Source organism: Nicotiana tabacum, chromosome 8 (assembly GCF_000715075.1).
Source record: "Nicotiana tabacum cultivar K326 chromosome 8, ASM71507v2, whole genome shotgun sequence".
Taxonomy (NCBI): Eukaryota; Viridiplantae; Streptophyta; class Magnoliopsida; order Solanales; family Solanaceae; genus Nicotiana; species Nicotiana tabacum.
This window is the reverse complement of record NC_134087.1, coordinates 142,663,601-142,726,228: the sequence shown is the minus strand read 5'-3', so window position 1 is coordinate 142,726,228 and position 62,628 is coordinate 142,663,601. Positions and strand designations below refer to the sequence as shown.

At 37.5% G+C, this 62,628-nt stretch overlaps 2 protein-coding genes across 4 annotated transcripts; one reads left to right on the top strand and one right to left on the bottom strand.

Moving 5' to 3' along the window:
• The first annotated feature begins 24,634 nt into the window (after positions 1 to 24,634).
• On the top strand, positions 24,635 to 37,304 carry LOC107828853 (ABC transporter C family member 10-like). The gene is made up of 11 exons (XM_016656239.2): positions 24,635 to 26,836; positions 27,001 to 27,321; positions 27,396 to 27,482; positions 32,639 to 33,226; positions 33,298 to 33,462; positions 35,170 to 35,464; positions 35,547 to 35,761; positions 35,834 to 36,139; positions 36,251 to 36,314; positions 36,382 to 36,621; positions 36,728 to 37,304. Exons 1-11 carry the CDS (start codon positions 24,833 to 24,835, stop codon positions 36,838 to 36,840), a joined length of 4,398 nt encoding a protein of 1,465 aa, XP_016511725.2. The 5' UTR covers positions 24,635 to 24,832; the 3' UTR covers positions 36,841 to 37,304.
• Positions 33,728 to 41,073, bottom strand: LOC107828861 (G-type lectin S-receptor-like serine/threonine-protein kinase At5g24080). Of its 3 annotated transcripts, XM_075219725.1 has the most exons (6): positions 40,758 to 41,073; positions 38,945 to 40,311; positions 38,648 to 38,828; positions 38,080 to 38,533; positions 37,637 to 37,981; positions 33,728 to 34,473 (listed from the first exon to the last, which is right to left on the bottom strand). In XM_075219725.1, exons 1-5 carry the CDS (start codon positions 41,009 to 41,011, stop codon positions 37,643 to 37,645), a joined length of 2,595 nt encoding a protein of 864 aa, XP_075075826.1. In that variant the 5' UTR covers positions 41,012 to 41,073; the 3' UTR covers positions 33,728 to 34,473; positions 37,637 to 37,642. The 3 variants fall into 3 exon arrangements, with proteins under 3 accessions (XP_075075826.1, XP_075075825.1, XP_016511737.2); XM_075219724.1 differs by lacking the exon at positions 33,728 to 34,473 and having other exon boundaries at positions 37,428 to 37,981; XM_016656251.2 differs by lacking the exon at positions 33,728 to 34,473 and having other exon boundaries at positions 37,428 to 37,981; positions 38,945 to 40,354; positions 40,758 to 40,891.
• Between the last annotated feature and the right edge of the window lie 21,555 nt (positions 41,074 to 62,628).

Below are 62,628 nucleotides of genomic sequence, written 5' to 3'. Positions count from 1 at the left end.
AATAAATAACATTATTACAAAGCTTATGCGAATTTCAAAGGGATGATTAACTAACAGTTCTCACATCAAATGTAAGCTACTATATTAATCAACTTAAACAAAACTGAAATTTAAACTAATAGATTTAAACGAGTAAAAGACATAATTATAATTCCGAACTTTATTTATTTGGCAATGTTGAAGCTTTCCACAACATGAGTCTAAAATATATACCTGATATTGGAAGCAAAAGAAAATGAAGATGAAAATCAGCAGCAGTAATAACAGTACAGCCCAGCAACAACAACCCAGCAACAGTAACAACCCAGGAAAAGAGTTTGCAAACCAGTAGAGCAGTAATCCCAAAAACAAAAGCTTCAAGCTTTGAATGAAACAACAAAAATTAATACTGATTTCAAACAAAGAAAGCAGAAGATTTTTTTTTTTAGTTTTTATTTTTATTTTGAAAGCTTAAATATTTTTCGGAATTTTTCTTTCTCTTAAATGTTCAGCCCTTTTTTTCTCTCTATTTCTGTATTCTCTCTTTTCTGTCTGTCTTATCCTCCCTCTAAATCAGATTCAAGACTTCTATATATATCTCATCTCATAAATCTTTTAATCAATTAAAATCAATACTTTTTCATACCAAACCCATTATTCTTCCCACTCATCCCCATTACATTAAATAAATATATTATCACCACCCCATTATCTTTTGTCCCCCATGTTTCACTAAACAAATACAAGATTCCTCCCCACTAAATTTTGTCTTGTCCCCCCTTTATATTAAACAACTATATCACAACCCACCCCATTACATTTTGTCCCCCATGCTTCACATAAAAAATTACAAAAATGTACAATTCCTAAACTACCCCTCTGACCTTATTGCAATTACTAAACTACCCCTGAACGTACTGCAAATTACCAAACTACCCCATCAGCTATAACAAATCAATTAATCAAACTCAACCAAAATATAGCCAATATGACCAATTTCTACATAAATTCAAACAACAAATCTCATGAACATGATTTCTTCAATATTTCAACAACAAATCACATGAACATGATTTCAACAACATTTCAACAACAAATCACATGAACACAAATTGAACAACAAAGAACAACTAAAATTTGATTGAACAATATTTTTAGCAACAAACAAATCTATTTTCAGATTCAACAACAACAATCAAACAAGTATATTTAGATTTCTAAATTCAATAATATTGAACTTAAAATTAACTCTAACAACATTACAACAAACAATTCTTATATTAAACTTTAAACAAGATTATGAGACAAATTCAAGAAATAATCATAAATGATAAACAATAAACAAGAAAATCAAACTTATACTAATTTCGTATTCAAGAACAATCATACAAAGTATGGACATGAATTAAATCTAAAAATAAAAACGACGGATTCAAATGATTAAACCAACATACTTCCCTATTACAACTAAGTTATTTTAGGCAAATAACAAAACAAAACTTAACAATTATGAATTTAAACTTGAACTTAATAATATTAACAATTTCTGGAAAAAATACATAGAACACATGAAACAAATTAATTAAACTTCAATTTGTATTTAACCAACATTAAACTAACAACTTTTTAACTAAACAATAAACAAGAACGATAAAACAAACATGAAATAAACATGAAAAACAACTAATTAAATTTCCATTTGAAATCTGAAAATTATTTCAACAAAACATATGAACATGGACAAAACCAAAAATCAAATATCTACCGATTTTAGATTCGAGAAATATCAAAACAAAATACGGACAAAATAAAACTCAAAATCTACTAACCGGATCGACACGAAATATGTACGGACTGTTTTGACGGATCTTGAACTCAACGACGAACTCACCTTCCTTGACGAACTCAAAACGACACTCGACGACCTCGACTAAAACTCGACCAAACGAAATGGTGGCAGCAGCATAGCTGAAACAAAATAAGCTGCTCGTGGGCAGCAACAACGCAGCTAAACAAGGTGTGCTTGGACGTAGCGAAGCAGCTGAAATAGATGGAGCAGTAGGGGAGGTCGACGGACAGTGGCGAATAAAATCAGCTGCTCGACGTTGAGGCGATACAATGGAAGCCATGGCTGCCTGTGTTGATGAGGCAGAAGCTGGACGAGGAAGCAATGGTCGACGAGCAGCGGCGACGGAGTTGGAAGAAGCAGTCGCGACAGCAGCCATGGCGGACTCCTGTTTTTGGAGGAGGAAATGACGTAGTGACAGTAAGTGAGGAAGAAGAAGCAGTAGGGTCAGTAGCAGCTGGAAGGAGGAAGATGGCGATGAAGAAAGCTGGAGCAACGACGCAGCAGCTATGGAAAAGTAATGGAGCGGCATCGCGAAGGTCGTTTGGTTGAAGGAGGAAGACGACGCAACAGTGTGTGTGTGTGTCGTGAGTGTGTGTGTGTGTCGTGAGTGAGTATGTGTGGCGTGAGGGGAAGGAAGGAAGTCATTGATGGAGCTTGGTGAAGCTTGAGGAAGAAGATGGAAAAAGGAGGGGGGTGGCGGATTGGTTTCTTAGTTTTTAGGGTTTTTATTTTTTTTTTGTTATTTTTTGTTTTGTTTTGTGTTTTGAAAAAATGAAGAAGGGTGTTGGGTATTTGGACTGGGTCTACCCAGTTCGAAATGGACTGGGTCGTTTGGGAAGATTGGGTATTTTTGGGCTTGTAGCTTGAATTTGAAGAAAAGGCCCAATTCCGAATTTTTGTATTTTTGTTTTCTTTTTTCTTCTTTTATTTATCTAAAACTAAATTATAAAAATATTTGAATTATTATTAAGAACTAAATTAAGTTATAAAAGCGCAAATTAACTCTCAATAACAATTAACGCACAATTAAGTAATAATTAAGCATAAAATTGTATATTTTGGACATTAATTGCTAAAAATGCAAACGATGCCTATTTTTGTGATTTTTATTTTTTGTAAAACAAACTTAATTACTAACAATTGTAGGATTAAATCCTACATGCAAAATGCGACATATTTTTTGTATTTTTATTAATTTAACAAATAAACATGCACAGACAAATACAAATAATTATTCAAAATATCACAAAATTGCACACCAAGAAAAATGAATTTATTTTTGAATTTTTTTTTGGGAGTAATTCTCATACAGGGCAAAAATCACGTGCTTACATGGAGCTCTTTGCCCGAAGACACGAAGGGTTTTCGTGCAAAGATAAAGCGAACGATTTTTGCCCATCCGAGTACTCCGTATGAAGCATTTTTTTGAAAAAGATTTGACCGAACCTTTGCCTCAAAGGTTTCCTACATATCCTGGGCTAAACAGGAATCAGGTCAATGTAGTTCGGGAAGTCTTGGTAGCTGGGACTACCGTGGGACTGCAATGTTACTGTTGTTGCATGCTATTACCACTGCTTACCGATCTCCTTGTTACACCGTGCTTAAAAGAAAACAAGAAGCTAGGCTAGACTGCAATTTGTTCTTGTTGCCTTGCTTTCTTGTCTGCTTGCATTTTTTTCCGGTGCTTTCTTCCTTTCGACACATGCACTTGAGTTTTTGCTGGGACCTCTTATTGCAACCTTCTGCTTCCCAGTGTTGGGGATTTTTATTGTTTCCTGCTGGGGATTCCTGTTGTAACCCTCTGTTTTATTGTACTCTGACTTGATCTTGAAATGTATGCCTCTGTTGCATGGGCGGGCTACCAACTTCAATACTTGAAAATTAAAGACTGAAATGTATGCCTCTGTTATCTGGGCGGGCTCCCAACTTCAACGCTTGAAATGTAAAGACTGAAATGTATGCCTCTGTTATCTGGGCGGGCTCCCAACTCCAACGCTTGAAATGTAAAGACTGAAATGTATGCCTCTGTTATCTGGGCGGGCTCCCAACTTCAACGCTTGAAATGTAAAGACTGAAATGTATGCCTCTGTTATCTGGGCGGGCTCCCAACTTCAACGACAACTTTAAAAATAAACGTCATTCCTCTCTTCAGGCGGGCTCCTGACTTCAACAACAACTTCTAAAATAAAATTCCTTTCCTCTCTTCAGGCGGGCTCCTGACTTCAACAACAACTTTGAAAATAATCGCCATTCCTCTCTTCAGGCGGGCTCCTGACTTCATCAACAACTTTTAAAATAAAACGCCTTTCCTCTCTTCAGGCGGGCTCCTGACTTCAATAAACAACTTGGAAAATAAATGTCATTCTGTTCTTCAGGGGGGCTCCTGACTTCAACCAATAAATCGTCATTCTGTTCTTCAGGGGGGCTCCTGACTTCAACCGATAAATCGCCATTCTGTTCTTCAGGGGGGCTCCTGACTTCAACAACTTTTTAAAAAATGCCATTCCTTTCTTTGGATGGCGAGATTTCAACAACCCTTTTTTAAAACGCCTTTCCTTTCTTCAGGCGGGCTCCTGACTTCAACCAATAAATCGCCATTCTATTCTTCAGGGGGGCTCCTGACTTTAAAAATAAAACGCCTTTCCTTTCTTCAGGCGGGCTCCTGACTTCAACCAATAAATCGCCATTCTGTTCTTCAGGGGGCTCCTGACTTCAACCAATACATCGCCATTCTATTCTTCAGGGGGCTCCTGACTTCAACCAATACATCGCCATTCTATTCTTCAGGGGGGCTCCTGACTTCAACCAATACATCGCCATTCTGTTCTTCAGGGGGGCTCCTGACTTCAACCAATAAATCGCCATTCTGTTCTTCAGGGGGGCTCCTGACTTCAACCAATACATCGTCATTATATTCTTCAGGGGGCTCCTGACTTCAACCAATAAATCGCCATTCTATTCTTCAGGGGGCTCCTGACTTCAACCAATAAATCGCCATTCTATTCTTCAGGGGGCTCCTGACTTCAACAACTTCTTTTTTTTTTCAAATTCAAACTTCTTCTTTTTTTCAAATTATCCTAGGAGAAAATTCATCAGACTAGATTTTGATCCTAGGAGAAGATTTATCCGACTAAGATTTTATTATGTTATCTTGGGAGAAAAATTCCGTCGGACCAAGATTTGATATCTTAGGAGAAAATTTCATCGGACTAAGATTTAATTTCTTATGTTGGGAGGAAAAATTCCATCGGACCAAGATTTTGACTCTAGGAGATAAATCGTCAAACTAGGTCCATTTTGTTGTGATCTTAGGAGAAAGATTCATCGGACTAAAATTTCTATCTTAGGAGAAAAATTCATCGGACTAAGATTTGGTATCTTAGGAGAAAATTTCATCGGACTAAGATTTGATTTCTTATCTTGGGAGGAAAAATTCCATCGGACCAAGATTTCTATCTTAGGAGAAAAATTCATCGGACTAAGATTTGATTCTTATCTTGGGAGAAAAAATTCTATCGGACCAAGATTGTGACTCTAGGAGATATATCGTCAAACTCGGTCCATTTTGTTGTGATCTTAGGAGAAAGATTCATCGGACTAAGATTTGATATCTTAGGAGAAAATTTCATCGGACTAAGATTTCTATCTTAGGAGAAAGATTCATCAGACTAAGATTTGATATCTTGGGAGAAAAATTTCATCGGACTAAGATTTGATATCTTATCTTGGGAGAAAAATTTCATCGGACCAAGATTGTATCGGGAAGGAAATTCATCAGATTAGGACTTTTATCCTAAGAGGAAAATGTAAAGATCAATGATTTGAGAAACTTACCTTCGTAATTTCTTCTTTTCTTTTCTTTTTCCTTTGCGCTGCTTTGTTCTTGCTTGCTGGGGATAATACCACTGTGGGAGTCTCCTTTCTTCCCCTCCTTCAAATTCAATTTTTTTTTTGGGTTTTTTCAACACTGTTGGGGATAAAAGTGTTATTTTCTTGGGATAACGTTGTTGAGGATAACGCTGTTGGGGAATTTTATCCCTTCAAATCGATGCTTCATTCTTATGGAAGTTGCTGGGGATGATAAGGCCCCTTTTTTTTAGCACAAATGTCATCCCTTTGTTCTGTCTGCTGGGGATCAACTTCCTTCATTGGAAACTTATTATGTTGGGGCAACACCGGTTCAAAGACCACTTTCCTTGAGACTGGTGTTATGTTTATTCTTCCTCGAATGGGTACCTGACTTCCCAGAAAATTTTCCAAATGAATGGAAAATTTTCTGCCCCAGTTTGACAGTCTCCCTTATGGCATGCATTTCTGTCATTAATGTCATTTCCTTTACCTGTTTCAAATTAAACAAAATTTGTTAGTTTAAAACACGGTGGTTGGTTGTGATACTCCTACTGGGGATGGCTTTCTCTTTCTCCTTCCTTGTTCTGCGTTCCACAACTTGTTGGGGATGATATTATTTGCTGGGAATGATCCCTTTCTACTGGGGATATCCCTCTTCTTTTGTGGCACAGCTCGGAAACTGGCATTTCCCTGACCTTTTAGTCTCACATGAATTTCCCAAATCATGCTCATTGCTCTCCCTGATTTGTCCACGGGCCTTGTCCTTGAGGTTTTAATAACCTTTGATTTTGGCAAGGATATCCCTCTTGATACTCGTTAATCTTTTTGTCAATTCCCTTTTGCTGGGGATATCTTTTTTGACACTGGCTTCGCGCTTGTTCCTTGCTGACTATACCATTTGTATGTACTAGTCAGATCTTATCTTGGAAAGCTGATGGCCTATTTTGAAGTCATTTCCCACTTGTTCTGACCAAACAGACTCTACTGGGGAATTTTTCTTATGAAAGGAAAAAAGGAATAGAATAAAAGACAACGGAAAAAGATGACTCCTTAACAAAAGAAACTATAAATAAAAACCTATCAAACGCCGACACCGACTCTAATGGTCTTGACATGCACATGTGGCCTATCCTATGCTGTTAATCGTCTTTCAAGACCTTCAATTGGCAATTCCCCATCTGATTCTCAATCTTATTCGACTTGTAGTGCCCGAAGGGTTTTCACTATCAAGCCTCTCTCATTTTGGGTTTTTCTTTCAACTTTCATCGCCTTATGGTGTCCGTGAAGATTTTCACCGATAAGACTATCTCATTTGTATCATTTTCCAGCTGGGGATTTGGAGTGTTGCCGGTATGACTCTCTCTGCTGGAGATTAGAGTCCTTTCTGTTGTAGAACAGAATGTTATGTTCGCCGGTAAGATTCTCATTTGTCTGACTTGGCATCCTTTGCAGACTAGTCAGAAGGTCTTTCTTTGGACCGTAATGTAGTTTTTTGGACAGGCTAGAAAGAAAGGGTATTAAAGGCTCAAAAATAAAATAAATTTAGGGTTTAGCATTACAACCTTCGGAACCAATTTTGTTTACAACGAGCACAACTCTTGCCCCAGTTTCTTGCTTGGGGATTATTTATTTTTAATTTTTTTTTATTACACCATGACCGAGCCGTGAGGCGCCTACGTATCCTCTTTGAGGAATCAAGTCAAACGTAGTTCCCAATTCCTCTGTTTTCATTTGTTTTTGTTTTTTTTTCTTTTCTTTTTCCAGGCTCGTATTTCCTAATCGTTGCTATTGATTCCGAACGAGTGGTATGAAAGAAAATAAATAAGGCTCAAAAGGGGTAACGAAGGATAAAGTGTTTGGATAGTAGAACAAAATGTCTTCGTCATTCCAACCTCCAAAACACGCCAAGTACAAACAACACAATTAAACAAACCGCCGAAAACATTAGTAACATCTTTTGATTGCATCAGAGAACCATATCCACACATAACATCGTTGGACAACACTCTCATTTACTTGCCCCAATTTCTCATGGTTTGGGCTTCAGATGATCTCAAACTGTTCTTATTTTCAAAGGGGACCCGATCATCCCCAAATGGCTTTACGGTCAACTTTTAAGATTAGGCTTAAACTGTGCGCGCATGTCATGTCACTAGAATCGGCGTTGAACAAAAGCAAAACAAAAGGGTAAAGAAAACTAAACAAAGAAGATGAAAAAGACCGGAATTTGCTTTTAGACAAAAGGTAGAACCGTTTAAATGACAAAATAACCAATTACAACCCTAAAACTAAACCAGATAACACCACATTAGGTACTAGACAAATAAAAGGATAAGGGGATTTGACCACAAGATAATATCCGGATTACAACCCTGAAATAATCCGGACGACAGAAATGACAACAAAATAAACCACCAAAACTCCTCTCTGGCTGACCAGGAGATGGAGCGCCTTTCCAATTGCCCAACACGGTGTTTTAGCCATTAAGTTCTGCATCATCATTGCCAAAACCGTTACCCACTTCAATATCATTATCATTAGTTAGCGGCTTCCCGGGATGACTCTAAAATCCCATGTCACCAGGCATCCTCCCCATAAAGTGTGCATCATGATGTGCAGGTAAAGGATTCTGCTCGATATTCTGGGTGTCATTACCTTGGATCACAATCAGATTTTCCCGGATCATCCTTTCTATTTCTCTTTTCAAATCCCGACAACTTTCAACATTGTGCCCCCGGGCATTGGAATGGTATTTGTAAGCACGTGATTTTTGCCCTATATGAGAATTACTCCCAAAAAATTCAAAAAATAAAATAATTTTCCTTGGTGTGCAATTTTGTGATATTTTGAATAATTATTTGTATTGGTCTGTGCATGTTTATTTGCTAAATTAATAAAAAAAAATACAAAAATATGTCGCATTTTGCATGTAGGATTTAATTCTACAATTTGTTAGTAATTAAGTTTGTTTACAAAAAATAAAAATTTACAAAAATAGGCATCGTTTGCATTTTTAGCATTTAATGTCCAAATATACAATTTTATGCTTAATTATCACTTAATTGTGCGTTAATTGTTATTTGGAGTTAATTTGCGCTTTTATAACTTAATTTAGTTCTTAATAATAATTTAAGTATTTTTATAATTTAGTTTTAGATAAATAAAAGAAGAAAAGAGAGCGAAAATATAAAGAAAGTCGGAATTGGGCCTTTTCTTCGATTTCAAGCCACAGGCCCAAAAAATGGCCCAATCTTCCCTACGACCCAGTCCATTTCGAACTGGGTCGACCCAGTCCATAACCCAACACCCCTTATTCATTTTTTGTCCAAACACAAAACAAAACAAAAAAATAAAAAAATAAAAAAACCCTAAAAATAAGAAAGGACCCCCCCCCCCTATCTTTCTTCTTCTTCTTCTTTTCTTCATCTTCCCAAAAAGCTCCAAGCTCCATCAATGGCTTCCCTCCTTCTCCTTCTCCAACACACAGCAAACATATACTTACACAACACACACAGCAACGCAAGCGCACACACACACGTCGTATTCAAGCTGCCCTCCCATGAACGACCTCAAAAACCATGAAAGACCTCAAAAAACCTCCATCGCTGCCTGCTTCATCTCCTTCCTCGATGAGCAGCTGCTGCTGTTTCTTGATGGCTTCTGTTATGTCCAAACAGACCTCGTAACGACCCCAAGAACCTAAGCGACCAAAGCTTCATCGAGTTGCTTCATCTTCCAGTCCAAACGACTGGTTCTTCATTGAGTTGCTTCATCTTCCAGTCCAAACGTGCTGCGGATTGCCCGCGTCCGCCATTGACGCAACCATTGCTGCCAGCTCCCCGTAGTTGTTGCTTCCCTTCCTCCTTCTAGCTGCGTCGAGCTACTTCAGTTGCCGCTGCGCGACTGCTATCTTCTTCCTCACTCGACGGACTGCTGATGCTGCTCGTCGCAGCAGTTGCTTCGTGTTTCTGCTTCACGTTGCTTCATCTTCTTCGTCTCGTCAAAGTTCGAAGGTTTATTTTTCTATTGAGTCGAAGCCCGGACAGATTTGTTTACAATCGAGTTCGTCGTTGATTCATCTCCGGTTAGTTGTTCTTGAGTTTTATTTTTGTCCATATTTCGTTTTATATTTCTCGAAGTTAAAATCGTTAAATATTTGATTCTTGTTTTGTTCGTTGTTCATCGTTGAAATAATTTTCTAGTGTGTTCATGTGTTTTGATTGAATTAATTTTCAGATTTCAAATGGAAAGTTAATTAGTGGTTTTTCATGTTTATTTCATGTTTGTTTTATTGTTTAAGTAAGAATTTGTTAGTTTGATGTTTGTTAGATTCAAATTGAAATTTAATTGATTATTTCTTCAATTTGTTTCATATTGTTATATATTTTCCAGAAATTATTAATGTTGTTTGAGTCATTTAAATCCGTCATGTTTGTTTTTTTTAAAAAAAAAAATAGATTCATTCATGTCCATACTTTGTTTGGATGATCTTGAATCCGAAATTTGTATAGTTTGATTTCTTGTTTATCATTTGTGATTATTTCTTGAATTTGTCTCATAATCTTGTCTAAGTTTAATATAGGAATTGTTGGTTGTAATGTTGTTAGAGTTAATTTTAAGTTCAATATGATTGAATTTAGAAATCTAAATATACTTGTTTGTTGTTGTTGTTGAATCCGAAAATAGGATTGTTTGTTGCTAAAATATTGTTCAATCAAATTTTAGTTGTTCTTTGTTGTTCAATTTGTGTTCATGTGATTTGTTGTTGAAATGTTGAAGAAATCATGTTCATGTGATTTGTTGTTGAAATATTGAAGAAATCATGTTCATGTGATTTGTTGTTTAAACATTGTTAAAAATTGATCATATTATCTATATTTTGGTTAAGTTTGATTAATTGATTGTTATAGCTGATGGGGTAGTTTGGTAATTTGTAGTACGTTCGGGGGTAAAATAGTAATTTGCAATAAGGTCGGAGGGGTAGTTTAGGAATTGTACATTTTGTAATTTTTTATGTGAAGCATGGGGGACAAAATGAAATGGGGTGGGTTGTGATATAGTTATTTAATATAAAGGGGGGACAAGACAAATTTTAGTGTGGGGGAATCTTGTATTTGTTTATGTTAGGCATGGGGGACAAAATATAATGGGGTGGTGTGATATATTTATTTAATGTAATGGGGATGAGTGGGAAGATAATGGGTTTGGTAGAGAAAATGGGTTGATTTTAATTGATTAAAAGATTTATGGGATGGGATATATATAGAAGTCTTGAATCTGATATAAGAAAAAACACATACAGATAGAGGAAAAAATCTGACAGAAAGAGATTAAGAGAGAGAAAAAAGGGCTGAACATTTAAGAGAGAGAAAAGTCCGGAAAAAAAAATATTTAAACTTTCAAATAAAAAAAACTAAAAAAAATATTCTGCTTTCTTTCATTGTTTGAAATCAGCATTAATTGTTGTTGTTTCATAAAAGTTGGAAGCATTTTGTTTTGGGATTACTACTCCACCGGTCTGTTACTGGGTTGTTACTGTTGCTGGGCTGTTGTTGTTGTGCTGTATTATATTATTGCTGCTGATTCTCATCTTCATCTTCTTTTGTTTCCAATACCAGGTACACGACTGTAATACTAGCTATTGCAAGCTAATAATGTGGAAGCATGAATACATATGAAGAATGAAGTTTGAAGTTTTAATTTCGCTTTTCTTTGTTCCTTTTGTTGATTGTATTTAAGCTATTTCATGTATTATTGAATAATAATTGGAATAAGAAAAAATAACATAAGTTAGTCTTTAATCGGTTTGGCAAAATAGGTTAATTCATTAAGTTATGAAGGTTTCAAGATTATCAACAGTAGGTTAATCATGAATAAGTAGCTAAATTTAGCTAAGGCATGAATTTAAATTAAATTTCGTAAATTAGGCATTAAGGCATGATTTGAGTTCAAGCAAGATTAGAAGAACTTTTAAGTCTAATAAACTTTCTAATAAGCTTTAGTAATTATAGTTAAATCTAGTTTCAAATGGTTGTGAATAATTAATATCAATAGTTTTTTTATATAACAATGCTGAGTTGTATTTGATTTTTTGGATATTAGTTGTTGAACTTTTATTTTTATTTATAATTTTGAAATTAAGAGTAAAATTCCTTTTTCATCAATATTTGTATTAATCTAGCAATTAGCATGTCATGTTTTCTTAAAATAATAAAAAAGAGCTAGTAATTAATTAGGATTTTCTTTCTTTATTTTAGAGACTAATTTTTATAGAAAATGTAGTCGCTTTAAGATTTGTCCATTTAAAATAAAATGATATGAGTCTCGCTTAGTAAAAATGTATAGATTGCGGGGCCCTCACAAATGTATGTATTAATTATTTAGAACATCGGAATTGGTCGTCTAGCAAAATTTCACGGCCTTTCCCAAATCGACAATACGCTAGTCGCTCTAGGCGTGCCTTTAACAAAATTATTTTCTTAAATATGGGTGTGCATTTATGTAACCCAAATCCAAATCTCAACGGAGTTGAAATGTGTCGATAACCACGGGTGCATTGATTGCGACGTGGTTTGAAATACGTTTTCACAATGTTGCAATTCTTCGTAAAATAATAACAATAAATAAAAAATAATAAAAGTGGTAAAAAGATAAAATTTGCACATAAGTTCATATTTTGTATAAAGTCAGATAATCAAGCTGAATATAACAGTTGAGCGACCGTGCTAGAACCACGGAATTCGGGAATGCCTAACACCTTCTCCCGGGTTAACAGAATTCCTTATCCGGATTTCTGGTTCGCAGACTGTAAAACAGAGTCATTATTTTCCTCGATTCGGGATTAAAATTGGTGACTTGGGACACCCTAAATCTCCCAAGTGGCGACTCTAAAATAAATAAATAAATCCCGTTTCGATTGTCTTTTAATTGGAAAAAACTCCTTGCGCCCCTCGCGGGGGCGAAAAAGGGAGGTGTGACAGTATTCACACCTTTTAGAAGGGTCAAAGCTTCTTGCACGTGGGTCCACATGATTTGGAGGAATAGATGCAATCATGTCGTGATGCTTTAACCTCTCAAATAAGCTTTCATAGGACTCTCCTATTGATGTAAAATTATCTTTCAACCTTCGTTCCCCTTTATACTTCTGGCTTGGATGTGGGTTATAGGGCACCTGAAAGTTATGTGGAGGCTTCTGGAGATTTTGTGACGCTCGTGCTCGCCTTCTGGGGTGTTTTGGTGGCCGGGCAACATACTGAGGTGGAACAATAGAGTGTTGTGGGTTCTGAGGGGGATAATATTGCTCAGGGGATTCATAGAAAACTTGAGGAGGCTGCTCATACCTTCGAGATGTTCTCCTAGGACCTCTTCTTGACCCTGATGTCATCATGATTTCTTCAATCTTCTCATTTGTGTCGCAAAAATTATCGGACTCAACCCGGACAGCGTGAGTTGCAGCTTTAAAAACTGCTTGACTTATAATTTTTCCTGTCTTAAGACCATTCTCTATTATTTCTCCCATTTTGATTGCTTCCGAGAAGGATTTGCCAACTGCGGACATCATGTTCTGAAAGTAATCTGGCTCTTGCGCTTGAAGGAAGACAGTTATTAGCTCGTGGTCATCCATGGGTGGCTTAACTCGAGCTGCTTGTTCTCTTCATTTAATGGCATATTCCCTGAAGCTTTCACTTGGTTTCTTTTTCAGGTTTGAAAGGGAAATGTGGTCTGGGGCAATGTCGATGCTGTATTGGAACTGTTTGACAAATGCTTGTGCCATGTCGTCCCAGACATACCAGCGAGACGTGTCTTGATCCATAAACCATTCGGAAGCTACTCCCGTAAGGCTTTCCACAAAATAAGCCATCAACAATTCTTCATTTCTTCCCGCACCTCTCAGTTGATTGCAATACCTTTGCAGGTAGGCAATGGGATCTCCATGTCCATCGTACTTTTCAAATTTGGGAGTCTTGAAACCAGGCGGCAAGTGGACATCGGGGAACATACATAGATCTTTGAAGGCAACACTCTTTTGACCAGACAACCCTTGCCTGTTTTTCAACCATTGTTCTAAGTTTTTCACTCTTTGGGTCATTTCTTCTTGTACCATCTTTCGGGCAGGCTCTTCAATCTTTGCAGGAAGATCAAACGAGTACGGGTGGTACTTAGGAGAGTGGTACTGCTCTTGTTGTGTCGCAAATTGTGACTCATGACGAGGCTGTCCTTGCCCACTGGCCCATGCTTGACACACTCCGGTCATTTGCTGTTTCAGTATTCTATTTTTTCCCGGCACAGTAGACTCTTGTTGAACCCTCTGAACAAACCGACCAACTCAACTTTCTTCACAATTCAAAACAAAACATGTTAGAATGGACTCAGTCGGTTCTTATTACTAGCAACATCTTTTTCCTTCTTTTTTTCGATTTTTTTTCAATTTTTTTTCTCATTTTTTTGTTGTGGTCGAATCTTATGGAGATTGCCTACGTATCATGACCCCGCATGAATCAGACCTTGCGTAGTTCGGACAATAGACTGGGTAAGAACAATGAAACATTTTTTTCTTTGGAATTATCAATTTTCATAATAAAACAACTGGATTTCAAAGGTTTAAAGATGACCTACAAACTTGAAAATCAAACGACCCACATATTCTAATCAAAAGATTTATAACCTCAAAACAAAAAGGCCAACTTCCTTTCCCCGTTTTGACAAATGCAACCAAACGGCTATTTTTGCAAATGTGGCCCCTTCCAAATCTCACATGAGTTTTGAGGCCGGGGAGGATTATTTTATGACACTTTACAAACTTGTCCGTTCTTTTACGAAAATAACTTTTCGACAACTGAAAGATACTTTAAAGCTATTTTGGCAAGAACGATTTAAGACGCGGTCGAAGCTGGCTCGGCTTACTTTGACCAAAAATCCAAACGGTATTCACCTGACCGTTGACTCTTTTTTTTCAAATTATAATAAAAACCGGGTGTTTCAAACACGGCCCTTCAGCGCCTCGGGGACGAAGATTTTTTAAGGCTGTGTGGGTCAACTGGACCAAAAATCCTAAACATGACCCAAAAGGTGGTTGTTTATGCAAAGTCAGCCTTCTGGCGTCCTTTTCGGGAACATTCGGCTATGTCTTGACAAAACAGCGTCACCCGACTTCTTTATGACAAAATTAAAATTTGACATATTTTTTGGCTATTTTTTAGCAAAAGGGGAGGCTAGACACCGTCCGACTTATTTATGACAAAATTAAAATTTTGACACGTTTTTTATTTATTTATTGGTTTTTGGCTATTTTAGCAAAAATGGGGGTTGGACCCGATGAGGGTTGCCTACGTATCTCACATCCGGTGAGAATCAAACTCGCGTAATTCGGGCCAACTAACCGAACTATTTTAAAACAGGATTTTTTTTTCTTTTTCAGCAACAAATAACAAAACCACTTTCAAAGCACGACTCTTTTCATTTTCATTTTGAATTTTTCAGAAACGAATAAAAAAAACTATTTTAAAAGTAAGACTCTTTTTCATTGTCATTTTCAGAGGAAGACAAACTATTTTCCTTTATATATATATATATATTTATTTTTTTTGAAAAATAAGACAAAACAACGATTTTTTTTTCTTTCTATTTTTTTTTGCTTTTAATAAAACAAACTAATAAAACATTTTTTTTTTCATTTTCTCAAAATTTCAGCAGAGTTTTGACAGTATTTGGGCATTGGTTTTTTTTTCAAAAATAAACAGTCAATTCCCTAACCGCTATTTCTTTTTCTTTTTTCAATTTTAAAATATTATTCCTGATATTCAAAAGTCAGTCAACACACAAGTCCGAATCAAATAAATGCGCAAGTAGCAGCAAGTAAGATGCATTAGGATGGCCATTTTCATTTTTTGGTACACTTGTCCTAGACAGACCCAACACCTGTGTTGAGCCTCCAAAGTCAAATGCACGTGATGCAAACAAACGTTCCTACTAGGGATCCGACATGAAGCTGAGTTATTCTAAGTGAAAAACCTGAGGCATATTGTTCTAGCCCTGGCTTACCCAGTGGACAGCTTGAGCTGCAGTGGGGGCAACGTACCGGGAGCACGAAAGTCTACTCGGCCTAGTTACTTGTCCCAACTTCGTTTTATTTGGTATGACTTCTAACAGAAAGGTGGGCCACGCGCACGTGTACACCATAAATTCAGAAGACTCGGAAAGAGGAAGGGTTTCGTAGCAGTTTTATATACACAATTCAAATAATATTAAAGCGGTAAAAGCATCATTCAGCACATTAAGCATATATCATGTAAAAATCAGATAATAAATAAAGACAACTATAGCAGTTATTTTAAGCTCGAATTCTTGAACCCTGAACCAGTGGTTCTGGGTTTTATGAAATAGATTATCCTCAGCAGAGTCGCCAGAGCTGTCACACCTCCTTTTTCCGCCCCCGCGAGGGGCGTAGGGAGTTTTCTCCAATTAAAGGACAGTCGAAACGGGATTTTTTTGTTTGTTTCAGAGTCGCCACCTGGGAATTTTAAGGCGTCCCAAGTCACCGGTTTTAATCCCTGAATCGAGGAGAATATGACTCTGTTTGTTATTCTGCGAACCAGAAATCCTGAGTAAGGAATTCTGTTAATTCGGGAGAAGGTGTTAGGCATTCCCGAATTTCGTGGTTCTCGCACGGTCGCTTAACCATTTTTATATTTGGCTTAATTATCTTGATTTACTAAATACCTTTTTTCTTGTTGCCCGATTTTATTACCGCTTTTGTTTAGATTGTTTACAATTATATAAACGAATCACGCGTACGTATATTCGTATTATATACCTTTTATAATTGTAGAGAATCGTGCCACGCATACGTGTACACAAAAAGGTTGATAATATTTTTATATTTTTATTATAAAAAAAATTTATTTGATATTCGAAATTGTGCTTAAAATAAAATTAAGAACATTCACCTTTCTTAAATAGTGAACCGCACATCTCGGGTTTTATGAAATTAATTTAATATCCTCCGACGAATCTCTTTTTATTAAAATTTTGGCTCAAAGTTGCGCGAACGCATAATCCGAACTGCCTTAAAAAATGTAATTTAGGCCACGCGAACGTATCCCTAATTTCACAAAATATTCTTGATAAAATTCTCTACAAATTGTTTATTGCATCCACTTATTTTTATATGAAAGCCATAGAGAAACACTGATTTAGACGTCTCTAAATTTTCTTGAAAAGAATTCAAAAGTTATTATGTGTTGACCGCAAGTCTTATTTTACGCGTATGAATTATATACCTCAAAACTATTCAAATTTTAAAGAATTAATGATATGAAAAAGAAACAAACAACATGTAACTAAATAAAACTACCATTTTTATCGTGGATACAACATTAATATATCCAAAAATCGAATCGCATATAAAACTGGAAAAGAATTAATTTGATAAACAAATTAATAGTTTCTGAAGAATTTTCATTGTTATATTTAATGCGAACTCTATTTCTACATATCCTTGACATAAAATGTTGCAATTCGTGCTTATAAATCCCATATCCTTCTCATATACTTGTTTTTAGTCCAAAGTTATAATTGTTTGGTTAATTTGTTTTCAATGGTAGATAAGAATCAAGTTGATAAGAAAGAGAACTATTATACAAATTGATTCAATAAAATTGCATCACATGCAATATAGTTGTACGTCTGAACCATTCCTAATATTCTAACCTCGTAACGAATTATATCAACTCACCTTTCACTTATGGTTATACATGTAACTGTTATCATGCCATGTACGAACAACATACAAGTTACATCAATCTAGTTTTAAATAAAATCGGACTTTTGTGACAAAATATGCTAGTAATGTAGTTTCTTGATAGTTCCATACTATTCCATACTTAGCCAACAATATCATAAGATTTAATTAATGGCTAGCTTTCTTCCATGTTCCCTATCTTATAATTTGAATATAGCTATACTTAATGAAATTCTGAAATAAATAACATTATTACAAAGCTTATGCGAATTTCAAAGGGATGATTAACTAACAGTTCTCACATCAAATGTAAGCTACTATATTAATCAACTGAAACAAAACTGAAATTTAAACTAATTGATTTAAACGAGTAAAAGACATAATTATAATTCCGAACTTCATTTATTTGGCAATGTTGAAGCTTTCCACAACATGAGTCTAAAATATATACCTGATATTGGAAGCAAAAGAAAATGAAGATGAAAATCAGTAGCAGTAATAACAGTACAGCCCAGCAACAGTAACAACCCAGGAAAAGAGTTTGCAAACCAGTAGAGCAGTAATCCCAAAAACAAAAGCTTCAAGCTTTGAATGAAACAACAAAAATTAATACTGATTTCAAATAAATAAAGCAGAAGATTTTTTTTTTTTAGTTTTTATTTTTATTTTGAAAGCTTAAATATTTTTCGGAATTTTTCTTTCTCTTAAATGTTCAGCCCTTTTTTTCTCTCTATTTCTGTATTTTCTCTTTTCTGTCTGTCTTATCCTCCCTCTAAATCAGATTCAAGACTTCTATATATATCTCATCCCATAAATCTTTTAATCAATTAAAATCAATACTTTTTCATACCAAACCCATTATTCTTCTCACTCATCCCCATTACATTAAATAAATATATCATCACCACCCCATTATCTTTTGTCCCCCATGTTTCACTAAACAAATACAAGATTCCTCCCCACTAAATTTTGTCTTGTCTCCCCTTTATATTAAACAACTATATCACAACCCACCCCATTACATTTTGTCCCCCATGCTTCATATAAAATATTACAAAAATGTACAATTCATAAACTACCCCTCTGACCTTATTGCAATTACTAAACTACCCCTGAACGTACTGCAAATTACCAAACTACCCCATCAGCTATAACAAATCAATTAATCAAACTCAACCAAAATACAGCCAATATGACCAATTTCTACATAAATTCAAACAACAAATCTCATGAACATGATTTCTTCAACATTTCAACAACAAATCACATGAACATGATTTCAACAACATTTCAACAACAAATCATATGAACACAAATTGAACAACAAAGAACAATTAAAATTTGATTGAACAATATTTTTAGCAACAAACAAATCTATTTTCAGATTCAACAACAACAATCAAACAAGTATATTTAGATTTCTAAATTCAATAATATTGAACTTAAAATCAACTCTAACAACATTACAACAAACAATTCTTATATTAAACTTTAAACAAGATTATGAGACAAATTCAAGAAATAATCATAAATGATAAACAATAAACAAGAAAATCAAACTTATACTAATTTCGTATTCAAGAACAATCATACAAAGTATGGACATGAATTAAATCTAAAAATAAAAACGACGGATTCAAATGATTAAACCAACATACTTCCCTATTACAACTAAGTTATTTTAGGCAAATAACAAAACAAAACTTAACAATTATGAATTTAAACTTGAACTTAACAATATTAACAATTTCTGAAAAAAATACATAGAACACATGAAACAAATTAATTAAACTTCAATTTGTATTTAACCAACATTAAACTAACAACTTTTTAACTAAACAATAAACAAGAACTATAAAACAAACATGAAATAAACATGAAAAACAACTAATTAAATTTCCATTTGAAATCTGAAAATTATTTCAACAAAACATATGAACATGGACAAAACCAAAAATCAAATATCTACCGATTTTAGATTCGAGAAATATCAAAACAAAATACGGACAAAATAAAACTCAAAATCTACTAACCGGATCGACACGAAATATGTACGGACTGTTTTGACGGATCTTGAACTCAACGACGAACTCACCTTCCTTGATGAACTCAAAACGACACTCGACGACCTCGACTAAAACTCGACCAAACGAAATGGTGGCAGCAGCATAGCTGAAACAAAATAAGCTGCTCGTGGGCAGCAACAACGCAGCAAAACAAGGTGTGCTTGGACGTAGCGAAGCAGCTGAAATAGATGGAGCAGTAGGGGAGGTCGATGGACAGTGGCGAATAAAATCAGCTGCTCGACGTTGAGGTGATACAATGGAAGCCATGGCTGCCTGTGTTGATGAGGCAGAAGTTGGACGAGGAAGCAGTGGTCGACGAGCAGCGGCGACAGAGTTGGAAGAAGCAGTCGCGACAGCAGCCATGGCGGACTCCTGTTTTTGGAGGAGGAAATGACGCAGTGACAGTAAGTGAGAAAGAAGAAGCAGTAGGGTCAGTAGCAGCTGGAAGAAGGAAGATGGCGATGAAGAAAGCTGGAGCAACGACGCAGCAGCTATGGAAAAGTAATGGAGCGGCATCGCGAAGGTCGTTTGGTTGAAGGAGGAAGACGACGCAACAGTGTGTGTGTGTGCCATGAGTGTGTGTGTGTGTCGTGAGTGAGTGTGTGTGGCGTGAGGGGAAGGAAGGAAGCCATTGATGGAGCTTGGTGAAGCTTGAGGAAGAAGATGGAAAAAGGAGGGGGGTGGCGGATTGGTTTCTTAGTTTTTAGGGTTTTTGTTTTTTTTTGTTATTTTTTGTTTTGTTTTGTGTTTTGAAAAAATGAAGAAGGGTGTTGGGTATTTGGACTGGGTCGACCCAGTTCAAAATGGACTGGGTCGTTTGGGAAGATTGGGTATTTTTGGGCTTGTAGCTTGAATTTGAAGAAAAGGCCCAATTTCGATTTTTTGTATTTTTGTTTTCTTTTTTCTTCTTTTATTTATCTAAAACTAAATTATAAAATACTTGAATTATTATTAAGAACTAAATTAAGTTATAAAAGCGCAAATTAACTCTCAATAACAATTAACGCACAATTAAGTAATAATTAAGCATAAAATTGTATATTTTGGACATTAATTGCTAAAAATGCAAACGATGCCTATTTTTGTGATTTTTATTTTTTGTAAAACAAACTTAATTACTAACAATTGTAGGATTAAATCCTACATGCAAAATGCGACATATTTTTTGTATTTTTATTAATTTAACAAATAAACATGCACAGACAAATACAAATAATTATTCAAAATATCACAAAATTGCACACCAAGAAAAATGAATTTATTTTTGAATTTTTTTTTGGGAGTAATTCTCATACAGGGCAAAAATCACGTGCTTACATGGAGCTTCAGGACACATGTGTTTTGATTCAAATTCTTTCCTTAGTTTGACACCTCTTCTAATTCCTTTACACATTAGCTTGCCTAATTCCTTTCAATTACATGTCACACATATTGGAAGTGTTTGCATTCAGCCTGATATGACACTTAACAAAGTTATTTATGTTCCCTCTTTCAGATATAATTTATTGTTTGTTCATAAGTTATGTGTTCAGTTCAGTTGTTCTTTGAATCTCACTTCTAGTGCATGTCTGATGCAGGTCCCTTTAATGAGGAAAGGACAAGTTTTTGGTGAAGTGAGAGATGGTTTGTACCTGCTCCAGCCAGCTAGTATAAAGTCTAGTTTTCTACCTAATCAAAGTGTGGTTTCAATTCCAAAAGGAAGCAATTCCACCCTAGTTTCTAGTCATGTTTCTCTTTCAAAAGCTATGTGTGCTAATGCTATTTCAGATGTAAAGGATTGGCATGTAAGGCTTGGGCATTTACCCTTTCAAGTAATGAAGAAATTCAGTTTCATTCATTTTCCCTCAGATTTTGATTATGTGTGCAATGTCTGTCCTCAAGCTAGACAAACTAGGATTCCTTTTTCTATCAGTCAAATCAAAACATGTGGTGTTTTTGATTTTTTCATATTGACACTTGAGGTCCTTTCAATAACACAACATATAATGGATTCAAGTATTTTTTTTAACCATTGTGGATGCTTATAGTAGGGGAACTTGGACTTTCTTGTTAAGTTCAAAGAGCAATGCATTTTCAGTATTAAAATCTTTTCTAATCATGGTGGAAAGACAGTTCAACAAGAAAGTGAAAAGGATAAGATAAGATAATGCACTAGAATTGGGCACAGGTACACAAGAATCCAGTTTTTTTACTTGAACAAGGAATCCTGCATGAGACTTCTTGTGTTGCTACACCCCAACAAAATGGGGTGGTTGAAAGGAAACACAGACATCATCTTGAGGTTGCAAGAGCTTTGATGTTCCAGTCTAATGTTCATCTACGATACTGGGGTGAGTGCATTTTAACCTCTATTTATTTGATCAATAGGTTTCCCTCTAGAGTTTTAAAAGGAAAAACACCTTATGAGGTTTTGTTTGGTAAGCCTCCCACTTATAAGCACCTGAGATCTTTTGGGTGTTTGTGTTATGTGTCCACTTTGAGTCACAATAGATGGAAGTTTACTCCCAGGGCAACCAGTTGTGTTTTCTTGGGTTATGCTGCTCATCAAAAAGGCTATAAGGTGTTGGACCTATCAAACAAAAGAGTGTTCGTCTCTAGAGATGTTAAATTTCATGAAACTCATTCTCCTTTTCTTACTTCTACTATGCCTTCTGTTCTGCCCTATTTTCCTTCTACCCCTTTCATACCTGATACTCAAGTCCCTGCAACACCTATCATAACCCCAGACTTATCTCCTTCAAGTCCTTCTTTCACCCTAGACAGTTATCCTTCATCAAGCATTCCCACTCCCACAACACCAATTGTCCAACCAGCTGAACACAATTCAGTTTTTTCACCTCACATAAATCTTCAAACTCCTTCACACAACTCTTCATCAACCTCCACCTCTCCCTCTACTTCCTCACCTACACCTGCTGTTTTAATTCCTGCTCCACCTCCAACAATTAGAAAATCTGACAGGGTCAGTAAACAACCAGTCTGCTTACAGGACTATGTCTGCAATTCCGTCATTCTTTCAAACCTCACTTCTACCTGTTTCACTCATCCTGCCCAGCCTAATGTTTTCTCTTTTGGGGCATTATCCATCACTAATCAAAAACTCTACCATTCCTTGTCCACCATCTCTGAACCTAACAGTTTTGCTCAAGCTTCTAGTCACCCAGGGTGGAAACAGGCCATGGAAGCAGAGATTGCTGCACTTGAATTGAACCACACTTGGGATGTGGTAGATTTTCCACATGGGAAAAGAGCTTTACCTTGTAAATGGGTATACAAGGTAAAACATAATTCTGATGGGACTATAGAGAGGTTAAAGGCAAGACTTTTGGTTAGTGGAGACATACAAAGAGAAGGGATAGATTATTCTGAGACTTTCTCTCCTGTGGTTAAAATGACCACTATTTGATGTCTATTGACAGTAGCCGTCAAGAAGGTATGGAAGGTCTCACAACTTGATGTCAATAATGCATTTCTACACGGAGAACTACATGAGGAGGTATATATGAAATTTCTTGCAGGTGTTTTCCCTTCTAAACCTGGTCAAGTTTGTCTTCTAAGAAAATCACTCTATGGTTTGAAGCAAACATCTCGCCAATGGTATGCTAGACTTGCAGGGGCTCTAAGTTATGAGGGTTATTCTAGTTCATTGAATGATTACTCTTTATTCTACAAACAAACAGGTGCCCTATCATCTATTATTGTTGTCTATGTAGATGATATACTATTAACAGGCGATGATGTCACAGAAATCACACAGATTAGTGACTTCCTGAGCACAGAGTTCAGAATCCAACATCTAGGGGACATTCATTATTTTCTGGGCATGGAAATTCTAAGGGAAAAATAAGGTTTTATCATTAGCCAAAGACAATTTACCTTGGATTTGTTGAAAGAGTTTGATTGTACAGGGGCAGCTGTGTCTTCTCCACTTGATCCTTATGCAAAGCTTCATGCTGACCTTGGGGCTCCTATGAACAATCCAACCATCTTTTTCCACCTTGTTGGTAAGCTGAATTACCTCACAAACACTAGGCCGGACCTCTCCTTTGCTGTCTTATGCCTTAGTCAATATATGCAGCAGCCTACTTTCCCACATTTCTCAGCAACTCTACGGGTCTTGAGGTATCTACGTTCAGATCCTTCTCAAGGGATTTTTCTATCCGCAAATCCCTCTTTTGATTTGCTAGCCTTTTGCGATGCCGACTGGGCATCCTGCAGAGATTCTCGTAGATCTGTGAGTGAGTTCTTTGTCACACTTGGTGGAGCTCCAATTTCTTGGAAATCCAAAAAGCAGGTGTTTGTGTCTCTTTCCTCCGCAGAAGCAGAATACCATTCCATGCGCAGAGTCACAACTGAGATAACTTGGTTAGTTCGTCTCCTTGCCGATCTCTCTACACCGGCGACTCTCCCAGTACCCACTCACTCTGATAGTCAAGCGGCTATCCATATCGCCAAAAATCCCGTTTTCCATGAGCGGACAAAGCACGTGGAGTTAGATTGTCACTTCGTCCGTCAACAATTCCTTTCTGGGATCATCACTTTATCTTTTGTTCCATCGGCACAGCAGCTCGCCGATATATTTACCAAACCCTTATCTGGGGCTTCTCACCGGGCTATAATGAACAAGTTGGGGGTACTCTCTCTACCTCCAACTTGAGAGGGGATGTTGACATAGAAAACCCCCATATGACTGAGGATCGTTTTCACTCTCTGAAGAAGAAAGATATTCTATCTGATGAAAAAGTAAAGATCAAAGGGAATGAGAGACAAAGAGCAGAGTGTTTTCGGAGTCAACAAACACACGTGGCTCAATCTCAGCCTTAGAAGTAAAATAATGGCCCTATTCTCTCAGCCGTTAGATATGAGGAAAGGCAGCTGTATATTAGATTTATTCTAGAAAGATCCAAGTATGTGCTTGGCACATGTGTGCACATAGTAGGGAATAAATCTATTATACAGTAATAGTACAATTGCCAAGCATGTGCTTGTCGCATGTGTGCACATAGTAGGGAATAATTTGTTATACAATTACAGTACAGTGAATAGGAATAGTACAAGTATAAATAGGATTTTATTTTACACTTTTCTTTTGTAGCAATTACTTGTATATATTCAACATTGAGTGATGAAGACAGTCAGTGGAAAATTCTCACATTTCACAGTCTTTTTCTTTCATCCTACAATGTTAGTATTATTGTAATCTTTATGAAGTATTATATTGGTTAGTAAATTGTAACAAGATTGTTTCTTCATTAGCATAAATGATTTTGGTAGACATAAAATTTTCTTTTCAAATGAATTTATAGAATTCAAAGTAAATTTTGCAGGGAAAAGAAATTGGACAAGGAAATGGAGGACCTTTGGATTGTATTTTGTGGTTGCTCGGACGATAATGTAAAGCTTTGCCGTGCTGATTTTGGGTCAATGACAGATCCTTCATCCTGTATCAATCATATATCGATCATTTGTTTTGATGTTATACTTGTGCTCATCTTCCTATTTACTCTGTTTTATAAGGCATCCCTAAGAGCAACCAAAAATCCTGCTCGCTTTCATGGGTTTTCGCGTTTGCAGTTGATTTCTGCTATTTTTAACGGCTTCCTAGGATTGATATATTTGTCTTTTGGCATTTGGATTTTAGAAGACCAGGAGATGACATTACCTCTGCACTGGTGGTTACTAATCTTGTTTCACGGAATGACATGGTTATTAGTAAGTTTTACCACAAGCCTTGGAGGAAAACATTTTTCAAAAACCCCTCTGAGGCTTTTGTCAGTTCTTTCTTTTATCTTTGCTGGGATTTCTAGCGTTTTATCTTTTTTTGCTGATAAAAGGGCATCAGTGAAGATTGATTTGGATGTATTGTCTTCACTAGGAGCATGTTTATTGTTGTTATGCACCTATAAAGGGCTAAAGCAGGAAGATGTCATTCGAAATGATCTTTATGCTCCCTTAAATAATGCTGTCAATAAAAGTAATTCTGTTAGCTCCGTCACTCCATTTGCTAAGGCTGGAATCTTTAGTAAAATGTCATTTTGGTGGCTGAATCCGCTGATGAAGAAGGGGAAGGAGAAAACTCTCGAGGATGAGGACATACCTGGATTACGTGAGGTAGATTGTGCAGAATCATGTTACTTATTGTTTGAGGAGCTATTGAACAAACAGAAACAAGTTGATCCCTCATCCCAGCCATCAGTTTTGAAGACGATTGTCTTATGTCACCGGAAAGATATTATTGTCTCAGGATTCTTTGCACTGCTGAAAATAACTACTCTTTCAGCAGGTCCTTTGCTTCTCAATGCCTTCATTAAGGTTGCTGAAGGAAATGCAAGTTTCAAAAATGAGGGACTTTTCTTGGCCATTCTGCTCTTTACTTCAAAGATCTTGGAGTCATTGTCACAAAGACAGTGGTACTTCAGGAGCAGATTAATTGGTCTAAAAGTGAGATCTTTACTTACAGCGGCCATATATAGGAAGCAAATTAGATTATCTAATTCAGCCAAGCTGATACACTCCAGTGGTGAGATTATGAACTATGTTACTGTGGATGCTTATCGGATTGGAGAGTTTCCTTTTTGGATGCATCAGACCTGGACAACAAGTGTCCAGCTCTTCTTTGCACTTATAATTCTCTTTTCCACCGTTGGGCTTGCAACTGTTGCATCCTTGGTAGTGATTATACTAACTGTGCTGTGCAATACTCCCCTTGCAAAGTTACAGCACAAGTTCCAGTCCAATTTGATGGTTGCACAAGACGATAGGCTAAAATCTATTTCAGAGGCTCTTGTTAGTATGAAGGTTCTAAGATTATATGCATGGGAAGCCCATTTCAAAAATGTTATCCAGAATTTGAGGCAAGTAGAAGAAAAGTGGTTATCAGCAGTTCAGTTGCGTAGATCATACAATAGCTTCCTTTTTTGGTCATCTCCTGTTTTGGTCTCTGCTGCTACTTTTGGGACTTGTTATTTCCTTGGCATTCAGCTAAGCGCAAGCAACGTTTTTACATTTGTAGCGACTTTGCGCCTTGTTCAGGATCCTGTTAGAACAATTCCGGATGTTATTGGTATGGTAATTCAAGCAAAGGTTGCCTCTGAGAGGATTATCAGGTTCCTTGAGGCATCTGAGCTGGAAATGGCAAATTTGAGACAAAAACACATCAGAAGCAGCGATCATTCTGTACTCATCAAATCAGCTAATCTCTCATGGGAAGAGAATACATCGCGACCAACACTCAGAAATATTAATTTGGAGGTTAAACCGGGTGAGAAGGTTTCTATATGTGGAGAAGTTGGGTCAGGAAAGTCAAATCTTCTGGCAACAATTCTGGGAGAGGTTCCGAGTATACACGGAACAGTAAGTTGTAGTGGCTGGTTCCTTCTTTCCTAGTTGGTTAGGTAATAAGAAGCAGGATTAAAGTTTTCATTTTCAGGCATAATGATCATTTGGTTTATTTCACTCAAAGTTTGAGAAAAATTTAGTGTCTATGGCTGATCCTTAAAACTTTCTATTATCTGCAGGTTCAAGTATATGGAACAACTGCATACGTCTCTCAATCAGCATGGATTCAGACAGGGACAATACGAGAGAATATTTTGTTTGGTTCTCCATTGGATAGCCTGAGGTACCAGCAAACTTTGGACAAGTGTTCACTGTTAAAAGATCTTGAGTTACTACCTTATGGTGATCTCACGGAAATAGGAGAAAGAGGAGTCAATCTTAGCGGTGGACAAAAGCAGAGAATTCAACTTGCTCGTGCACTGTATCATGATGCTGATATATATCTATTGGATGACCCGTTCAGTGCTGTAGATGCACATATCGCTACAAGCCTATTCAATGTGAGCATCGCTTTCTTCAATGATGCGATTCTTATCATTTCTTGCCATTTGCAAGCTCAATTCATCCTTTGCAGGAATACATCATGGAAGCTCTCTCTGGGAAGACTGTCTTACTTGTGACGCATCAAGTTGATTTTCTTCCTGCATTCGATGTGGTTCTGGTTAGCTTTTCTACATGAAGTTCTCTCTCCAATTTGTCTCTTGTCATTGTCTGATATATATTCTGCTTCTGGTGTGTCTCTCCTCTAGTAAAATTAATCTTTTGAAATTGATGTGTATAATGATCATTCTTGTATCTGTTGAATTTGGCAAATCCCACATCGGTGGTTTAGCCATTTGGTAGGGAATATTTCCCTATAAAAGGAGGCCTAACGTTTAGAATTTAAATACACCTCTCATTTGCCTTCTTATCTTCTTAAGGCATTTGTATCTTCTCTCTTTAGAATTATTTCACTTGTATTTTTGGAGTGGAATAAAATATTGGTTGTGTCCGAGGAAGTAGGAAAAATTAGCCGAACCTCGTAAATTCTGGTATTCTTTTTATTGTTACTTTATTGTCTTATTTATTATTTGGTGGTTGTCATAATTTTTGGTATAGTAGTTGTGACACATTCACATTATATACATTTGGCTTCCGCAACAATTGGTATCAGAGCCAGGTTCTGTCTAAGTATGCTCTGTGGTTGCAGCATAGTCTGATCTTCCACATCAGAAAAGATTTATCTTGGTAACTGAGTCAATGTTCTGTCTGAGTATGCTCTGTGGTTGCAGCTTAGTCTGATCTTCCACATCAGAAAGGAAATAATCTTGATTTGTGTCGTCAGCTATTAAATAATATTTGTGTCAAAGATGGGAGACAATAAACAAGAAGAATCTACATCAAGTGTCAACAATATGTCATCATTGACATCTTCGCTTATGACAAGAATTGTGTCAAATGCGAAATTTGCGATAGAAATTTTTGACGGGTCAGAACATTTTGGGATGTGGCAAGGCGAGGTTCTAGATGTCCTTTTTCAACAAGGGCTAGATCGTGCCATTGAAGAAAAAAGACCAGATGTTATTGGAGAAGAAGATTGGAGAACTATCAACCGTGTTGCTTGCGGTACCATTCGATCCTACCTTGCTAGAGAGTAGAAATATCCATACACAAAGGAAACTTCTGCAATTAAATTATGGAAAGCACTGGAGGATAAATTTTTGAAGAAAAATAGTCAAAATAAATTGTACATGAAGAAGAGACTGTTTCGCTTCACCTATGTTCCTGGTACCACAATGAACGAACATATCACCAGTTTCAATAAGTTGGTCACAGATTTGCAAAATATGGATGCAACTTTTGATGATGGTGACTTGGCCTTGATGTTGTTGGGGTCACTTCCTGATGAGTATGAGCACCTTGAAACTACTCTACTCCATGGGAATGACGAAATTTCTCCCAGAGAAGTTTGTTTGGCTTTGTACAGTTATGAACAAAGAAAGAGAGAAAAACAAAAGGGCGGAGAAGGAGAAGCACCGATTGTGAAGGGTCATCCTCAAAATCAAATGAGGACAAAGAAGGGAAGATCCAAGTCAAGATCTAGACCCAACAAAGATGAATGTGCTTTTTGTCGAGAAAAGGGACACTGAAAGAAAGACTGTCCGAAGTTGAAGAATAAGGCCAAACATAACAATGGAAAGGCCATTATGGATTCAAATGTAACTGATTGTGATGATTTAGACTTCTCATTAGTTACAACAGAGCCATCAATATCATCAGACATATGGTTGATGGACTCGGTTTGTAGCGATCATATGTGTCCCAACAGGGACTGGTTCGTGGATTTTCAAGAAGGAGAATATGAAGTCATCCACACAGCGGATAACAGTCCTCTTACCTCATATGGAATTGGTTCAATACGATTAAGGAAGCATGATGGAATGATCAGAACATTAACAGATGTTCGATATGTACCGGATTTGAAGAAGAATCTCATCTCTGTGGGAGCCCTAGAATCAAAAGGGTTCAAAATCATTGCAGAAAATGGAGTGATGAGAGTATGCTCCGGTGCACTAGTGGTAATGAAGGCCAATCGGAAGAACAATAACATGTACTGTTATCGCGGTAGTACAGTTATTGAGACAACGACATTAACATCCAGTAACGAAAAAGAGGCAGAAGCGACCAGGCTATGACACATGTGCTTGGGACATGCTGGAGGTAAATCCTTGAAAACTTTATCAGATCAAGGATTGTTAAAAGGAGTAAAGGCTTGCAACTTGGAGTTTTGCGAGCATTGTGTCAAAGGAAAACAGACAAGGGTTAAATTTGGTACAACAATCCATAATACTAAAGGTATTTTGGATTATGTACACTCTGATATTTGGGGTCCTTCCAAAACACCTTCATTGGGTGGGAAACACTATTTTGTAACCTTTTTTGATGATTTTTCCCGAAGAGTGTGGATGGATACAATAAAGAGCAAAAATGAAGTGTTGGAAATTTTTCTCAAATGGAAAATGATGGTGGAGAATCAAACAGGCAGGAGGATCAAGTGTATTCGCACAGACAATGGAGGTGAATACAAAAATGATCATTTTAATAAGGTCTGTGAAAATGATGGCATCGTCCGACACTTCACTGTCAGACATACACCACAACAGAATGGAGTGGCAGAACGTATGAACCGGACCTTGCTGGAGAAGGCTCGGTGTATGTTGTCCAATTCTGGCTTGGGCAAAGAATTTTGGGCTGAGGCAGTTACATATGCATACCACCTCATTAATCGTCTATCATCTGCTGCTATTGATGGCAATACACCATTTGAAAAATGGTATGGAAAGCCTGCGGTAGATTATGACTCTTTGCACGTATTTGGTTCAACTGCATATTATCATGTGAACAAGTCAAAATTGGATCCAAGGGCAGAGAAGGCTATTTTTATGGGGATTACTTTTGGAGTCAAAGGATATCGCTTATGGTGTCCTATGACAAAAAAAATAATATTCAGCAGGGATGTTAACTTTGATGAATCTGCTATGGTAAATAAGGTAACAGAAGATACCAAACAAAATGAGGGTGTTTCTAAGCAGGTGGAGTTTGAGGGAAAATTTATTTTTCCTACACAAGAAGTAGAGGAGGAAACAAATGAAGATTATCCTCTGGAAGAAGAGCCAGTAGAGTGGGAGATTCCAACTGAGGAACCTCAACAACAACTTGAATCAATAGCAACCAGCAGACCAAAAAGGACAATAACAAAACCTGTTCGTCTTATAGAGACGGTTGCTTGTGCTACCTCAATTGTAGCTGATGATGTTCCTACCACTTATAAAGACGCAGTCCAAAGTTCAGAAGAAGATAAGTAGAGAATTGCCATGAATGATGAAATACAGTCCCTTCATCATAATCATAAATGGAGATTGGCCAATCTCGCGAAGGGAAAGAAAGCAATTGGGTGCAAATGGGTATTTGCAAAGAAAGAAGGATTTCCTAACCAAGAAGATGTTCGCTACAAAGCAAGATTAGTAGTCAAAGGATATGCTCAAAAGGAAGGAATTGATTACAATGAAGTGTTTTCTCGAGTTGTAAAACATTCCTCCATTAGAATTATGTTGGCTTTGGTAGCATAGTTGGATTTGGAACTAGTTCAAATGGATGTAAAAACCGCGTTTTTACATGGAAACTTGGAGGAGGAAATCTACATGACTCAGCCAGAAGGATTCAAAGTTGCTGGAAAAGAAAATATGGTATGCAAACTTGAAAAATTATTGTACGGATTGAAACAATCTTCTAGACAATGGTACAAGCGATTTGACAAGTTTATGTTGCGGCAAGGGTACAAGAGAAGCAAATACGATCATTGTGTGTATTTGCGCAAGCTTGAAGATGGTTCCTTTGTATATTTTCCCCTATATGTTGATGATATGTTGATAGCTTCCAAGAATTCGGAAGAAATTGATAAGTTGAAGATTCAACTGAAGAAGGAGTTCGAGATAAAGGATTTGGGTGAGGCAAAGAAAATTCTTGGCATAGAGATAATAAGAGATAGATGTTCAAAGAAACTCTGTTTATCTCAGAAAGAATATTTGAAGAGAGTACTACAGCGCTTTGGCATAGATGAGAAGACTAAGCCAGTTAGTACTCCACTTGCTCCCCATTTTAAGCTAAGTACTACTATGTCGCCAAAAGATGAAGCTGAACGAGAGTATATGTCAAAGGTATCATACGCAAATGTTGTTGGTAGCTTGATGTATGCAATGGTCTGTACGAGACCTGACATTTCACAAGCTGTTGGAGTTATTAGCAGATATATGCATAATCCAGGAAAGGAGCATTGGCAAGCTGTGAAGTGGATTATACGGTATATTCATAATACTGTAGATGTTGGGTTAGTTTTTGAGCAGGAATGCAATCAGTCTGTAGTTGGATATTGTGACTCAGATTTTGCGGGTGATCTGGACAAACGAAGATCAGCTACTGGTTATGTGTTTACTTTTGCAAAGGCACCAGTTAGTTGGAAGTCTACTTTACAGTCAACAGTTGCTTTGTCTACAACAGAGGCAGAGTACATGGCTATTACAGAGGCTGTGAAGGAGGCAATTTGGCTTCAGGGGTTGCTAAAAGAGCTTGGTATTGGACAAAAAAGTATCACAATTTTTTGTGATAGTCAAAGTGTTATTCAATTAGCAAAGAACCAAGTTTATCATACAAGGACGAAACACATTGATGTTCGATATCATTTCATACGAGAAATCATAGAAGAAGGTGGAGTCATGGTGAAGAAAATTCATACTACAGAGAATCCTGCTGATATGCTGACAAAAGTGGTGACTGCGGTCAAGTTTTAACATTGTTTGGATTTGATCAACATTGTTGAACACTGAAGATTGAAGATGAAGACACAACCAAAATTTGTTATTGAGAGAAAATTGAAGATGTGTAATTTTGCCAAGGTGGAGATTTGTTGAATTTGACAAATCCCACATTGGTGGTTTAGCCATTTGGTAGGGAATATTTCCCTATAAAAGGAGACCTAATGTTTAGGATTTAAATACATCTCTCATTTGCTTTCTTATCTTCTTAAGTCATTTGTATCTTCTCTCTTTAGTATTATTTCACTTGTATTTTTGGAGTGGAATAAAATATTGGTTGTGTCCGAGGAAGTAGGCAAAATTGGCCGAACCTCGTAAATTCTGGTGTTCCTTTTATTGTTGCTTTATTGTCTTATTTATTATTTGGTGGCTGTCATAATTTTTGGTATAGTAGTTGTGATACATTCACACAATATACATTTGGCTTCCGCAACAGTATCAAATATATATCTACTTTGATCTGCAGTTAATGTCAGATGGAGAAATTTTACACTCAGCTTCATATCATCAGTTATTGGCATTGGGCAAAGAATTTCAAGACTTGGTTAATGCGCACAAAGAGACTGCTGGTTCAGAAAGGGTAGCAGAGGTTTTTTCTTCACCAAGAAGTGAAACTTGTACAAGAGAAGTTCACAATAAAGATACTGCTAAACAACCCGAAACCTCAGGAGGTGATCGGTTGATCAAGCAAGAGGAGCGGGAAGTTGGAGACAGTGGATTTAAGCCTTATGTTCAGTATTTAAATCAGAATAAGGGATACTTGTTCTTTGCCGTGGCTGTTCTCTCGCAACTTGGATTTGTGATCGGCCAGATTTTACAGAACTCCTGGATCGCCGTAAATGTTGAAAATCCTGAAGTTAGCACATTGAGACTGATTTCAGTTTACTTGCTAATTGGAGTTGCATCCACACTGTTTTTGCTCTCTAGATCTCTATTGACAGTTGTTTTGGGTTTGCAATCATCGAAATCCTTGTTCTCTCGGCTACTAAATTCTCTTTTCCGCGCACCTATGTCATTTTATGACTCTACACCTTTGGGAAGGATACTGAGCAGGGTAAATATCTCAAACGATCATAAATGATAGTAATAAGTATGTTCAAGGACCTAACCAAACTTTTATTGCAGGTCTCATCAGATTTGAGTACTGTTGATCTTGACATCCCATTCAACTTGATTTTTGCTGTTGCAGCTACCACAAACTTTTATTCTAATCTTGGAGTACTAGCTGTTGTTACTTGGCAAGTTTTGTTTGTTTCCATCCCAATGGTTTATGTGGCTGTTCGCTTACAGGTCATACTTATATTTTCATTTATGCTCTCAGTATCCTTTAATCACACACTTTAAGGTTCTTAAGTGTTGGAACCGAAATAACAAGGCGTTATGCGCAAGGTAACAAGGTAAATTTTAGCGATGATAAATTAAACGAAATGAAAAATATACTAAACTAGGGATACTAAATTATTATGGTTTGGTCAACCGACCTACATATGATATATCACCTATATAAACAGAGAAAATAAAAATTTTGAGAGACTAGTCTCCCCAAAACAAAACTCTCTAAAAGGCTACATTGCGGAGATTGTGTTATTATTATGTGATAAGAAGCCTCAATTTATAAAAATGTAAAACTTCTCTTGCAAGAAAAGGATTAGTCACATATGGAAGAGGCCTATGATTTATCACTAATATAAAAAAAGAATAAAATTTTTGAGAGAATAATATTCCCTAAACAAAACTCTCTAAAGGCTACATTGCGGAGATTGTGTTATTATTATGTGATAAGAAGCCTCAATTTATAAAAATGTAAAACTTCTCTTCCAAGAAAAGGATTAGTCAAATATGGAAGAGGCCTCTTCCATCGAGAATTCTGTTCCACCAAGTAAATCTTTTTCTTTTCCAACAACAAATATAATTTTAGTTATGATAGAATTCAGGGCAAATCCTAACAACTCTCCTATTTGGCCTGAATTTTCTTGACAAAATTTTATCATTCATCTTCACATAATCTTTATCACTACTACTTGCCATGATTGAAAATAAAAACGGATTAAATTGGGCTCTGTGCGTTAAAAGTGAGCACGTGCTAAAAATATTGGAGTCCATAAGTATGGGTTAAAAGTGATGTTTTTCTTTGAAAGATGCAGTAGCACGAATGCAGAAAATATGGATGAAAGTTTTATCAATATATGTAGTACGCCGAACTTTTTTTTTTTTTGATAAAAAATTCCATTATCGTCAAATTGATCGTTGCTTGATTTGAACCTGCCTTGAACTTGTCTTCAACTTCGATACAACCATAACCTGGTACATGCGAAAGATAACAAAGATAACTTTCATGACGATAAATCAAGCATATCAAATGAGATTATCATGTTAAGAGGTTTGGTCAATTGACCTACATTTATAAGAGAGGAAATTAAAAAAAACAAATACTAATATAAAAGAAAATATTAAAATATAAATCTCTCCCTAAACGTAATTTTCTTAATGACTACATTATGGATATTGTTGTTGTTGTGAGAAGCAGAATTCTCAATTTATAGATGTCCAAAATTTTTCTTCCAAGAAAATGAGAAGCCTCAATTTATCGAAATGCAAATCTTCTCTTCCACGAAAATGATTAGTCAATTATGGAAGAGACATTTTGCACCAAGAATTCTGTTCCACCAAGAAAAACTTTTTTTTTTTTTTCACCAAGAAAAGTAATTTTAATTATGGTAGAATTAAGATGTCAGTGCAAATCCAAACATTACGTCTTTCAGTGTCAGATTTGAATTTCACATCTCTTTGTCAATACCTTAATATCTTTTTCAATAACTATGGACACAAACTAAATAGTTTCCGCTAGGTCGTTGACCATACTGGGAGTACCCGAGACCTTATGTACATCTCTGTATGATACTTCAGTTTCTAATAGGTCAGAGATTCTCTGCCAAGGATTATGGGGAATTAGAAAATGGGATAAATAATGATATTTTGTTTTCTATTTTTCCACAGAGATACTACTTTGCATCATCCAAAGAGTTGATGCGGATCAACGGAACTACCAAATCATTTGTGGCCAACCATCTTGCAGAATCCATTGCTGGAGCTGTGACTATAAGGGCATTTAAAGAGGAAGACAGATTTTTTGTGAAAACTTTTGAACTAATTGATATGAATGCCAGTCCCTTCTTCCACAACTTCTCAGCAAATGAGTGGTTGATTCAACGGCTGGAAACTATAAGTGCAACTGTTCTTGCTTCCTCAGCACTTTGCATGGTTTTACTTCCTCCCGGGACTTTCAGCTCTGGTACTTCTGGCTCCTCGTTACCTTTGATCGTTATGTAAAACAGAATTTTCTAATGACTAGCGACCTGTTAATGCTACTGCAGGATTTATTGGGATGGCTTTGTCTTATGGTCTTTCCCTAAACTTGACCCTTGTTTCTTCCATTCAATATCAGTGCACTTTGGTGAACTATATCATTTCCGCGGAAAGACTTAACCAGTATATGCGCATACCAAGTGAAGCTCCTGAAATTTTAAAAGAGAACCGTCCCCCAGTTGATTGGCCTTCGAGGGGTAAAGTTGAAATTCAAGATTTGCAGGTAAAACTTAATCTAATCTAATTTCCATTCTTTTGGGATGTTGAACATACTACTGAGTATGCCTCAAAGCAGATAAGATATAGGGAGGAGTCCACACTTGTTCTTAGAGGTATCAGCTGTACATTTGAAGGAGGTGACAAAGTTGGTATTCTTGGCGGGACTGGCAGTGGCAAGAGTACACTAATCAGCGCACTATTTCGACTAGTGGAGCCTGCAGGTGGAAGGATTGTGGTTGATGGAGTAGACATTTGTAAAATTGGTCTTCATGATTTAAGGTCCCGTTTCGGGGTTATACCTCAGGATCCTACTTTGTTCAATGGAACAGTGAGATGCAATTTAGATCCCCTATGTCAGCACACTGACCAGGAAATTTGGGAGGTAATGTGCTTTTACTTACTATACATTAAGCCATTATTTTTAGCTTTCAGGTGATAAATAGCATAGCATTTTTCTGATGACTTATTGTCATTTTTATCTTCATTGGGAAAGGTTCTTGGGAAATGTCAGCTACATGAGGCAGTTAAGGAAAAAGAGAAGGGGCTTGATTCCTTGGGTAATCTTCTGAACATGTCTGATTCTTTTATACAAGTGGATTCTTACTGACCATGGACTCGTTTCAGTTGTGGAAGATGGGTTGAACTGGAGCATGGGGCAGCGACAACTGTTCTGTTTGGGGCGTGCTCTTTTGAGGAAAAGCAAGATTTTGGTTCTTGATGAAGCGACTGCATCAATTGACAATGCCACTGACATGATATTGCAGAAAACTATCAGGACAGAATTTGCTAACTGCACTGTAATTACAGTTGCCCATAGAATACCCACAGTAATGGATTGTACAATGGTTCTGGCCATTAGTGATGGTAAGACCAATCTGTTTACTTTTCAATACTTCCATGCTTAGAAGTTCAGTTATTATGTTAATCCCACAATGTTATCCTGAAGACTTACTTTTGGTTGCTTATACAGGAAAACTAGTGGAGTATGATGAACCTATGAAGCTGATGAAGAATGAAGGGTCGCTCTTTGGGCAGCTCGTCAAGGAGTATTGGTCTCATTATCACTCAGCGAAAGCACATTGAAGCCAACTGCATATCTGCAATACGTTTTGTGGCGCATCAAACTTCACATATGTTTCCTAATTGCAACCCAAATTAGCCCATTGAGTGAAGCACTAAACTCAATGTTTATCTAGTTTTGGCATGGGAATTGATGTAGAACAAGATTAGGAATCTGGACTAACAACTGAGTGGGACACTTTTTCTCTTTGACAATGGTGGTGCCCAGGTCAGCTCACGCGCACCTCGACTATTCGACAGTGAAAGAGCTCGGAATTTTCTCTAAATGTTAGTATATAGCTTGCTGTTGCCTTGTAGGAAGTTGGTAGGTAATGTGATCTAAACAACTGCAACTTACTAGCTTAGCTTACCAGTTTTATTCATTTTGTAACCTTTTAACTAGGCATGCTGGTAACCAAAGCCTTACAGGATCATGAATGTACCATCTTCCAGTTCTATGAATGAAATTCTTTCCACCTTTTCAAACATCACTATAGGTGTTTTGACAAGAAAATCTCCCTCTAATCCCTTCTTTCCACTGTTCTTTGACATACAAAAGGATTTATACAGAAGAAATAATAAGAGAGCAGAGGAATTGAGTGAAACTAAAGAATAAAGAGAAGCAATCAGTGAGTTCCTGCAAAGTGTGTATGATGCTGTTGAAACACATGATACAAAAGTGGTTTTGTCCCTCTCTTTTTTTCCTTGGGATTTTTTTTTGGGAGGGGTTGAGCCAGGAATGGGGGAGAAGGGGAATGAACAATCAAAGAATATGCAATTGCATAATCATAACAACACTTTGAGATGAGCTCCATTTCACCTTGAGCTATCTAGGTGAGATAGTGGAGTGACTGCATGTAGCATAAGATGATGGATGAGTAGTGACGGAGAAGGAACTATACTGATTCAGCTCCCTCTTCATTGACTTGTATACATGATCTAAGCCTTCATCTATTAACTCCAAAACTGTCTGTGGCATTGGTGGCATATTAATGTCAACCGATCCTTCCAACATCTTCACCACTTCTCCCATGGAAGGCCTATTTGAAACCTCATCCTGAATACACCAGAAAGCAACCATCAATGCTCTCATTACCTCTTTTTCTTCTGCTGCTCCTTTAAGTCGCCTGTCTACAACTTTTACGGGTGTTCCACTAGTCATCTCCTGGAAAGAAGAAAGAGAAAAACAGTGAAGACTACATGTACCAGAAACAAGGCAACAATATGAGTCAAATTGAAGATTGTGTCAAGTGAAGTGCATACCTTGTAAGCCCATCCGGGATAAAAGAAGTCGTCTGCATCACAAGTCATATCGAGATTTCTCCGGCCACCAACAATCTCTAGAAGAAGCATACCATAGCTGTAAACATCAGCTTTTACAGTAATAGGGCGATTGCTGACCCATTCGGGAGCTAAATAACCTCTGGTTCCTCGGACCATAGTGACAACGTGGGAGTTCTCTCTCACCATTAACTTAGCTAGTCCAAAATCAGATACCTTAGGGCAGAAATTATCATCCAGAAGTATGTTCTCTGGCTTGATGTCACAGTGTATTATTCTGTCCCTACACTGCTCATGAAAATAGGCTATCCCTTGTGCAGTACCAACTGCTATGCGGAAACGTGATGACCAATCTAGTAGTCTATCTCTTGTACTAAGTGAATGAAATATCCACTTGTCCAAAGAACCATTTTTCATGAATTCATAAACTAGCAGCCTGCCAAAGAATGAAAATTTTTAGTGAAAGTTGAGCTAATCCTGACTACGATGCAACACCTATACATACTTCCCATGCTATACTTCACAAATTACAATGGAAGAAGTAACTTACCTTTGAGTTCCCTCAGAACAGTATCCACATAGACGGACCAAGTTCAAATGATGCATAGAGCCAATTGTTTTAACCTCTGTTATGAATTCCTTCTCCCCATGAGGTGAAACTTTATCAAGTTTCTTTACTGCAATTAATGTTCCATCTTTTAGGCAACCCTTGTATACACTGCCAAATCCACCTGTCAACACAGTACTGTTACTAATTATGTCCTTAAAGAAACCAGTGATCTGTGTTTGGGTTCACATAGTTTGAGTTCTTAGTAGCACAGAAGTAATAAAATGTTCATATCTTTACCTGTTCCAAGTAACTGGGAAAAATTGGTAGTCCAGCCTAGCAGGTCGCGGTAGCTGAAACTAACTGGAGCTCCTGACAAAATCAAAGAGCTCTCAAGTGCCCTCTTTATGGATCTTTTTCTATGGATATTAATATATAACAAACAACTGAGCAGGCCAATAAGAACTGCCATGCTCAAGACTATAGGAAGTATCAAAACCTTCTCGTGAGTACTTTCTGACTCGTGTGATGAATCCCCAGGTGTTCTGCTACTGCTTGCTCCAGACGCTGAGGCATTGGCCTCAACCTTCACAAATAAAGTTGAAACAGGATCCTCAAATCCACCAAATTCCATGCTCCTGAGTAACCAACAGTAAGCCTTCTCCTCACTAAGGCCGTAAACAGAAGCAACACAATCACAGTTTGATAAGCAAGCATCGCCACATTTGGACAATGTTCCTTTATCACTATAATTTCCTATGACAGATGATTCTGAGAAATAATAATTTGTTTTCTGAACAGTAGAAATCTTGAACTGAGACATCAAGTTTTCATGCCGAGGTCCACATTTCCCTGTCACTGAAGAATTTCCTGAACATGAGACATCATTTCCCACTTTAGAAGTCCCTGGCAAACATGTGCAAGAAGCATTCGTCTTGCTTCTGTCTAAATTACATATCCCATCGCCACAAATTCCAGAAATATCACATGGATTGGACACAGCTGCCCACTCTGGAACCCATTGCCTTGATCCATTCACATCATTATCCCATCGATACAAACGTATGTTTCCATTAACCTCGAGGGTTAATCGACGAAGAACAGATAGTGCATTGGAATTCCTTTGATTTACATCCGACAATAGGCCTCCGTAATCTCCATCATTTTTATATACATAAACTGCTCCATCTGAAGATGAGCCATAAACCATACCAAAGCTTCCTGCTTTATTCAACACTGCAATAACATCTCCGGTCACATTTGATATTTCAGGTTCTGACCAATAAGAAAAGTTGCTGTAAGATTCAGGCGACGAGGTGTATGACTTAGGCACATTATAGGTCAATGCAAGGCTTAGTGAAGTAGGTTGCTGCAACATTTTTAAAGTATAGTAACCGCCATGAGAAGATGATTTTGTTGATGTTAATTCTAGTGAAACTGTAAAGGGTTGACCAGGTAGGAGAGTATCAGATGGATATGCAAAGCTTTGCCATGCGACGCTTAGGTTGGTGCTGTAGAGAATGAAGTTGCCATTTTCAGACATGACAGCTAACTCGACGCCTGCTTCCGAGGTGTTTGATGCCCAAACTGTGGTGTCTCCATCCATCAACATGAGATTTCCTGTGGTGTCAAACTCCAAGGTTGCATCTTTGCTGACTGGTGAATTTCTATTTAGATGATTGAGACAAAATGGCCAAAAAGTTATATTACCTGCAAAAGCTTTATTAAAAACTAGAGGTGGAGGAGTATTTTCTGCTTTTTTCCTAGTCTTGAAACAGAATAACATTCCTAATCTACAACTCCATATTTATGTCCACTTGAGCCATTTCAAGAACTTGTTATTTACCACAAAATTTCAAATCTAACACCTAATGAAGAGAAAGAGAAGCTACAGTTTAAGTCATGCAAAATTTTCATCGTGCTAATAAGTAATGAATTTAAGTTGTATACGGTGTAAAGGTATGTTACACCATCAATATAGTTCAACCTACTATAGTAGGTTAGTTATCATTTTTATCATGCTACCAATTAATTTATCATAGTGATCTACCTTTTACACTGTTATTGCATAGAACATAAACTCCTAAGCACATTTGAACATTGGTTCACTTACATATTAGGAGACCAAACCATGGTTGTGTCTACTGGAAGTTGTGCAAACCAAATTGCCAATTGATATTGATCATTAGAGTCTGCTGTTGGTGTGAAGCCAAAAGCAAAGGTTCCATTGTCAGAAAACCATGCTTGCTTCTCTTTAGCTAACAATCTTGAACCCAAGCGAACCCGACCAGACACTATAGAACCAGAAAGCTCTATTAGAAAGAATAAGAGCAAAGCCAAAGCATAGGAGAGGAAACAGGGAGCCATAATTGGAAGTGGAATTCTATTTCAGAAAAATCAACTTTGACATTGTTATACTCCTTATTAAAGAGAAGGAACTGGTAGATAAAGAAAAGTTTTTAAGAGGAATTCAGAACAAGTGTACAATGGTGGTTGGTTGGTGAGCTACAATGTTGAAAAATGACCAAATTATTGGAATGGTCGGTTCTGGTATTTGGCGCCACGTGTTTATTCATTTCTTTGTTGGTTTCAAACTATAAAAGCACTGAATCATTCAACTTATAAAACTGGACGCACTTATTCTTGATTTCACACTTTATCATTAGCAACAAATGGGTTTGCTGCAAATACTCATTCATGAAAAACCAAGAATTCTAATGAAGATCCATCCTTTTTTCCCCCATTGTCATCAACAATGTAGGAATGCAAAGAGGACTATAGTTCCTTCTTCTCAAGCTAATATCTTTTAGCTCACTGTGTAAAGTTATGCTGCAAAAACAAAAAGAAAAAAAGTTGGAAGTTTTTCTTATGGTAATTAGCTTTGAAGTCTGCATTCAGAAGTGGTCATTTATTAATTATTTGGTGTTCTTTTGTATAGCATCAAAAGATTTCTTTTTTGGGAGTTGAAAGCCTTATTTCGTCTCTGAGACTCTTAAGAGCACATAAATTCGACATTGAAAGTAATGGCAGGCTAATTTAGCCTTTTCTAACGTAATATTTGTAAGGTTGGGTCTTCAGTTCACGCTTAGTTTCGTGTCATTTTAAATTTACCTCATTTCTTGTTACTTTTAACTCAATCAATCATCATAATGCCTGTTGACCTCAAACAATCTTTCCTTTCCCTAATTTAATCTTTTATTTGTGCTATTTTCTATCTATATCGAAAGTGATAGTTTCTAATCTCGTCTAATCTATATGATCATATATTCATCTTAATATTTATATCTCTAATACAACTTATTTTGGATATGTTTGGGCCATAAAGGCATAACATCTACTCCAATATACCATTGTTAATGTCGTGAAGGGAAGATTACCAAGTAATATAAGGAGATTATACTTCACTTCCTCAACTAATGTGAAATTTGATACTCCCTCACATAAGAGTGGACAACGAGAGCATGAATCACATAATAAGAGGCCCAACATTAAAAAAAACATATCAATAGGGACTGACGGGTCTTAGTTTTTGCCTGGGCTCATCATCTGATGTAGATCAATCATGCGAGAGAGAAGCGGAAAGTGGTAGCTTTCAAGAACCACTAGAAAGGAGGCTCTGATACCATAATTAAAAAAAGGATTTTTAACCATTATACCTATTAGTAAGAGTTATATACAAAAATAACATATCTTTTTAAATATTGGAACTAAATTGTTAAATAACTAAATATACTCTAACAAAAATAAAATTCAATAACTAAGTATAATCTAGCAAGGACATAAACACATGCTAACTTGTATTAAATAAATAAAATATAAATGTTCTCTTTTCTAACGTAATACTTGTAAGGTTGGGTCTTCAGCTCAGGCTTACATTCATGTCATTTAAATTTACCTCATTTCATGTCATTTTAGAGTTACCTCATTTCTTATTACTTTTAACTCAATTAGTCATCATATTACCTTTTGACCTCAAACAATTTTCCCTTATTTAATCTTTTATTTGTGCTATTTTCTATCAACGTCGAAAGTGACCATTTCTAAAAGTCGTTGAGACTATAAAGAGCACATAAATTCAAGATTGAGGGTAATGGCAGGCTAATTTAGCCTTTTCTAAGGAAATACTTGTAAGGTTGAGTCATTAGTTCAGGCTTAGTTTCATGTTATTTTAGATTTACCTCATTTCTTGTTATTTTTACTTACCTAAATATCTCAAAGATCGTAAAAAGAAAAATATCTCACAAATTCTCCCCTCTTTAACGAGGTTGCCATCAAGGAATTCCAATAAATATCTTTTAAATATTTATTTTTATGCTGGAAAATTCTATTTTTTTTTAATAACTATGCCTTTAATATATTCCAGTATATTATACTGTATCATTTTATATAATGTTAATATTTTCTATATATGATATATAATATTTATACATATTACATACCGAATCTATGAATTTATATATACAATATAGTACATGTAACTAAACAAAATATATTACGCATATTGTTCATATATGAGCAGTATATTTTTTTTTTTACTGAGCAGAAATTTAAAAATAGCTCGATATACAAGTGATAATTGAAAAATAGCCACAGTTTCAAAAGTAATCGAAATTTAGCCACTTTTCATGTAAAGATAAATTTGAACGAAAATACTGTTCAAAATCCGAAAAATATTCCAGCATAATATACTGGAGTTCCAGCATAATATACTTGACTTTCAGCATAATATACTGGTCCAGCATAATATGTTGGAAGTTCATACACACATGCTCCAATCTTCAGTATATTGTGTTAGAACTTTCCGTGTGTTGGAATTCCAGCATAATATGTTGGAAGTTCATACACAAGTGCACCAATCTCCAGTATATTATGCTAGAACTTTCCATGTTCCAGCAAAATATTGATTATTTTTCTATGACTTTGCAAATGCTGGCTATTTTTCAATTACCAGTCCAAAAACTGGCTAGCCCGTGCTATTTTCACCTAATATATGATTTATCACATCTACCATTGAAATAGAAAATGCATAAGCACCACCAACAAATTTGTAACATGATAAAATCATATGTGTAATTAAATTCGAGAAAAAAAGGAATTTTGCCAACATAAAAAGAAAATAAGAAAGACAAACACTAGAAAAGCGAAGGACAAAAAAGAATACTGCCAATATAAATATGTCATGATCCAAAATCTCATCACGCCGTGATAGCACCTAACTAAAATCGATAGGTAAGCCAATTAACACAAATTATCATATAAACTGGATAACATCAATAAAATAAATAAGTATGTGAAAATTAACTCAACTAATCCCAATAACTAGTGGTACAAGACATGAGCAAATAAGATTTTGAATTACAATGTTGGCAAGAAGAAAATACATTATTTGTTTGAAAGTTACACAAATTAGAAAATGTCCTATACTACCATAAACAAGATGACATCAGATGGTTGGAACAATGTCATCTTCTACTATTACGACCTAAAATTCACTAGTAGTGATGATACCTATCCCAACCCGCTAGGTAAGCCAATAATTATATAATAATAATAATAAAATCGAATAAACATGGTTTAATAACCCATCAACGGAAAAATGTCATGAAATATACGAGAATATAACTATAATACTGCTACAACCATCCCCAAAATCTGATGTTAACAAGTACACGAGCACTACATAATAACAAGATACAAGCAAAATCCTCTAATATAATTGTCTGAACAATAGAAAAGTAAAGATAGAATAACTGAAAGAGAACTTCAAGGACTGCGGATGACATAGCAGCTACCTCGTAGTCTCCCAAAAGCTAATAGCAACTCAACTTTGGAAATCGCCTCGACCGAATGTACTTGGATCTGGACATGAAGTATAGAGTGTAGTATGAGTATAATCGACCCCATGTATTCAATAAGTAATACTTCCATAGACTGTACCTTGCCAGACTTTATACCTTCCTCTAAAAAATCAACCATCTTAACAAGTTCAAGGAACTTCTGCCCCATCATACCCATCATTTTCTCAAAGTAGATCCCTTCCTGAGCCTTGATAAAATAATGAGTCAACTCACTATCATCTAATGGGGGTTGTGCTCTGGTGGCCTCTTTCCTCCATCGACGTGCATACTCTTGGAATGATTCAGACGGCTTCTTCTGCAAGTTTACCAGAGCAAACCTATCAAAGGTAATTTCTGTGTTGAATCAGAAGCAATTCATGAAATCTTCTGCCATATCCTGCCACTCCCTCCAGTTTTGGAGATTTTGGCGAGTGTACCAAATAAGTGTTTCCCCTGTTAAACTCCTTATGAATAGCATCATCCTCAACTTCTCGTTTCTTCCTTTGGGATTGAATGATGGATTCCTTATTCTTTTCTTTCTCCCATTTCTCCTTAGCTTCCTTAAGTCTTAGATGTGTCAAAACTCTCAAAAATACCATTTTTCCATGTATATATACCAAGTATGGTCAGGCCCAAATGAAAACACCTTCTCCTATGCGAAATAGGACACTTTCCGGAGTTGGACGTGCGCGGCTGCGCACCTGGGAGTGTGCTCGCACATTTGGCCACGTATTTTGGATAACATTCTTCTTCACATGCGCGCCCAGTGCGCGCTCGCGCACTTTGGTGACAACCTGCTCGATTCTTTATTTCGTTCTTTAAGTGTACTATTGTTCGTTGATCCCTGAACACGATCCCGACTTAATCCTTGGGCTTTTACTCAGACTTCAAAGCTCCAGAATAACTTGAATTCATTCCATAACATCTACATAGCTCGAAATCACTCCTACGAGGCATAACACACAATTAGTGCAAAATACTAGCAATTAAAGCTCAACCTCAATTACAGTATAGTAATTAGAGTGCAATAAGCGACTAAAATACAAGATTATACCCTACCATCATGCATGGGGACCACCTGTCCCATCTAAGATTTCAAACTTCAGAGGCTTGTAACTTATCGACAGGTCCACATCAGGGTGGACACACAGATCCTCATAATCTAGACTTTCGCTCCCTCGAGGAACCTAAAGGTTCTTCATTTGTTTTCTCAATGCTCGTAATTGTTCGGACACCGATTATCCTCCTTATACTTAGTTTCCCTCTCCATTTTGGCATATTGATCAACTTTATAAGGTAGCCTGACCGTGATGGGCGCTGTGAAGGTAGATTCTGAAACGGCATATAAGGGAGGAGCATATCGCTCACGTGCAGAAGTATGTGTTATAGGTATATTCTAGTTTATGTTAGTAGTGAGGGTGATGTAATCACAAGAAGGGATATGAATAGTGTCGGTGGCAACTGGTGGGTTTTGAGGTGTTTGAATGTAATTTGGTACATAAGGGCTGTGTATAGGAGGGTTTGGTGGTTTTGTAGGGTTAGTGGTAGGGACAAAAGTCGGGGTATTGTTTGCTTGTCAAGTAGTAGAAGGAAAGTGGTCCGGGATTGAATCTAGATCGAATCGAATCTAGGTGGTTGTGGGAGCATCGTCGCGACCAGATATGCCAATTCGCGAATGTGTTGTACTTCCTCCCTCAATGATTCCATCTCTTAGGCCATATTGGCTACATCTTTGTCACTCCGCATATCATCCTTCTCTCCTGATCATCCCGGGCTATCAGCTATTACCAGAGGGTGTTCGGTCGGGTTATCTATCGCAAACATCTTCCCTTTAAATCTCAACTTGTACAATGGTTCCGCCAGTTTTGGGTCAACACAAACCAACTTTATTTTGGGGAATAATAATAAAGTAATACAAGAAAAGAAAAGAAAAGAAAAAGAACAGAATTCAGTTTTAGTATTTGCATAAGTATAAGCACACAGAGCAGTTAGTTCACGTATTCAGGCAAACACATTTTCCCTAAAATTTGTGGGACCTCTCTTTGCTGGTGGTAGGCCTAAGTCACGAATATTTGAAAAACAATTAGATTTGACACATTCAGATCCGAAGCAAATCTTGGTTTTCTTTCATAGTATTTGGATTGTAATAGGTGTGAGCAAAGGTTACATAATTGTTTCCAATATTCATAGGATTAAATAGGCTAAAACAAACCTACCCTTAGGGAAATGAGAAAGTTCGGGATAAAGATACAAAGTGGAAAAATGGGTGAAATCAATGAACTTCTAGTAACCATCCCCGGTCATTTCCCATCTCTTCTTCTTTTTCCGGTTCTTTCTCTGGGTGTTCTTCAAATTCTTCTTCATCATTATTGAACTCGGGTTCTGCTTACCTCGAAAATGGTAAATACAATTAGATTTGATTTTGTGGTTCTAAAAATACGTGATTTATTTTTATGCTAGTTGTTAGGTAGTAGATGCTAAGTGTTAGACTAGAAAATAAAATGAGATCTTGAAGGTCGAACTTTGTGCAAACCGAGTAGCCGAGAATCGGGGTCTCGATCTAGCCTATGTTGGGCCTCGAGGTTGAGCTAAGCATCAGGCTATGGGTAGCCGATGAAGGACTAACAATTCTAAGAGCTTTAATGAGGGCTCTTTATGATCAGTGATGAGTAATAAATAAAGAACAATCAATGAAACATAATAAATGTAAGCAATATATTAAAGGAAAGACAATAGAGAGTGTTTAAGTTAGAAAGCATAGAATGTTCTTGTTCTTGTATTGAATATCATGTGTGCAAAAAATAACAAGGGTCCCCTTTATATAGGAGGGGGAATCCCAACATAGTACATATGCATTTATTATAAAGATAAACGGCTGGTACAACCATTTAATGCCACGGTACGGACTTGTACTATTATTATAGACTTGGTCAGCTCTAACCGCTTACCTTGGGAATCTCCCACTTGTTCATCATAGCCACCGATTTGCACTGCCCCGAGGTCAAGCTGCGCCTCGAGACTTCTGGTTCATCAAACCTCGAGCTGTGCTTCGAGCCTTCTGGCAACGAGCTATGGAATACCATGATGACCCCAAAATCGGACTCCCCGATTTTAGCCATATACAGGTTCTTCCTCCGGTCTTTCTCTGGTTCTATCTCAGAATCAATCTGTATACATTCAACTACCCGGTCATCATTTCTGGGAGATGGCAACATGTGATCAATCGACCCTAGGACCACTTAGCGGTGCATGGAGGTAGTTACGAGGTAGTGCGGCAAAATCTCATGATAGATTTGCAAAGCCGCCATTGTATCTTCTAGCCAGGCTATTCCTTCCCTGCTTGGTCGGGCTAGCTTGTCCTCTTCAATGATGCAGACATAGTATTCTGGAGTGCACCATGAATTCTGACTAATTGGCATCGTGACAAGATCATTTCACTCCTCCCGGAGCCTCCTTATCCTTGGTATAGGGATCTTCCCATTGTATTCGTCTTCACATAGTGTCGTCCTCATCCATAGAGGTACATCCTAAATCAACCCAAACTACCTGAGAACTCGTAGGGGTGAGTATGGCTGGATGCCCTCAAGTCTTATCAGCTTGGTAAAATACTTCTGGGGTTCCTTAGGATTGCTCTTCTGCCCAACCATGATAGCTTCTAATTAATCCATTCTCTACTTAAGTTGGTCAGTATCTCTCTCCATTCTTCCTATCCATGCGGGGAGACCCAATGCCTCTCATTGTGATTTCGAATCATGTTGCTAACGCCCACAAAGTAGTCAGTTATGGCCTCTCACTATAAGAAGTGCTTCATGGCCCATATTTGAAGCAACATGTTGCAACTCTTGAAGAAATCATACCCCCGGTAACATGCGGACAATGCGCTGAGAATTTCTGCTAACACCATAGGTACCAAAGTGGCTTAGAGGTTTCCCCGTAATGTTGCCAAAACCACAGGCAGCAAATCGATATTGATCTGTCCTCTTCTTTACGGGAAAACCAGCAGTCCTAGCAGTGCCAAAGAGAAGTTTATGGGTAAGAGACTTTCCCACATTGCCTGATTAAACTGAAATTCTCCCAATTACCATTCATAGCTTTCACGATGTCCGAACCTCTCGAAAAATTGGTCCAGGTTTACCCATCCATCTTCAATGTTTCTCAAACCCCGACTGTTTGTCAGACCCAAAGCATGAAGAAACATGTAGCCAGGCGTGGTGACCAGTAGTATCAGCCTCCTCCCCATAATGGCATCTTCGTGAAATCGGTAACTTCTTCTAATGTTGGCACCAACTCACAACCAGCAAACTTGAAAACTACTTTGGCCGGATCCCAGAACTCTATCAGCAAACGGGTGAGCTCCTTGTCAGCTCGGATGTTTAGCAAGGAAGTTAGTGCTCCCCGGTGTGTCCTGATTTCGTCTCCATTCTCTCAGCGGATGTTCTTCCAACATTGCTTTAGCTTGTGCGGTGTTCCCATCACCATATTGATCTCGGGGATGTTTTGGTTGATTTCCATTTTTGAAGAGGGTATAGAAAAGGGGTTTGATAAGTGTTTTCTTCAGATTATAAGTGTCTCGTTTTGATTAGCTCGTCTTTCCACAAAAGTCAAGTCATCGGGTGCACGACCCTTTGACATTAGGTTGGCTTTTCTAATTGTGTGTCGATGCCAAGGACCGACCCACCTAAGGTTTATACAATATAACATATGTTTGCTAGAGTAAAGTGTTTCATAATTTTGAGTAGGAGTGAATACTGCGGGAAGTTATGTTAGTTGACCTGACAAAGCCACTCTCTAAAACTTAAAGATTTTGAAAGAAGGTTTGGAGGGGCGTAAACGACAAACCTCATGTGCCATTGTGTGTGATAGTGCACGGTTAAGACTCGATAGGAAAGAGTGTCATGACAGTATATATAAAGCAATAACAGATAGTGATGTTAGCAATAACCTTTAAAATAAGCAAATAAGTACATAATGAGCAAGTAAGGCAGGTAAGCATACAATTGCAAATTAAACATAGTTAAAGCAGTTTACAAACAATCATTGATTCCAAGTATAGTCTAAGTCTGCTAAGGTCAGAACCTAAGTGCGAAATCCCCAGCAGAGTCGCCATGTTGTTGCACTCTATTTTGTACGAGTCAAATATGATTCAACTAGTAGTTTTCTTGTTGATGGTAAAAGAGTGTCACCACTTAATATTTAAAGGTATACTAGGGTACCTATTGAATTACTAAGATCATTTCTCTATTGGTCTGCTAACCGGTGAGATTTTGGATAAGTATTCTTCTTCTTCTAAGGGGAAGGTGTTAGGCACCCCTTAAAATCAACCTGAACTAACTCCATAGGACTTAGACTAGGTTTAAAAAGTTAGTTGTCTATATTATGCTTAATTAGTGCTAAAAGCATGTGATATTGTATATCTTGTTTCAAAGGTTATCACTTGAAAATAGGATATGCAATTTTAAAAGGGATATAGGTTTATAAAAGCCTTTAAGGAATTATTTACACCTATATGGTTGAAAGAGTTTTGAACTATGTATATAATGTTTGTATTTACAAGAAAAACTTGTGAGATAAGGCTAAGTTTTAAAACCCTTGTCTTTTAAAATGATATGGTTATTTCTATTATTCTAGTAAAGTAAAGCTTGTTTAAAGAGATACTCTTAAGCTATACCTTAAAGATTATTTCTCAAACCTTATATTAATTTGAAGAAACTATTTGAAAAACCTTGGCTTTGTAACAATGCTTGATAGATTTTACTCTAGTATCTCTAACCTCTGAAGCAAACCACCCGGTCTCTGATGCTCATACTTGACATGCTGATGATTCAAACACCGCGACACATGCCCAACAATATCTTTTTGCATATTTTGCCACCAATAGCGTTGCTTCAAATTATAGTGCATCTTCGTGGTACCTGGATGAATAGAATACCACGAACTATGAGCCTCCCAAGAATCAACTCTCTCAAACCATCCACATTAGGAACACAAATTCGACCCTAAAGTCGCAATACACCATCATTGCCAATAGTCACCTACTCAACACCATATCGGAACACCATGTCCCTAAGGACAAGAAAATGAGGGTCATCATACTAACGAGCCTTGATGCGCTCAAATAAGGATGATTGTGCAACAACACAAGCAAGAACCCTGGTAGGCTTGGAAATATACAATCTAACAAACCTATTAGCCACAGGCCTCTCCACGACTAGAATAAATGCCAAACTCCCATACTTTATAATCTTCTACAACATTCTCCTTCCCCGGGTGATATAAAGATAATGATATCATAATCCCTCAATTACTCTAACCACCTCTGTTGCCTTAAATTCAAATCCTTTTGCTTGAACAAATCCTGAAGATTCTAATGATCAGTTTTACCCTCACAAGATTTTCCATACAAGTAATTCCTCCAAATCATGAGTGTGTGTGCACAATAGCTGCCAACTCATTAGGCCAACATGCGAAGAATCACAATAGACATTGTACATCCCCGAACCTGAGGGCAAAATAAATCGGATTTGTGTGAGAGATATCACCATAGATATCACCATAGAGGAAACCATCATTCAATCATTCAAGGGATATCCCCGAACCTGAGGGCAAAATACTCCATAGATATCACCAAGGGATGCTAAGGAGAAGTGAGAGAAAGAAGAGCACAAGGAAACCATCATTCAATCCCAACTCAAGACAAGTGTTTGGATTATTTCATGTTTTTCCTTACTTTAAACTTAATTGTGATGAATTACTCTATATCTATGGAGTATTTCTCTTTAGGGTTTAATGGATTTGGTATATTAATATTTGTTTGTGGATTATAACTCTACTTTATGTATTGAATTGTTGTGGATGTTTTAAATGGTTGCATCTATATTCGCTAGTTCATATAATCGAGAGAGGCATAACTTGTAATATTTTTGCGTTATATTTTGTTGGGTAAATTTATTAATACTTCTTAGTAATCGAAAGATACTAGTTGAATTGTTGATTAACCTAGTTAGGAGAATAATCGAAAGTGGTTTTCGTAAAGACCAATCCATTACGAGTTCTTGCATATTTTCACCGAGCGTAATTTAGTTTATATTGTGAGGTTGAACTTAATCGAGAGAAGAGTTTCTGCTGGATGTGTGAACAATTAATTGAGTGAATTTGAGAGACTCACCTGACATTAGAAGTGAATTATCTAGAGTTAGGTCCCAAACATTTATCTTGTACCTTTCCTATAAACCCTATTTTCTTCCATTGATATCTTTCCTTACTCATTACTTGTGTCGATTGTCATTAGCTAATAGTTTAGATTCTTAGTTAATTTTAGTTGTAAATCACATAAATCTCAACTGTTGATCATCTTGGATAACGATCTAGCTACAAACTACTATAATAACTGTTTAACTCCAATCCCTGTGGATACGATATTTTATTTACTATATTCGACTAGAGAGCATATTTAAGTGTGTATTTTGCGCTTGTTAGATGGCTAGGATAATCATGTAATTTACTTTATCACAACGGCTCAATAAGCTGTTTAAGCATACACAAGTTTAATCATATTATTTAACATGAGTCGCTTAAGCCATAAAAACCGTCAAATCATGGAGCAAATAAGATGAGTTTATCACTATTGATTTATAATAAAACTCAACTTAGCAAAACAATTCCTTATGCTAAACAAACAAGTAATAATCTAATGGATGCTCCTAAATCATGAATATAAATTATCACGTAGTCATAGAATCAAGTTGAACATAGATAATAACTACACATAACCAACAAAGCATAATTCAAGCAAACAATACCGAATTTTGTCAAAACCTAGATTGGCATATATGCTCATCACCTCGCATATACGTGGCTCCTCAATAATGAACCAAGTAGTGTCGACGCCCCCTTTTTCTAATGGGTCGAAATCGGGTATACGACATTGGGAGAACAACTCTATTCCCTTTCGAGAATTGGGTTTTGGAATTTTGAAGAGCCGCCACCTAATAATTATAGTGCATTAGGACACTTTAAGAAAGGTTTGAGTTGGAAAAAACCAGAGTTTGGGTAAGGGCTAGAAATTATCTCGAGGGGAAGGTGTTAGGCACCCCTCAAGATCCACTAGTCTGGTCCCGACCATGTTACAATTGTGACTTTACAAGTAAACAATCAAGGCTCAAATAAGGACTTGCATACAACATTGCAATTAGGTTGAAAACTTTTGAAGGTAAGTAGAGAGGACAGAAATTTATGAAAAAAAGATTTGAATGGTTTCACGAGAAGAGATGAAAGCAAATAAGGGGAGGGGAGTCCTAGGTTTACGATTAATATGGATCATTTCAATGCAATACCCAACAATCACTCCTAAAAAAAGAGGGGTCGCACGTGATATTAGCGCATCGGTCATCATCTCCATATCTACCCTTCCCACCTCGTTAAGGTATTAAAGCGCGGAATAGTATCGTTACTTATTGCATGCTATTACCCGTCCCAATCCTATCAGTCCCGGAGGCATATGGGACTACTAATCCTAAAGGGCAGGGAGCTGGGGCTTTTGCAGTTTTTTAAAAAGGATAAAATTCTAAGGCGACATTCAAAACATATACAACAAGTATTGGGAAAGCAAGTAAGCAGATATGGCTCAAATAAACCTCCTTGAATCAGAGAAAATCATATAGTTTAGCATGTCTTACACATACTGATTAGGTCTGAATTAAACTTAAACATTAAGGCAGGCTGATTTATCACATATTTCAGATAAGAAGTCCGAATTAGGCCTGCCTACTGGTTGTAATTATTAGAGACTGATGCAATTATAGTTTTTACCCTAAAGCTTGCCTAGGTGTTAAACGGAACCTATAGGCATGATATCTATTAGTTTCAGAAATAAAGAAGTAAACTAATTGCAGAAAAAAGAATTGTCAATTACAGGGACATAAGATCTGCAGGCGTTAAACATTATTGCTACTGATTTTAGGCTTATAAGCGAGTTGACGATTCAGGTTTGGTTGACAACTCTTATAGGCATGTTTTTCAGGCGTTACTGATTTTAAGTGCTGTTATTGTCATGCATAAATCCTATAGGCACGTCATCTATATGCAGTTGGTTATTTAAATCTTATAAACAGGTTTGCCTAGTGACAGATGCATATGCAAAATGCAGGAAGTCCTATAGGCATATTACCTATATGATATGCAGAATTTTAAAAACGACTTATAGACATGGTATCTATATGAAGTGCAGAAAAACCTATGAACATGGTATCTACATGAAATACAGAATTTCAGAAGTATAGGAATTCCCTATGAACATGGTATCTACATGAGATGCAGAATTTCATAAGTATAATAATTCCCTATGAAAATGGTACCTACCCCTTTGCATGCAGGACTGACCCTCCCTTTTTCACTAACACCCCAGCAGTTTATTACAAGATTATTACAGACTAGAATGAATAAGAAAAAGATAAAAAATATATCAGAAATTAAAGATTCCAACCAAGGAGAGCCTAATTCAGACCCCAGGTCTGAAATATGAAATAAACTAACTTCCAAAGATCAGATTTCCAAAGCCTTTCTCTTATTTAGGATGTGTCAAAGTTCCAAGGAGCTTCAAGAACTCCAGGCAATGCTTACACCCCCAAATATCATTGCAGAATCAGATTATAGTGCAGTGTGGAAGGGTCAGCCCTCCAATGTCCAAGCTCAGAGGGAACTCAAAGTCCCAAGGCAAGGCTCATAGGAGGGGGAGGGCAGAACTTAGAGGCTAGGAGTAAGTGCAAGTACAATAGAGGGGAATTAGGGGAAGTCCAGCATAAACTGGTGGTCATACCCAACAATAAGGAGTGCTGGCACACCCTAACTAGTCTACTAGGCCACATTTTGGGAGTTAAGATCCATTGAGGATCAAGTTCAAACATGAGCAGCAATTTGGATACTGTCAGGCCATAAACCTTAACTCAAATACATAGAAGGGAGTAGGGGTATGGGGAATTCACAACAAACAGCAGATGCAAAGAGAGAGTAGCATATTCAATACAGAACATGAACAGAAAAGTAGCCAAGAGTGTAGCAACTGTAAAGTAAACACATAGGGATGATGTTGGAATCAAATTTAGGACATACCAGTTTCAGGGAAACAAATAAGTGAAAGCAGAAGTCTTGTAAGCCAAATTGCAAGCAAGCAGTACAACAGATCTCAGAAGAGAGTAGAGAATTGAAAGAGTATTGTAATTGAGAGTGTGTGTGTAAGAGTATGCAATTCAAAGTGTGTTCAAGTGCAGAAGGGTAGTCCCCTTTTATAGTGCAGAAAACAAGTAAGAAAAGGTAAGGAACTAGTTTGCAATCAATCACATAAAGTCTCCCTTTGGTTAAGGGATTCTAATTTCGAACAGGAATAAGACAATTAAGGAAAGAATTTGATTAAAACCTTTTTCAAAGTAACATAATAAGGGTAAATACACAGGGTTTATTTAAGGGAAAAGTCCAATGGTACATGGTTTGTGAAAAATAAGGAAAGGGAATCAATCAAACAACCAGTAAAATCAAAGCTGCAAGCTTTGTTCGAATGAACCAAGTCAGAAAAAGGGTAAAGAAAGGTTCAATTAGGGAAAATCAGTAACAATCAAGTAAACACCATTAAAGGAATTCAGAATCAATTAGTAGTTGGCAAAACCTTTTGAAAGAAGAGTTCTCATATATAAAGCACACAAATATGTGAATCAAGAAGAGGTTGTCAAATTATTTAGAAGAGAGTTTAATCGAAGAGAAGTTCAGAATCATAAGCAAAAAGATACAGGTTCAATTTGCAGACTCATAGTGAGTCTAAGAGTTCAGGGTCCCAAAGTGGAGCTTTAACTCGAACACAAAAATCAAAATCATCGAAGGAAACCCCCCAAATCCTAGGGTTTCAAAGTTGAATCAGACATGGAAGTGAGAAAGCAAGTCATTTGTTTCAGAGTCTCAACAAAACAGATATGATAGCATGTTTGAATGACAAAGGAAGAAAAATCATGAAGAACATATTTGAGAAAACTCGGAAGCTAAACAAGTTTAGAAGAAGGAGATACTACAAACGTGAACACAAGTAGATGAAGCATGTAAGAACATGAAGAGAGTGCAGTAAACCAGATCAAATAACTTAACGGTAAACACACATAGTAAAAGAGTAAAGAAAACTAAGCAGGGATTAACAGGAGTAACATACATAGTAGAAAGGAAAAGGTAGAAGACAGTACATGCATAATAAAGAGTAATCACACCAGCAGGGTTGGACAAACACACATAAAGTAAAGAAGAAGAAAAATCAGAAAGATTTTTCAAAAAAAATCCTTTTAGAAACCCTAAAATCGAAGAGAAACGATTTTGAAAAGAAAATTTTGGGGAAAACACTTTAGATGGAAAGAAAAGCATAGATACAGTATAGATCCAAGAAAATAACGGTGAAAGGACCTTGAATAGCTTAGGGTTTCGGAGAAACCCTAGAAATGAGAAAGGCTTGGAAACATGTCCGATCTTAAGTCGGAGAGGTCAAGAATCAGGCTCCTGAGTCTTGAATATGCCGGAGCATGGAGGGAGGAGCCATGAAATCAAAGGTTTGAGAAGATCGGAGAGGGAATCGTCGAGGTCAGGCCTCGAAGCTTCGAACAACCCTGTCTTACTGGTGAAGATAGGTGAGTACCAACTATCCATGGCCTGAGAAGCCATGGATTCCGGTGACCGATGATTGAAAAGGGGGTAAGAGGAGGCTAGGGTTTCGGAGAGTTTTTGAGAGGATTTGAGAGGGTTTGGGATTCAAAGGCGGCGGGCCAGGTGAGAATGAGGGATTAGGGTAGTCACCTGTGTTTAATTATGGTGGGGCGAATAGTGGCCGGTGATCCGAATGATCAACGGCCTAGATTTAAGAAGGTAGGTGGGGAACCGGGTTGGGTAAAAAGGAATTGGGCTGGTCCGAATTTGAGTTTGAAATTGGGTCAATTTTAGGCTAAAATCGAAATGTAATGGGGCTACAACTGAAACGAACCTCGGCTAAAATTTAAATAGCTAGTTTTCACTTTTTATTTTATAAAAATAGTAAAAAATAATTTTGAAAGCAAATTAAAAGCACTGGACCCGTTAATAGTATATAAATATTAATATTAAAATATTGGAACCAGTTTCATAATTATAAAATGCTATTAAATCTTAAAGCATGCTAAAATGGCAATTATATGTAATTTAGCTTTTAAAATACCAAATTAATTTGTAAAAATATTCGAAAAGTAACCTACCTATATTTTGGTATAAATATGAGAATAAAATAAGTTATTCACCAAAGTGATAATTTTGGGAATAATTATTGAGCAATAAATCAATTTAAACATCTTTTTAAAAAATTGGAAAAATACTAAAACACTTGGGCATACTTATATATGTATGTATATGATATTTGAAAGTATTTGCATGTAAAAGAAATACATAGGGAAAAATTGGGTATCAACAGCTGCCCCTCTTTACCCGGGAAGGATGAAAGAGTTGTGGGGTAAAGATATGATGGTCAATTTTGACCGAAAGAGACGATTTGCAAAGAATTCTGACCGAGCTCTGGCTCTTGAGCTGCCTACATATCCCTAGTCTTACAGGAATCAGGCCATATGTAGTTCAGGATCCATCGGCGAAATATGCCGATAGAGTTATTGAAAGGAACGGACGCGATGCCTAAGTTGAGAAGGATAGTTGAAGTCTGATAGGCTGCGAGAACCGAAGCGGGATCTACTACTGAGACGGTCGTTTTCTAGCCGGTGTACCTGCAAGTGGGCAATACAACATAGATTATACATAAATTTAAACGTGATGCAAGTTCCCATTGGACCATAAATGCTGTCTTTGGACGGTTAGGATGACGTCCTTAGACCATGACGTCTCGGGCTATGAAGAGTGTAAATAAAAATTCGCAAGCCATGAAATGATGTTCTCGGGCCATGTAGATGGTGCCTCCGAACTATGATGCCTTTGAATAGGTTGGCGATCTTTCAGCCCATGAAATGCAAAAGGTGGCGATCTTTCAGCCGGTACAGAATTTAAATGAAGGTGGCGATGTTGCAGCCGTGCGAGAAAAGTAAAGAGGCGATATTTCAGCCATGCAGGATGGAGACAATGCTTAGTCTCGAAAGACAGATAGAGTAGCCTTATGCAGATGATGATGGAGGTAGAGCTTAACCTCGGAAGTTAGAAAAGTAGCCTTATGCAAAATGCAGATGGAGACAGGGATTAGTCTCGAAAAGCAGAAGAGTAGCCTTATGCAGATGATGATGGAGGTAGAGCTTAACCTCGGAAGGCAGAAAAGTAGCCTTATGCAAAATGCAGATGGAGATAGGGCTTAGTCTCGAAAGGCAGATAAGTAGCCTTATGCAGATGATGAGGGAGGTAGAGCTTAACCTCGGAAGGCAGAAAAGTAGCCTTATGCAAAATGCAGATGGAGACAGGGCTTAGTCTCGAAAGGCAGATAAGTAGCCTTATGCAAATGATGATGGAGGTAGAGTTTAACCTCGGAAGGCAGAAAAGTAGCCTTATGCAAAATGCAGATGGAGACAGGGCTTAGTCTCGAAAGGCAGATAAGTAGCCTTATGCAAATGATGATGGAGGTAGAGCTTAACCTCGGAAGGCAGAAAAGTAACCTTATGCAAAATGCAGATGGAGACAGAGCTTAGTCTCGAAAGGCAGATAAGTAGCCTTATGCAGTGCAAGAATGTAAAAGGACGATTAATAGTAAGATCTCTTAGCTGATAGCCGATTACGACAATATGACTGCTGGGGAGATTGTGTATGGATAGCAATTGCGGGCAAGTGATGATTCTGAGAAGTTGCATTCTTGGGAAAGTATGCGTACATAAATATACTTAACGATACTGCAAGTCGAGTGCCTGCATCCAAAGAAAAATCGTGAGTTCTGTAAGGGGAAAAGGTTAGTTCGTTTTCCCCGGGCTCTTGACGTTGTGTGTCATTGGGGTAGCGTCGCTAAACAACAGCAATTCGGATAATAGTTATGCATGATTTAGTAAATATAACGTAAGTATATAATCGAAAATAGTTTTCTTTAGATGAACCAACGACTGCGACGTGGTTCAAGACATTGCAACCTCTTTCGCTCCGGAATTTTGAGGGTCCTCCTCAAAATTCTGCCCCAGTTTGTTGAGCGGACATTTCTGACAGTTGTGCTGAATGACTAAAAAAATCGTCTTCGGAATTTTGAGAGTCCTCCTCAATATTCTGCCCTAATTTACTGGGCTGGCGCTTCTGGCGATGCATGGACTAAAATCAACTTCTGAATTTTGAGGGTCCTCCTCAAAATTTTGCCCCAGTTCCAATAGCTGGGAAAATGGAATTTTTATTAAATTGTGACCGAACCCATAGGGCTGCCTACGTATCCCCTTTTAAACGGGAATCAAGTCAGGCGTAGTTCAAATTACATCATAGAGGGAATCATAAGTGGTTACACATAATATCGTTTTACTGCATCTGAATTAATCGGCTTTGGCCAGACTTCTCTGTCCATTTCTGCAAGAATAAGGGCTCCTCCAGTTAGAACCCGGTGAACCATGTACAGACCTTGCCAATTGAGAGAGAACATCCCCTTGGCTTCATCTTGATATGGGAATATTTTCTTCAACACCAGCTGCCCCAGTGTAAACTTCCTTGGCTTAACTCTTTTGTTGAAGGCTCTGGACATTCTGTTCTGATACAACTGATCGTGGCAAACTGCATTCATCCTTTTCCCATCTATAAGGGCTAACTGCTTGTAGCGACCTTTTACCTATTCTGCATCATCCAACTCTACTTCTTGTATGATCCTTAAGGAGGGAATTTCTACCTCGGCGGGGATGACCGCCTCTGTACCATAAACCAACATGTAAGGAGTTGCTCCGGTCGATGTGCGGACTGTGGTGCGGTATCCCAATAAGGCGAATGATAATTTCTCATGCCATTGTTTGTGCCTTTTGACCATCTTCCTTAGTATCTTCTTGATATTCTTGTTGGCTGCCTCCACAGCTCCATTCATCTGAGGCCTGTAGGCTATAAAGTTCTTGTGTTTGATCTTGAATGTTTCACACATTGCTTTCATCAAGTCGCTATTGAGATTGGAACCATTATCGGTGATGATTGATTCCGGAATTCCGAACTAACAAACAATGCGGTCGCGAACGAAATCTGCCATAACCTTCTTAGTGACCGCCTTGTATGATGCTGCTTTGACCCATTTGGTAAAATAATCGATTGCCACTAAGATGAACCTGTGCCCATTTGATGCGGCAGGCTCGATAGGTCCGATAACATCCATTCCCCAAGCGGCGAATGGCCATGGTGAGCTTGTTGCAGTAAGCTCGTTTGGAGGCACCTTTATCATATCTGACAGTGATGGCATTTGCGAACATACCAGATACAGTCTGTTTCCATAGTCATCCAAAAATACCCTGCTCGGAGTATCTTCTTTGCTAAGACAAAACCATTCATATGTGGCCCGCAGGTCCCTACATGCATTTCGTCCAATAGCCTGGATGCTTATTTTGCTCTGACACACCTTAGTAAACCCAAATCGGGAGTCCTCCTATACAGGATTCCTCCACTGTGAAAGAAGTTGCTGGATAACCTACGAAGTGTGCGCTTCTGAGTAGCGTTGGCAAGTTCTGGATATTCCCCTGTTGTCAAGTACTCCTTGATGTCATGGAACCATGGTTTTCCATCCGCTTCTTCCTCAACGTGGGCGCAATAAGCTGGCTGATCATGAATCTTTATTGGGATGAGATCAATGAAATTTGTATCTTGATGCTCGATCATGGACGATAAAGTAGCTAATGCATCAGCAAACTCGTTCTGGACTCTGGGGACGTGCTGAAATTCTGTCTTTGTGAACCTTTTCCTCAAGTCCTGTATGTGATGCAAATAGGGAAGTATCTTAGAGTTCTTGGTTGCCCACTCTTCTCGAACCTGATGTATGAGCAAGTCTGAATCCCCGATCACTAGCAACTCCTGAACGTTCATGTCAATGGCCATTTTGAGCCTCAAGATGCAGGCTTCATATTCGGCCATATTATTGGTGCAAGGGAATCTGAGCTTGGCGGATACCGGGTAGTGCTGGCCGGTTTCTGATACTAGGACTGCTCCTATGCCAACTCTTTTGAAATTTGCAGCTCCGTCGAAAAACAACCTCCAACCATCATAGGATTCTGCAATATCTTCTCCTATGAAAGATACCTCTTCATTGGGAAAATACATTTTTAGGGGCTCGTATTCTCCGTCCACGGGATTCTCGGTGAGATGATCCGCCAAGGATTTCCCTTTGATTGCTTTCTAGATCACATAAACAATGTCGAATTCACTTAGCAGGATTTGCCACATGGCGAGCTTGCCAGTGGGCATGGGTTTCTGGAAGATATACTTCAAAGAGTCCATTCTGGATATGAGATAAGTAGTGTAAGCAAAGAAGTAATGCCTTAACTTCTGCGCGACCCAAGTCAGAGCACAACAAGTACGTTCTAAAAGAGAATACCGGGCCTCGTACGGTGTGAACTTCTTACTGAGATAGTAGACGGCTTGCTCCTTTCTCCCTGTTTCATCATGTTGTCCCAGAATACAACCGAATGCTCCATCCAATACCACAAGGTAAAGCAATAGGGGTCTTCCTGGCTCAGGCGAAACCAAGACCAACGGCGTTGACAGGTATTCCTTAATTCTATCAAAAGCTTTCTGACAATCATCAGTCCACTTGGTGGCAGCGTCCTTTTTCAACATTTTAAAGATAGGTTCACAAATGACCGTGGACTGAGCTATGAAACGGCTGATATAGTTGAGTCTCCCCAGGAAACTCATCACGTCCTTCTTGTTCTTTGGTGGCGGCAATTCTTGTATAGCTTTGACCTTTGACGGATCCAATTCTATTCCTCGACGACTCACGATGAAACCCAATAATTTTCCAGCAGGAACCCCGAATGCACACTTGGCGGGATTCAGTTTCAGATTGTACCTCCTCAGTCTGTTGAAGAACTTTCTTAGGTCTTCCATGTGATCCTTGGCTTTCTTGGATTTGATGATGACGTCATCCATATATACCTCGATCTCCTTGTGTATCATGTCATGAAAGATGGTAGTCATGGCTCTCATGTAGGTGGCACCAACATTCTTCAAACCGAATGGCATCATTTTGTAACAGTACATTCCCCATAGCGTGATGAAAGCCATTTTCTCTGCACCTTCCTCGTCCATCCATATCTGATGATACCCAGCGAAACAATCAATGAAAGACTGTAACTCATGCTTGGCGCAGTTGTCAATTAGAATGTGTATGTTCGCCAAGGGGAAGTCGTCTTTAGGACTGGCCCGGTTAAGATCTCGGTAGTCAACACAAACTCTAACTTTCCCATCCTTTTTTGGCACTGGCACGATGTTGGCTAACCATGTCGGATACTCTACTACCCTGAGAACCTTGGCTTTGACTTGCTTGGTAACCTCTTCTTTGATTTTCAAACTCATGTCGGGTTTGAATTTCCTGAGCTTCTGCTTTACCGGCGGATATGTTGGATCTGTTGGCAGTTTGTGAGCTACAATGGATGTACTGAGACCTGTCATATCATCATATGACCAGGCGAATATGTCTTCATATTCCTTTAGGAATTCCGTGTACTCTTTCTTTTCTGATGGTGACAGGTTAACACTGATGCACGTTTCTTTGACATTCTCTGTATCTCCCAGATTAACGACCTCAGTTTCGTCCAAGTTAGACTTAGGCCTATTCTCAAAATTCTCAACCTCTCTAACGACCTCTTCTGGTATATTATCCTCTTCTGAATCCATATCCGTTTGTTGTGTTGCCTCGTTGCAAGTCACAATCGTTGGTTCATCGTCAAGGCAAGTAATAGTAATGCTGTGTAAAATAAAGTGAATGATAGAAAAAATAATAAGAGCGAGATATATAATAAACTGAAATGCTTCGATTGAATTCATAATTGTTTTGAATATCAGAGCTCTTTTCAAAATTAAAGACAATGTGTAAATAAAATCAGCTAGTAAAAAGTAAAAATGTGATGCATTGTGCTTTTGTTTAGCCTTGCTACCCCGAAGCTTTCCGGGCCCTAGTGGTTCTGATTGGCCAATTGCCGAGGCATTCTCCTTGGTTCACAGCTTGTATAGAAG

Bases quoted from the DNA above. Each gene is read 5' to 3' on its own strand.
- LOC107828853 (XM_016656239.2), top strand. From the start codon at position 24,833: ATGGAGGACCTTTGGATTGTATTTTGTGGTTGCTCGGACGATAATGTA. The intron at 26,837-27,000 runs GTAAGTTGTAGT...TATTATCTGCAG, and splicing joins TTCCGAGTATACACGGAACA to GTTCAAGTATATGGAACAAC. The intron at 36,140-36,250 runs GTAATGTGCTTT...TCATTGGGAAAG, and splicing joins CTGACCAGGAAATTTGGGAG to GTTCTTGGGAAATGTCAGCT.
- LOC107828861 (XM_075219725.1), bottom strand. From the start codon at position 41,011: ATGGCTCCCTGTTTCCTCTCCTATGCTTTGGCTTTGCTCTTATTCTTT. The intron at 38,829-38,944 runs GTAAAGATATGA...CTGTGTTGACAG, and splicing joins TTCCCAGTTACTTGGAACAG to GTGGATTTGGCAGTGTATAC. The intron at 38,534-38,647 runs GTAAGTTACTTC...ATTCTTTGGCAG, and splicing joins TGTTCTGAGGGAACTCAAAG to GCTGCTAGTTTATGAATTCA.